The following is a 55,891-nucleotide window of genomic DNA, read 5'->3' on the forward strand; positions in this document are numbered from 1 at the left end:
GACCTTCTATATCAGTATTTTGATTTACTTTTATCAGTTTGAATTGTGACGTAATTGTATCTGCATTGTTTGATGTTATATTATTTACATCATAAGTTTGAATTTGAATTCATTATTTGAGCCGCGCATAGGAAAACAGGGCTAAATGCTTTTACGTAATTTATCGTCTGCAGTCCACACAGGCTAATCAAGGTTAACATTTTTACGCTTTCATAGAGTATTTTGTTCAAAGGAAGTATATTCTAAACGAAAATCCAGTTTAGGCGGAGATTGTCGTCCCTGATAAGCCTGTACCGACTGCTTAGACTAATATGGGACGACTTTTAACGCACGTGCATTAAGCTTTGTCTTTTCAAAACGCAGCTCATTTGAAAACAGCTTATCAGAGTGTCAGGACTATTTCCTACTTTCAAACAACCTCAACGCACATGAGAAAACAAAGCTCCTGTTGGAAAGGATCTTCCCCCAATATGATGTGCTGAGCTTATCATGGTCACATGGTTGATCACATGGTTGATCACATGGTTTGTTCATTTTTCTGACTGAACAATAATGTACGACTACTGCTAATCATTTTTACACAGTATGGTACTTATCATCATAGAATTGTGCAATATTATACATTTTGAAGATGATTATTTTTTTGTAGCACGTAAATTCTCTCGGTTTAGTATTAGTTTCTTCTTTTGTTTAATTTGTATTTGTTTTAACAATAATCATCTTTGTTTTGTTTAATTTGCTCAAAAATGGCAACGTGCAATTAATATATTGTTTATCGAAGTGTAGTTTTGTATTATTTTGTGAGATTGTTAATTTAGTCTTGAAATGATTTTTCGAAATAATTCTTTAATACATTAATTATATGGAAATGTTATTTTTACTCGAAATCTGTTTTTACTTTTATTTTGATCTTATTTATATTTGCATTACACTGAAAACACCATAGTCAATTGTATGGCAAGCTTTGGTAATAATTATAAAAGCATTTTGTGCTGTAAAATCTTGTAAAAAAACTACAAGACATGTCTTCTTTCATTCATAAACACTTATTATGTTACATTATTTTATGTTATCTTGTCGTCTAAGGATGTTTAATTACTAGTAAGCTACTGTACTTAAATCGTTAACGACATGCATAACCCACGCATGCAGTAATCGCAGACAATAACTAAAATTCACCATCTGCGTTTCACCATTTACTAAGACAGAAAACTCTACGCTATATTTCTCTGCTAGAGTTGTGGTTCCTACAATTTGACACAATGCAACTACTACCATTTGACTGGTCGCCTGACAATAATTGTGTCGAGTTCTGAGAAAACTGGGCATAATACCTGTGCGTAAAGTGTCGTCCCAGATTAGCCTGTGCAGTCCGCACAGGCTAATCAGGGACGACACTTTCCCCCTTAACAAGATTTTCGGTAAGAAGGGACTTCCTTTAAACGAAAAATACCATAAAAGCGGAAAGTGTCGTCCCTGATTAGCCTGTGCGGACTGCCCAGGCTAATCTGGGACGACACTTTACGCGCATGCATTATGTCCAGTTTTGTCAGAACGCTACACATATCTTATCATACGCACGTCTCGTAAAGGGACGGAACACCCTGGATGGGCGGTTTGGCGGGCGGCACAGTCATTGTTTCCTTTCTCAAACCCATTAAAGTTTTCATCGAATCTTCATCGTCCAATCTTCATCTCACTCTCTGGAAAAAAAATATTCACATACAATAAAGGCCAAGGTGGATTAGCAGCAAATTCGACCAACGCAAAGAATTTGTATTGCCCTTTATCTATAAAAAAAATGCGAAACTCGCCATTTCCGCTTTCTGACTCGTACAGTTTTCATCAAATCTTCATCCAATGTTCTTGAAATGTTTGTGCACATAAAATCACATATAATATAGGCCACGTTCGATGAGCAGCCAGTCAATTAACATCAGTCACTTGTAAATTTTGCCCTTAATTTATACGACAACATGCTTTTCCGCCTTTTTACTCAAACAGTTTTCATAAAATCTTTACTTTTCTGCAAATGTTTGTTTACATGTTTTGAGGCGAGTTTTGCAACCAGACAAATCGCACCAGGCTTTCCAGAGTTATTGCCCGTTGTTTATGAAAAAATACATTGCTAAATTCGCCAAAAATATGCCAAAATATTGGTTCTTCTTTAATATGGGCGTATATTTCCATCCATTACCTTGATTTTAATGCGGTAAACCAGTCTTTTCTACATTCAACAACATCATTTGCGCTCTGCCTCACATATCATATAAATAAATTGTTTATGATAGTAATATATATCACATCAAAGGGAAATTATCATGCTAATTTACCGATTCTAACGATGCAGAAACTTACGATGAATTTTGAAACAATTAGTTTCTTGGATTATAGTTAATTCTTACAATTATAAAGACGGCCACATGTCTTGGATTTATTAATCGGTGGGTTTGTCTGCGTGTGATGTAGTACAGTTTCGTGTACAAGTGTTTTTGATTTTTATATTAAAATGTTGTATATTGACATGCCGTTCGGCAATTTATAGCGTAAACGGATTGCTTATGTGACAGCAGATGTGTGCGATTTTTTGTGAAAAGTGTGAAATCCAGTCATTTTACATATAGCTATTTCTAGTAATTATTCAAATAGGTGGTTCGTTTGTATCTTTTTTTTTCGCTATTGTCAAACTGGCGGTTTGACTCTTGGCAAGCTTTTGTAAAACGCTTACTGTTCGTGTGAATACGTATATATTTAGGTGTATCTATTATATTTGAGTAATTTATAACAATGAGCTAACATGTGTATATTCCACCACTGTCAGTCCATTTCTGAGTTTACGACGTCATCGCAAATGACGTCATATCTTTTGGTTGCCATAGCAGCGCCATTTTTAGCTGAGCGGCTATGCTATGGTAACGAGTATACATCTATATTATACATCTAACCAAGCTGATTTACTATGTGTTTATATGAAAACAAATTATGTAAGTGAATGTTACTGTGTATCTATCTCTAACATTAACTTGAAATAAAAACTTAGCATTTTATAGGCGTTTGTTTTAAATTGTCGTTCCTTATTTAAAAATACACCCAATATAAACAGTGTCTTAAATGTGCGGTAAAACCATGAAGACAAGATATTGTTTATAAACCTGTGTAGAATAGAAGGGTTACTTGACAGATCAGACCGCAAGGACTGAGAATGCCCGTCATTTTGGCCATCAGAACACAATTCGAAACAATGCAAGACTAAGCATTTCTTACAAATATCAACCAATTTTACAGTTGACAGTCGCGATTGACATCAGTGTATTATTGTGCACTTTTACGTAGGAGTTCAAGTCTGTCACAACAGTAAGACTTAAATCTATGGCTAAACTCAGGTTATCATTTTAGCCTCGATCTGAAAAACTGGGCTTAATGATTGTTCGTCATAAGTTGTTCCAGATTAGCCTTTACAGCCCGCACAGCATTCTATACATAGATGGTGACGTCACTGGTGACGTCACTACGTTATTGTCAGTAAGATCGGTGTGTACACAAAGCCCGCACAGTCTAATCAGGGACGACACGACACATAAACTGTATTGTCGCATTTAAACAAAAATACCATACACGCGGAAAGTGCCGTCCCTGATTAGCCTGTGTTGACTGCACATGTATATCAGTGACGACCAGGGGCGTAGCTAGCATTTTTTTAGCTGTAGGCCCGGATATGATACATAAAAACGCGGGATTCTACCCCTGAATTTTTGTTAATCCTATAACGCATGTAGTGAGATTTAAAGCATATCTAGACAAATAATAAGATAAGAAAATATAAGACTTTGGCCAGTTTTTCTTTGATATTTTACTGTTTTACACCTCCTCTCCTAAGGGTCAACATTTTAATGCGTTTTTCGAAGTTGAAGCATTTTTAATTTTTTTCATGTTTCAAAAAAAAATTGTAGGCCTGGGCCCGCTGTGCCTAATAGCAGCTACGCCACTGACGACACTTATCAAACATGCATTAATTCCAGTTTTCCCAGAAGGGGGCTCATTTTGTGACATCTTGTTTAAGTTCAGTTATGAAAGGAATCATAACACTTAATCACGGTAGCAGTAGTGCATTTTGTGAATTTAGGTGCATCCGCGTCGGCATGCTCTTGGTTGTCCATCATCCATATTGTAATAGACACGCGCGATTATAGCAGAATGCATCATGCGCGTGGCTAACGTTCAATGCGATAAGTTATTTTGATCGATTATTGGCGTGGGGACATGATAATGCGCATTATATACAGGCATATAAACTACCATCTCCCACTAATGAGTCAATGCGTTTTTTTGTTAGTTATAATATAGAGAACATTGGAAATCTTCGAGATCGGCTTACATTTTAAGGACATATGACTTGAAGGCTTATTCTAATGTTTATACCGTGTATACCCGCTCGGAGACGGCATGTGTCGCCGCATATCTAATCGTTATCAGCTCTGTTATTATTAAAGGGAACATATCGTGTTGAGTTTCTATTGTAAAAGCCTTCATTATTTCCCTTTTGAAAAGATTTGCAACGAATATCTAAACGACCGTGATGTCCTCATTGCCATTCATGAACAAATCTCTTTCCGACGTTCACATTTTAATTGACAATTAACGTAAAGGGTAATTTATTAACAAAGATTTTACCCGTTTTAGTAGCGAATGTATTTACGTTTCGAAGTATACGTGTTCATTCATTTTGAAGAAACCATTTATATGATTTCAATTATTGAACTTAATTACTAGTAATCGTAGCAGTGTGCACTAGGAGTTTGTTCCTAATATTGGACGAATCGTGTATGATGAAGCAGATGAACCTAGTATACACAAGACTTATATTAAACACAAAACAGAGTACCGCTGAAAATGAGAAGTCAAAAGCTGAAACAATGCCATATGTAATGCTTTACGGGTTTATGCCATTTGAATTACATCCATCCTAATATATTTTTGACAAATTAATATTTGGAAATATACAATTTACTACATTATTGCATGCAATGGTGCATGTATAATTTTCAAATATCCTAGGGTCACTATTGGGCCTCAAAAGCGCTTGGAATGCGGTTGGATGAGTTGCATGAAATTTAATTCAAAATCATTCTCTTCACAGCAGATGCATGTGAATACAATCGAAAGGTTAGAATGACTACCGGTAGTCAAAATACATTCAGCATAAAAAAATTGTCCTTTTCTTACATAATACAGCATACATGTTTACTGCCTGTATTTCATTAGCAACCAATGTACAGGTCTCAACAAACTGATTTAATACTAAATTACTAATACTATTTAAAGAACTAGTAAATTAGTGTGTTATGTGTTTATTTCTTAATGCTGAACCTTTTGTTATAATCAGAATATATGCAGATAAATACCATTCTGAATGACGTGCGGCTTTTAAGGATCGTTTCACTGACTGACAATATTAACATTTTTGTAAGATAATAATTGAAATAATGACAATTTTATAGTTTACTACCATTCTTTGAAGATATCCCTATACATTTTGGAGCTTAGTCGTGCAGCTACTGTGAATAGAAGCTTAACGATAAACTCACTCGTATTATAGGATCAAGAGTATAATCTGATTATCGCATGACTTTAAAGGGACTGTAAACCACGAATGACGAAAAAAGAAAAGTTCTAAAATACCGTATTGTTTACAATTATAAGTTTATATTGATTAAAATACCACGACTGGTATATTACATTACTTGAAAAAAGTTCATATTTTCAGTATATTCGGTAATAAAATTTCGCGATATGAAATCGAAAATACCTCGCGAAAATATGTGACATAACGATATACACACTATAAACAGGGGCGTACCTATGCACAGTACGCCCGTGCGTATAATTCATTCTCAAACTTAAAAAAAATGAAAACTCTTAAAATTCGAAAAATGCAATAAAAAGTGAGGGCTAAGGGGGGGGGGGGGGGGGTTAGGGGTATAATTATGTAACAAGCAAACAAGACGTCCAGTTTTAGAAAATAACAGTGGGTACAAAACACAACACAGTCTTAACTCCAAACATACAAAGTAAAGTCTTTTTTCACTGATGAGGGGTAGTAATGACTTTACTCGTTTTTTGGGAACCCATATTCGGACACGGGTACCAAATTATGTTTACATGGCGCAAATTTTCAAAATGTCGGCGAACGCTCCGTTTAATCCAGATGTTTTAGAGATAGCGTCAGCGAAACATTGTTCATTAGATGATACTCAGAAGCTAGCTCTTTTGATAGATAAGTGGAAAAATGTTCGAGCTTTACATTTCTCTTAAGGTAAGTCGATTTATAGATCTACGAGTTAAATAAAAGTTTAGTATGCTCGCTCCAGGCTCAACGAGCATGCTGTTGTTTCATTCAAAGAGTGTTTTTTACAGTTTAATTGAAATCGAATGTAATTTTCTGTTTAAAAAATACCACAAAATAAATCAGTTTCAGCAGAAAATAATGACAGGCTTAGTTTTTGGCGCAACGTCGCACCAGGTTTAACGACTCGTCTAAACAAATACTCACGCCGTGTGCGTGGCACTACATTATTACAGAGTCGCAACAATTACACGGACATGGGAAAGGTTTCCATGTAAAACATGCTAAATCCACTTCTTTGTTTTAGAGGAAGATATTGAGAAATAAAATTGATAACAACAAAACGCTCAATCTGCAATGAAATCCAAAATTTTCTGGGGGAGGAAGCAAGAGTCAAACATTTCCTCACATTTACATACCCAATCCCTCGCAGTCATAGGCTTCTTGATTTAAAGCCTTGACACTCAAACTTAATAGATTAGTGTCAAATGTACATTTGCAGTTAGCAATGATTATTAAAATATTTATTTTTATCTTTTTTTTTCAAGCTAAAATTCGAGGATAAACATTGCCCAAATGTGCCTGAAATGCAACACCTAATTGCACCTTTTGCAAAGAAATGTCCAACAAATTTCTAGGGGAGGACCCCATACTCCCGCCAGCATTGGAATTGAACACCCTCGCACGCCTATGCAACTACGGATCCATTCTCCCTCGCAATAAGGCTTCTTGATTTTTTAAGCATTGACACTTAAACTTAGCAAATTAATTATGGTCGAAAGTAAATTTGCTGTTGATAATTTTTAATAAAATATTTCCTTTTATCGGTCATTTTCAAGCAAGAAATTGATGAAATAAATTGCCAAAACGTGGCTGAAAGATAACACCAAAACGCATCATCTGCAATGAATTTTCAAATTTGTTCTTGGGGGAGACCCCCCAAATATCCCAAGCAGGAGGGGGAGACCCTCCCGCACCTACCCTCCATTTTTTTCAAGTAATGTAATATATCAGTCGTGATATTTTAATCAATATTAACTAATAATTGTAACAAAATACGGTACTTTAGAACTTTTCTGTTTTCGTCATTCGTGGTTGACGGTCCATTTAAACTATAACTGAACGTCCATGGAACTCGGTCGGAAGTAGTGCTCAGCTCAAGTAGTGATATTCGGACCGTCAACACACAATGCCTTTCTTCCGATCAGTGGGATCCTGAGCAACACTTTGAGAACTATTTAGCTATATCATTATGTCACTTGACTCGAAATGAGCCCATATCCATAAAATTTATTAAATGTATTTGCAGCTCATTTGGGTAATTTATAAAGGTAGATGTTGTCATTTCCGACCGCTGTGAGCAGGAGGAGCCGCTTGCTCTGCTGGTAACAGACTGCCTGAGGCTGGGGAACGTCCTTCTCTGTCAGTACGACCCCGAGCAGCTTCCCGTCGTGCGAGACCTGGTGCACGTTACTGGAGCCCGTGCCACACACGTAGTACCGCCCCAGATTGTCCACAGTGAGCCCCCGGGCGTTCTCGAGGCTGTCGTTCAGGTACTGGAATACCCTGGCCCCTTTCATGTCCACGCACACCAGCCGTCCCCTGTCCGTAACACACACATGTTGCCCGTCGAGGTTCACTGCTAAATTCCAAGGATTTTTCAAGATCACGTGTCCAGACTTGTTCATTTTCAGCGTCTTAATCACCTTACCGTCTAAGTCTAATACTTGAATGGCTGTCGTTGAGAATCCGTCGTCGCACAACACGATGAGTTCTTGATTGAAACACGTGATTCCATAACAAGGAAGACTGGTCAGAATGGATCTGATCGCGGACAGTTTCTTGTGGGTGGTCACGAACTGAATCTTGCTCTCATCGGGTAGAGAGACCGCTACTTCATGCGGACTAACCACCGCTACTCCTCGAGGCTCAGAACTTAACTCCACGGAATAAGCTTTGGAAAACTTCGAATCAAACACCTTCAGTTTCTTGTTCTTCATATCTACCACAGCGACTCTGTCGTCTGCTAAAAACGCTGCAGCCACGTTCTCACATTGGCCCTTGTCGTCTGCTAAACGGACACTGAACTTACCGACAAATGTCAACGTGTTTTCTAGCGATGATGTGGTGTCACTCCTTGCGAAAACTCCGAGTACATCTCTTGGGGAACGGATCTCGTGTTTCGGTAACTTGGATACTGACGATATAACACCTTCTGGGAACATAACTGATTCTGCACTGAATTGTACTTCGGCAATCCTTTTCAGGGATTCAATGTTCTCAAAAGCGCTATCCTGTACGAATTCTATCGCGCGTATTTTAGATTTTTTCACGGCTTCAGACAAAGCGAATCCATACTTGTTCTTCTGTTTCAACACTTTTTGGGTTGCAATAAAGGATTCTTTAGCTGTCGCACTGTTCAGTGTGTATTCCAACATTTCTCGTGACGCCTCGGCTTCTCTCATTGCCTCTTTACAGGTTTCTATTGTAGAATTTATGTCACGTTCCGATAATTTTATGAACTTTTTAACCATCTTATCACTAGTATTATCGTACTCGTCCAAAAGATGTATGACTTTTTTTCGAAATTGTTCGCGTCTGTGCTTAAATGCTTCCATCTCGTCTTGGAGTTCTTTGTGCGCCTGCTGATTCTGCTCAATGATCTTCGCAAAGCTTTCGGCGATATACACCAAAGCTTTCATAGTGTGTTCGCACGTCTTTGGATCCCAGCCGTTATTCAGCTCATCCTTGATGAACATGACTCGCTCGCATCCCCGGTGAAGGACGTTAACGCACACGCTGCAACACACTTCTTGGTGGTCTTCACAGAAGTATTTGATCTTCTTATGTGCATGTATAAGACACGCCCTGGTGTCATAGACATGTGCGGCTGACGACTGCGATAAGCTCGAAACACTTGAAGATAGTTTCCGCGCGCTTGAAAACAATGTCTGTCTTTTGTCCACAACAGAATTTATCAGTTTCACATCTTTTTGCGTTTCTTGCATGGGGCTTTTCATCTCATCGTTTTTGTTAGCTTGCAACATATTTTCGTTGTCGCTCACTGTTTCGCCGCACAGAACACAGAATGACTGCAATTCATCTTCGATTTCCTTCCCACCTTTCTTCGCTTTCTTCTTAGTTTTCTTCTTTCTGCTAGTTTTCTCCGGACTAAAGTTAACCACCACGTGTTCGCATCCGAATGGACTCACCCAGTCGTCAGTGTTGTCCCCATGCAGCTTCAATGGCTCTGCTTTCATCGGTTTTACAAGCGGTTGGGAATCCATGATCTTTTCTGAAATACAAATACACATCTACTTGTAATGTTGTGTGTTGAGGAACAGGAATCGAATATATTTATGTATATATAAGAAAACGCGTAAATAAACGGTTGTGTATTTCCAATATCCCGACCGTACTTAACTTAAGTACAACAATAAACTTTTATTTTGTTTTTCGATCCACAATTATGTTTATTTTATCATATTCACTGAAGTGACGATTAAGTTTGAAATTTGTTTTATACATTCATTCCTATTCGCTAAATTAACTTTCAATTAATAAACAAGAAATTTTTTGGAAAAAAATAAGTGTCTAAGTTGTGAATATAACAGCTCAATGATTTAATAAATTTTAAAGTGTATTACATACACTGTCTAGAAAGATTATATATACAATTTATTAAAATGCATCTCACGTTATTTATATGATTTGTTTACACCGCAAATGAGATAATAAAAGAATTAAACGAACTATTCACACAATTCTCTTGCAAAATGAAATGGTTTCCCCTACTCTCGTAGAGAACTCCAAATTCCTATATACTGTTGCTGGTGGCTGGTTGAAAAAACTGTCAACTACATGTATTTTATAAAATTTAATTTCGCGCCAATATATGTTAATAAAGGAATGTATGTAAATAGATTATGTTCAGTGATTATATACGTGTGTACAACTTTAAAGATTTCACGGAAAGATGAAACTAACCTCAGCTCAGTGTATGATTTGAATCGATAACTTAAGTGCACTCACTTAAAACAAGTTCAACGTATTAATTAATACAAAATTCAATTAACATTAATTAAATAACCTGAACCAGTATTATACAGTATAATACCAAAACATTCTTTCAGATACAAATAGATAAAAGTGTATCTAAATATTGACTCATCATTAAGGTAACAGTTGGGCGACTTTCGCTCTATCACGTGTCAATTGTCAACAAACACTTTAATAGATTCAAGCATAGTAACAGTATCTCTTAGCACAACATAAACATACAGTAGTAAATATGATTCGTGCGTTATGATAACATGTCAAATGCCGACAAATTAATTAGAAGACACGTAAAAGAAATAAAATAGTTTACCTGCATTTAAGTTCTGTGTTTACCTGTATTTAAGTTCTGTTTTGTGCATACGCGTGGGTTTTATATGCAATTCTATTTTAAACCTCAAACGCGTATCTTAGCCTTAACTCCTATACACTTTGTACAGAGCAATGTTTAAGTCGATGAATCAATACCCGTGTGAAGTTTATGGGCCTGACAAAATAAATACGCTGCTCTTGCAACTATACACGCGTTCTATTGGGCTTTTAACTTAAAGTTATTGTTACATGTATTTTCGATTTAAATGTGTTAAAAGGACGTGTTCACTTAACAATCGACATACAGTTTGAAGTAAAAATACTGATGTAATACTAATGGTTTAAAGGGATCTTTTCACGCTTTGGTAAATTGACAAAATTGAAAGAAGTTGTTTCGGATTCGTAAGTTTTCGTTTTAGTTATGATATTTGTGAGGAAACAGTAATACTGAACATTAACCATGCTCTAATATAGCCATTATATGCATCTTTTGACGATTTTAAAACCTAAAAATTATAAAGCGTTGCAACGCGAAACGATTGAATAATTTGGAGAGTTCTGTTTTTTTCGTTAAATTTTGTGAAACTACGAAGATTGCTTATATAAGGTATAAAATACGTAAAGAATGTGTAATCGGCGGAATAGCTCAATAGGCTAAAGGGTTTTTACTTCAGGACTCTGGCAGGACTCCAGGGGTCACTGGTTCGAAACCTGCTCCGGGCAATGTTATTTTCCTTTTTTATTTTTTTTCTTGATTTTTTACTGGAGCTTTTATGATCCAATGTTTACATTTATCAATATAAAGCATTTAATGAATAAGTTAAAAAATGCCAAAATCTGTGAAAAGGCCCCTTTAAGAACTTGATGCATTAAAAAAGAGTATGTTACAGAAGGTTTTCTTTACGATTCTGGATTTAGAAAATAAATATGAAAAGATACGTTTTTGTTGATTATTTGCAAAATGTTTATCATGACCTTCTGAATCTATCGGAATATAGCTGTAGCTGTTTTCATACTTCTAGTGTAAAGTTTGTTCAATTAAGTCATATTTATGAATCTGTAAGTTTCATGTGTTCATTAGATCCAATAAACACAGTTTACTCACAATCAAATCACGACTACCTTTTGCCGCGCACAGTATTTGATAACTGTTGAATTGTCAATCACGTGCATTGAATGGTGAAAACATGTGATTCAATGCATTTCTTTCAAAGTTTCAACACTTTCATTATTATAAATACATACCCGGTAAATTTGTTTCAGGAAATTATGTTATAGTATTTGTATTGTGTTTCGCTGTATTAATGGTGTTTTGCATTGTTTGAATTGCTTACCGTCGGATCATAAAATACGTGAATTATTGTTGAGTTCATTTATTTTTTAGTTTCTTTCTTCACATTAGTATTCGATGCATTTCATTCACAGATTCAATATCTTTGTATAATAATGATATTTATAATTATAAAACAATACATTTATTATAGCCAATGCGAGCTTTTAAATACCACGACAGAACCCTTACCATACAAGTCGGCAACACGTACTTCGGTATCTCTTTTTATATTACGATCAAAATGCTTTGTTAAAAAAAGTACTTACATAATGTCCAGGTGTGATAAGAGCATCAACACCGCTGTCCAGACTCCACGACACTTTCTAAAACAAATTCTGACTTTCACCACATTCCAACGTGCGCATTTAACAACTATATGACAGGTTTAAACTTATATTCGCGCTGATCGTGTTTTAATACCTGCTGTACACCTTTCATATTGTGTTCTGACAATACCATCGAGCTAACAATTTCACACCGGTTTGTTTGTGCCTGTCACCGTTATTAATCGATAAGATACGGGTCTCGGATGCCAATATTGATTCTGTTGGCCACTTTCATGTGGCGCGGACGCACTGGTAATTGTTATTAACAAGTAGACGTGCCATGCTCTGCGTAATACAAAGAACGTTATTATACATAACTGTCCCCGGGACGAAAATTTTCATCAAGATCCATGCTGTGTATAGAACCTATGTATATATCCGTTTCTTGTATTCAAAATTTGTTTATTGGACAGCATGTGATAGAACAGTCTCGCGTCCACTAGTGATATTAATGCTTAGGCAATGTCTGTCATTATATGTGTATTGCTCGGACATAGATTTATATCTATGACAATTGTAACATCACTAATCAAAGAAGGAAAATTGTTAGTAAATTGATAGTGTACATGAATTAGTACTTGTGAACCAATTGCAATAAATTATGGCAATCACATTTAATATGAGATTTGTATTAAAAAATCCCTCAAACTCATACCATGAACGCATGTAATTTTACAACTGATGAATGCATGCAATATATTCCAACACATATTATTGCACCAATTACTAAAATTAAATCTATTTTATCTATTTAAAATATTTGCCTTAGTGAAGGAATAAAGGTTAGTTCATCTATGTACGTAAAACAGGCCGATTGACCACAAATTCGAGGATCGCGGGTAAAATCCACAGCCCGGTCATATATGTGCATTTTTCGGCCATATATTTATTCCTATGGCAATTCTAACATTACAACTGGTCCAAAACGGGAAATGCCAGTAACTTGATAATGTATATATGCTTTTATGACTGGTAAACCAACTTATGTCGGAAATGTTTGTGAAGGTAAACTGAATGCCGTTATATGGCTGGTTATACGGCTAAAATAGTGCTGCATACGGCGATTTTCTTAATTAACAAATCAACACCCTTACAATATATAATAAGATATTACATTATACATATATCAACATATAATAATGTTTAATATACATATACATAACACTGGGGAAAATATAACATCAGGAAAAAATCATATTGTCAGATATTTGGGAACACTTACTACCGATAAATGGGTCATTAATATACTAAGAGCTTGTGGGGTTAATTTTATATTCAATACCGTAACAAATCTCATATCAAAGCAAATTGATTTTACTAAGGAGGCAATCGAAAACATGAATTTTGACCTAAAACATGTTTTAAGGAGATACTTATAAAAGCATCAAATTAAACAGAAGGCGAATTTTGTTCGAACTTATTCATCAAACCAAAGAAAGATAGACGCGTACATATAATACTCAATTTAGATATATATTAAATGAAAAATGTGTCGACAATGCATATTACAATGGAAACAGTTCAATCCGCAATAAGTGCCTTAAGGAAAGATTTATATTTAGCGGCGGTTGATTTATGACAATTATATAAAGAAACCCGACATTAAATACTATCGATTATTTGTCAAAATATTAAATACCAGTTTCGAGCATTAGTAATGTGGTATAATATTAAATACCAGTTTCGAGCATTAGTAATGTGGTATTTATGTAGCCCTTTGATGTGAACTAAATTGATGACGGCAGTGCTTGCCAATCAACTTTCCACGGGCGGGGCATATCAGTGTTTATTGTATAGACGATCCATGATTGATAGGTGATACTTTTTTATTCATGTTCGCGCAAAATGTCATGTGAACCATTCAGCCATTGGATAGGTTAGGGCTGAAAATCGTCATTAATTACGCAGAAGTAATAAACATTCCTAAGATGTTTGTTCTGCGTCATTTAAACTATATTTTACATTTTTAAATAGTTAAATATATATCACAAGAACGACAATTCGAATTTGCGCGAGTGTTGAAGGAAAATAAGCCGCCGCCGCACATGGTGAAAATATGCTCAATTCTTTATATAACCTTTGGCTAATTAGACGAAATCTAGGGACAACAGTTTTTGACAAATACAAATTATGGTTCTTTTATGAATGTCCCTAGAACAGTATACACTGTGTTACAATGTTTGATTAATTATATGTGTTCATGCTTCAATTATATTTCACAACCTTCACCAAGTTCGGAGATTTGTGCAGACGTTTCGTGTACAATATCATTGACATATTATCAGACGAACAAGATAAATGAACAACAGATGAACGATGCTACATATAAATGTATAAGAAATGTCATTATGTACTAACGGATTAAAGTCATTTTGTAAAACTTTCCATTATGCTAATATCATAGTTTGTGCATACATCAATAATTACGTTTACGTCGGGGGGGGGGGGGGGGCGTAGCCCGAGGCCGTTGGTTTTGGTGTATATCCAGAGGAGATAATCATGTTATGATCTAAAGCTAATTCTGAGACACTGGTAATTTTCGCCGTTTTATACCTTTTATTACTTTTATTATTTCTTAAAATATCGGTCACTTTCCAGCCATCTCAGAAAGAAAATGATTAGCGTTACATTCGTACTAATATTTGCTCTATATCTCTACTTTACGCGCTTCAAAATTTCTTTACGGGATCACAAAATTGCATCTCTTTCTAAGAAAATTCGTAGCGACTAAAGAAAAGATATACAGTTAATATTAATAAGAAATAAACGCTTATCACGTTTTCACTGATATGTCCGGAAAGTGAGCGGGATTTGAAAGTAAAAAACGTTGAAAAATACGTGTTTTGGTACGGACGCCGCCATCTTGATTGGCACGTGATTATCCGTAACATATTAGAAGGGGTAATCACGTGATAGTCAAGATGACGACGTTCTAGCGAAATGGTAATTGCCTGTAGCTGGATAGTGGACTCACAACATCGTCTGAGGAGGGTCGGAATGGGGAACTTCTGCGGGCGGTCCTGCTAATTCAGCGAGTACCGTCATCCCTCGAGCCGGACGTCCTCTCCCGCTGACTTCCCTGACTCACAGAACTTGGAAGAATCGCCAAGCGAGATGGAAATGTCCGTATGTGGCTAGTGGATTCACTACATCGCCGGAATAGGGACGAGAGCAGTGGGGCAGCGGGGTAGCGTAGAGGACGGACGGGGCGCACTAGGACGTCGAAGACGTTGCCTTATGAAAGTAATGGAAGAGTCCCAGGACGGCGGTTCTCAGTACGCTCAACGTGCTGGAAAAACCGTTCTTGGGTTCGGGTCAACGGCTGGTGACTTCAAGAGCGGTCATAAAGGCGGCGCAGCGAGCCAGGAGTGGAAAGAAGATCTCTGTATGTTGTAATCACTCCCTGGCGGAGTAGCCTTGTCCTTTTAAGGGCAGTGCAACCATACATGAAGTAAGAATAATCCGCCTAACATCATATAACGGAGTACTTTTGTCATGAGTTATTCGTGGGCTCTTGTCCTACTCTTGTGATGAATACAAGGTTACATCTATAGTAAATCGTAAACGTAAATTTCTTTATCGTAACGCGGTTTAAGTTTTTTTAAACCGTCATTTTTAAGCTTAGACCAGAAAATTAATGGTTATGGAGTTCCTATAAGCAAATGTCGACTAAATGTTGTTGTTTCTTTTACTAAAGTTTCATGTTTTACATAAAATTACATAAATATTTTAATTTGTTTTTGTGACCCCCATGCTATTCCGTGAGGTCTATGCTATTCCAGCTGGTTTCGGCAAAAAATCTCATATAAGAACTTATGCCGTATCAAAAAATTCCCTGAAACATGAGACTGGGTATTTTCAATTTATCTGGCAAGCTTTACACAAGCACATCAGAACAAGCAAGAAGTCTGATTATGAATCTTGGAGTAGCAGCGAGTGGAAACAGTACGACTCTGATGACCCGTGTGAAAAACATGTCCTATGTCACATGCGAGCAGCGTAGCTCCATACCAGCATGTGCGCAGTGTGGTCAGTGTGTTTGGTGGAGATGAACGCTCCCACAGTGGGGATCGAGCCCGAGCCCTCCCTGACGCTAGGCAGACACCATATCCACTACAATACGGCGACCAGGTATTCAGTAGCTACGCTGTCTGCAATACACACAAGGTAATGTGTCTCAGTAATGGACAGGAGTGCCCCTGACCTTAGTACGCGAATGCGCAGGCTGGTCTGTAGTTACGCTTGGCGTATAGGGCATAAAACGACATTTTCGCATGACGCGGCTCATGTTGGAAATGGTTTGAACGCTGTAAAAGGGAGTTAAATCCTCTTTCACTATCTATGAATATATTACTTGATTATCGTGTGACATAATATAAAAGGACTCGGTTGTTCAGCCATATTGCCTAAAAAAATATATATAACGACAAACATAGACATTCGTCATAACAAGCGACTTCACGCTTCATAAGAGGCATTTTCAAGCTACAACCATCGTCACTTCGCAACTCTGTCATCTGGTATGTTCAACCGTCAATGACTGATAAAAATTAAAAAAAACAGCACAACTTCGGCGGCCAAATTAATAAAGTTAAAAAAAAAGACCGACAAATTCGGGTTTGTGGATGTTCGGAAAATCGGCAACCTTTCGGAATGTTTTGGAAAGCGTCGCCAGTGTCTCGGACACTCAGAAAGCCTTCTCAATGTTTCTTAATATTTTGTCCACCCTGAGCAGATCCTGTAAGATGCTGAATAACAGCGTTTAGTTCCACTAAACTGACAAATGGTGGAGTTCTTGTCCGCTCAGGGCGGATAAAACATTGAGAAGCTTTGCAGAAGGTTCTCTGAATATGTCGCACCATTCCGAATACATGTATATCGCACCAATCTATTCCTGTGACAGATCTTATCTATTATATATATATTAGTGAAGCTTTCTGATGTCAATAGATAATACAAACTGCATGATCTGCTTTTGTGAATAAAGGCTCAAAAATCATGAGCACTTATTATTTTCTAAACAAACCAATTATCAACATCCGACTTAAAACATGTGACAAATAAAAGTGACAGTGATGAACATATTTATTTTACAGAAGAATTTACCAATTGGCCCTGTCAATACATCAAAATCTATACAAATTTCTAATAAGAAATGTGAAATGCGATCATTTAACCTCACAAGAGCTTTTATCATAATATGTTCTTTTCACTCCAGTTGTTGCATTCAACACTTATCAAAGACAGTTAACGACATTAAAACAAAAGCCAATGTACGTACGCCGCCATTGAAACCAGCGTGTCAGGTTCGGTGACGGCATTGAAAACCATTGAAATAGAACACGAACAAAAATTCAGCCTGAGTTTTAAATATCTATGTTCTTTAAACTCCCCACAACACATTAAGCGTACTTGTTTGTCTTAATATATGTCGGATATTTATAAATTGTATATTTTAATAGTATGTCGGTCTACTGGTGAAAAAAAAGGGATAAAGGATGCATACGTAAAAAACATAATGTCAAGCGGTTGTTTATCAAACGGTTGAATTTGTTTAATATTTTGAAGCATCGTGGCGAAATAGGCCTTAACAGACATAACTAGATAAACACTAAAAATGCCGACACGTTCGGTGCGATCTAGTAGTCGTGCAAGCACAAAGGGCAAGTCCGGTCCCAAAAAGCCGGAGACATGTTCCCAGTGCGACAAGGCCGACAAAAATCTCCGACTTCTGGAGTGTAGCCACGCCCTCTGCCCCGCCTGTCTAAAGTCGGCGAACCCGGATGCGCCACCCGGAACGGCGTCAAAGGATGGACGCGCATCAAAAATGTCGACTCGGGGAGGCCGGAAGTCCGCCGCGCCTACGCCGCTGCCCGTGGACGTCAAGTGTCCAGTCTGCACCAAGTCACAACCGTCCGAGTATGGAGAGTGTGCACCATGTAAGATTTAAATGTTGTGAAGCAAAACAATGAAAGTTTAAAACGAGAAAGAGAAAAACTAAGCAAATTCCATGTTATTATAATAAATAATAGGAAATACAAAATTAAACAAACGCTCCAGATAAGTATGTTTTAAGATAGATTTTTTCATATAATGACACTGAATATATTAAAAATACTTTAGCCAATTAAGAATCATTCGTTCTATTATCTCACTTTCTTATTAGTTACATTAAACTGTAATCGACTAGAATATTATAATTTTTCATATAATCAACCGTTTTTCTGCGAATTTCTTTCTTCGCAATACGATGTGCTATACCATTTATCGGCCACACAATGTTCCGTGTCTTAAGACCAAATGAACAGAACATAAATGCAAAAAAGCTGAAGAATTCTTCGCTCGCGCGTGTCTTTTGTTGTTCTCTGTTATCGAAGTGGCATCTGTTATCAAAGTATCCGCATACCCGGCGTGTAGAAATCGTAAAGACGATGTTTGTGAATAACGTTTGCCTTAAGCTGTAAGCAAGATTTTTCAACCGATCAATATCCGTTCAAATCTTTGACTACTTATAGCTCTTTTCAAAGCAATCCGGACATAACACACCACGTTATGAAGTTCTTAAAAGTCTTTTGATTATGTATATATTAAAGAAGTGTTTTCATTTGTTATTTTTACAAATTGGGTTGTAAATGGCAAATACAATACCCAATAATTCAGACAAGGGTACTGACTTACATTAAATTAAAAAACAAACTTTCAAATAAAAAATCCTCTCAGAGGTTAAATAAATCAAAACTAAAGTACGTACTTTCGATAAAATCTTATTGAAATCCCTTTTGACTGCAAACAATTGGCTAAATATTACTCATGTAATCAATTTTTACTATTAACATTTTGAATGAAATATACATAAACCCTTGGCAATAGAGTAACTATGGTAATTAAGGAACCTCCTCAAATTTTCCCAAATCATCTTGCTTGAGTACGAGACTGTCGCAATGAAGAGCGTAGACCAAAATGGGAGGTAACCTTTGCAAGAGGTTTAAAAGACCCTCATACATCCAGTGATGTGTTTGCAGGCAAGTTCGAGAACAAGACTAGCGGCGCTGCCGGATACTGTGTGGAGTGCGGTGACCTGCTGTGCGAGCTGTGCTGTACAGAGCACAACAAGTTCAAGACCATCCGGGCCCATCACATCCTGCGTGGGGACAAGATACCCAGGGTAGGCTTCAGCGCAAAAAATGAGCCTCGCTCTGGGAAAACGGGGCGTAATGCGAGTTCGTAAAGCGTCGTCTTAGATTAGCCTGTGCAATCCGCACAGCTAATCAGGGACGACACTTTCCGACTAGACTGGATTGTTTCGTTCATTGGTAAAATTCCATAAAAGCAAACTCACAGGCTAATCTGGGACAACACTTTACTCAAATGCAATAAGCCCATACTTCTAAGAACGGGGCTCAAACACACACATGCACTTTCGATATAGATTGCATCTGATTATTCACATGTGTAAAAAAAGTTTAATATTCTTAACAAAACAGTCCTTTTTCACGTTTATATGATGTCAGTCATCGCATCGTTATGTTCGTTTGCAAGGAAATCACAATCGTGTGTGATTATCATTCATAAACATATTGACTAATAACTATATCCATAGATCTATTGCAAAATTGAGAAAACAAACCAATTTTTCACAAACTTTGTGTAAACTATGATTACTCAAAAGGAATTGAGCTTGAAAAGTGTTGTATCTCCGTAATTATCATTTATTTGTGAAATACAAAAGTTTCGCCATATATTCTCGATGTATAAGATCCTATGGGGTGTACATACGTTTTATCCTATTACCAGATGAAAATCGATAGTATAACAACGATCGTATAAACTTTAGCTTTATACTATCGCTATTTTTAGATCAGATTAGATTTTTCCGAACATTGGAGACTATGTTTTTGTCAACTACGGAAAGATAAAATTGTCAACAAATGCGATATTTTATTATTATTACTGGAAAAGGGAAGGAAATAATAGGATAAATAGAATATTATATGAGTTTTGGATAAAGATCAAGTTTATCATGCGAGGCTCGAACCATGGTAGCGCTCGGCAAGCCTCGCACTAACATGGTTCTTAGCCTCGCATAACAAACTTGATCTTTATCCAAAACTCACATAATCTATATAGAGAATACAGTATTATGTGAGTTTTGGATAAAGATCAAGTTTATCATGCGAGGCTTAGAACCGATGTAGCGCGAGGCTTGCCGAGCGCTAACATGGTTCGTGCCGAGCATTTATTTTTATCCAAAACTCACATAATATTCTATTTATCCTATTATTTCCTTCACAATTTTCCAATAATAACTGTCAAATATGGCATTTTTTGACGATTTATTTTTTCCGTAGTTGACAAAAACAGATTTTTGGAAAAATCCAAATCTGATCTAAAAATAGCGATAGTATAAAGATCATGTTTATACGATCGTTGTTATACTATCGATTTTCATCTGGTAATAGGATAAATATGTTTCACCATTACATTTATTAACCGTTTCGATCAAACAAGTTATATATATGCAGGAGTACTCAATCAAAGCATTCGGTGTATCAATGCTATTTGTATTTTTTTTTCATGAAAACGATGCATTTATATGTGAATTACTGATTTTTAAACTTGTTCTTTTCAAAAACATAATGACTGATATGATTTTGATAACTGTGAACTTTGACATAAACAAACTGTCTCTATTATGCGTTTCGTAATGTTTAATTAACCAGGATACTGGGGCGGTCGCCCGACTTCCACTGCTTATGATGTGCATGACCCACACGGACAAAGACCTGGAGTACTACTGTGGAGACCATGACGTCATGGCGTGTGGCGCATGCGTCAACACCGACCACCGACGCTGCGATCGCGTGATGTTTATAAAGGACATCACGGACGAGCCGACGGACCGTAAGACGGTAGCTGACGCGGCGGTTGAACTGCGAGACATTCGCCGGAACTTCGAAGACATCCACAAGGACACCGGGGAGATCTTGTCAAACCTGGAACAGCAGCGGAACGAGATCCGAGAGCGCAGGGACCACTTCCGGAACCGCATCAACGCTCTTCTGGACAAACTGGACAGCTCCAGCGAGCTCGAAATGGAGCAGGTTATTCAAGGCATGACGAAGGACATGGGGGAAGATTCTCAGAGCTCCAAGGAGATACTGTCCGAGATCGACAGCTCCATTCAGATCCTCGACGCGGCGGCCTCCCACGCGACAACGCAGCAAATGTTTGTCGCCGGCCGACGAAGCATTGCTGACCGCAATAAGTACATGAATATGCTGAACAGTACAATGGGCAGTATCCAGAACGTGCAGCTTGATTTCAAGCCTGACCCGACGCTTGAGAGGCTTGCGAAGAGTCTCGAGCTTTTCGAGGGACGAACAATAACCTCTAATAGCACTCGGCAGAATCAGAGACTTAAGAACTCGTTCCAACCGCAAAATGGTTTTGCTGACCACGTGAATGGACAGACGGTCAACAACTTGCGCCGCGATAGACCGAGCTCAAATTACGGCGGTATGTCCATGCAACATACCCCGCAGCAAGACGGCCTTGCTTCGCGCCAGAGCTCACTCATATCCGGATCCGTACCTGACTTTCGGAGCGCCAACTTTAATGGAATGTCCGATAGGATGTCCATGACAGACTATAATGGCGGTATGTTGAGCGTACCGCAGTCTCCCAGACGCCACGAGTTTGAGAACCACTTCCAAACCCGCAGCATGCCACCGACGCCCAGGCAAGCGGAAATCAATCGTCTAAGCATCGGCCGCGCAAATACGGGAGGCCTCGAGCCAACATACTATGAGCGCCAGATGTATCAGCAAGGAGCGCTTCCAATGATTTCTCCTCGTGGCGCTGTATCCGAGCCCGGCAATTTTCCAGGCGGACAACCACGTGACTTCGCTCCAACAACGCCTCGAACCATCGGCAGAAACGGGCTTATCGAACAAGGCTTGGTTCAGCCACAACCAAAGGCTGACGTCATGGCTATCAACCAGGGAAATCAATCGAGGCGCGGCTCTCTCGCTAGTACAGCCTCAATGCCTGTTCCCGCGCAGGGTCCGTCAAAGGCCGGAAAGTCAGATATTCTTGCACAAGCTCCCCCGGTGAAGCGCCGTAATGAACTTCAGCCCGGAGCAACGGCGCTCCGAGACAGGAAGGCGGTGCTTGCCGGACAATTCAACGTCCGTCTACCTGAGGATTCCAATGTTTGTGGGTTAAAAGGCGCAGTATTCTTGGCGGACGGCAGAATAGTGATGGCCGATTACGATAACCACAACGTGAAGATGTTTGATTCGAAACTGTACCGTGGCTCGCAACTCCGCTTGTCGTCGGGACCCTGGGACGTTGAAGTCACGGGACCGAAAGAAATCGCCGTATCTCTTCCATTCGAGAGCAAGATTCAGTTCATTTCCGTCACGGACCAAATGAAGACAACTCGCGCCATAAAAATGGACATGGACTGTTATGGCCTCGTCTGCAGAAACCAAGAGCTTATTGTCGTCTGCAACGACTACCTGATCGGACCCGCAGTACAAGTGGTCAGCCTGACCGGAAGAGTGAAGCAGACGATAGATACGGATCGTAGTGGCCGGAGAATCCTTACTGACCCGTATTACCTGACAGTGACGCCAACTGGTAAACTCATCTACGTCTCTGACAAGGACCGGATCGTCTGCATGGATCGCCATGGTAACGTGACGTCAGTGTACCAAGACCAAGCGCTCCGCAACGCGCGCGGCGTCGACATTGACAATGAAGGTAATCTGTACGTCTGCGGGTATATGTCTAACACCGTTCACCAGATCACGATGCACGGGATCGACTTCCGGTGTTTGATTGACAAGGAGGAGTTGTGGGATCCCTGGTCCGTGAAGTTCAACGAGAGTAACGGGACCATCCTGGTCACGTGTGATAATTGTGACACTATTAAGGTGTTTACTCTCCAATAGAAGCCGCGGAATGTAAACACTATTTCAGGTTTATTTTCCTTAAATCGAATGTGTTTAAAAAAAACACAAACAAAATGCATGTGCTAGTGTATATAAAAAAACTATACAGCGCTAAACGGTGATATCCATGTGTAATATACAAGTCAAATATTCATTAAGCTCGTTATGGGAAACTCATAGAACTTCCTCAAATTTATACAATTATTTAAGTCTCTTGCTATTTCAAGTTAAAGGGATCTTTTTACGCTTTGGTAAATTGACAAAATTGAAAAAAGTTGTTTCAGATTCGTAAGTTTTTGTTTTAGTTATGATATTTGTGAGGAAACAGTAATACTGAACATTAACCATGCTCTAATATAGCCATTATATGCATCTTTTGACGATTTTAAAACCTAAAAATTATAAAGCGTTGCAACGCGAAACGATTGAATAATTTGGAGAGTTCTGTTTTTGTCGTTAAATTTTGTGAAACTACGAAGATTGCTTATATAAGGTATGAAATACATCAAGAATGTGTACTCGGCGGAATAGCTCAGTAGACTAAAGCGTTTTTACTTCAGGACTCTGGCAGGACTCCAGGGGTCACTGTTTCGAAACCTGCTCCGGGCAATGTTCTTTTCCTATTTTTAGTTTTTTTTCTTGATTTTTTACTGGAGCTTTTATGATCCAATGTTTACATTTATCAATATAAAGCATTTAATGAATAAGTTAAAAAAAATGCCAAAATCTGTGAAAAGGCCCCTTTAAGGTTGTTAAACATGAAAATCACATACAAAATCACAAGTACACATATTGATTAGGTGGTTAATTTAGTATCAATCGTAAGCAGACAATTTTGAATATCTTATTGTAAATTTGATCTCAAAATCTCCTGACGTACAAACTAAACTCTGATAATGAGTAGGACAATAACAGCCTATGCATATGGTGACATCTGTGTGGGCACGTCTAAATGTGAGTAGTGCTCATAGCATCATTCATTTACTATGCCGCCGTTCCTACTTTGAGATCTTTCACGGATATTGTTATGGAAGTGAGTCCAATTTATTACTTTTGTATTCGCAACAAAAGCACAACGTATTGGCTTATGTGTACATTGCTATAGCTGTAGTCCGGTGATAACCGATCATTTATGTTTCACAATTTTCTTTTCGATTCAAGTGGAACGCATATATGAAAATTGTACTCTTCACGAGATATATTAAACTTAGATGGTTCATTTTTCGGAGCAATTCATTTGGTGGAATTATTTTTACTCCGTCAAAGTAAACTTTTGTTTTGAATTCTTACAAACATGGCTGACTTAATAGTATAACATCTCATTGTTTCAAATAAGCATTTTAAGAAAGCGTAACAAATCGAATGTCGGTTTGATGTTCAAACAGAGAATTTTTGGTAAAAAAGGACATGTTTTTCTCAAAACACAATATAGTTGAACATTTTTATTTTTAAAAGCCCCCAATGAGGTGAGAATTCCAGTTATATTTATTTCAAGTCGATAAATGGAATTTTTGTACATGTATAGCTAAAACATAAACAATAACGTGTTTAACCAAGTTTACAACAAGGAATGGTAATGTTCGAACGTGTTTACTGTAATAACCTTATCAAATGACAACATTGTTGAATTAAGCATGAATATGTGCATTAAATGTTTTTTTCTGCTAATTTTATCACATTAAATTGTTTTTGCAGTTCAACCGAATGAAAAAAGTCTATTTATTGGATATAAATCAAAATGAAAGTATTCGTAAACGTACACATAAATAAAGGCGTGTGGCATAAGTGTCCGTTCTGACAAATTGGAACCATGCGTTATTGGCGTCGCTCTGGAGAGCGGCGACTAGTATGTAATGCATTTTTTTTCGCTTATGGGAGGAGAAGTTATTTTACGGATCAATATATATATATATATATTTGTTTTAAGAATATCTTGCATAGTGGTGTTTTTTTGTGTAAATTAGTGTAAATAAGTACTGCATTTGCGCCTATTACATTTATTACAACATTTATTACCAATAATACAAAGCTAATTGTTTTAATTAATAACTGATCCACAACTGATCACAGGGGAATGATCACAGGGACTGGGTAAATACGCGAAACTTTCTGGTTTTTTATTTTTGTGGTTTTTCTAAATTGCTTATTTAGTGGAGAATCAATGTAGTACGATATTTGACGACCTATCTCGCAAGCAAGTTTATTGGAAGGCGTAGTGGTACGAAAACGTACAATGTATCAGTTTATTAATAGACATATAATAACGATCGCTATACACGACTTTACCAAATAGCAGTGCATAAATGATGTCAGCCGGAATAGCTCAGTTGGGAGAGCGTAAGACTGAAGTTGTTTACGCAACAATCATCTAAAGGCCCCCGGTTCAATCTCGGGTTCCGGAACGAACGGAACAGTTCGGCGGCTGACAATTTCTTTCAGTCAGGTTAATAAATATAATAAAGCTTTATTTTATGTAGACATTTTAAAATCCATTTTACTACAATTGGACATTTTTATTAAAATTAATGGATGCCGCGTGGTGACAACGTTAATTAAAATTTCTTACATCACTTAAATATCTTATAAAAAATACACGTGTTTTTATATTAACAAATAAATGCAAATAACACATCTATTATCCATGTATTTTTATGGTTGTCTATCATAGGCCCTAAGTACTATCCCTACCACATATAGAGCGCGATGCGAGACACGTATTATTGATTGTAACAATGAGTTGCGATAAAGGAAGCAGCCGCTTATCAAGGAGGAGCTGTGTCCCAGCAACCCGTTTCCTTAGAGTCAAGCACTCCTCGGAGTTTTTTTTTAAAGAACCACATATAGAGCACGAAGCGAGACACGTATTACTATCAAGGTGGTATGGGCCCTTTAGCATTATCCGACCATTACGTACATAGTTATCTTCCTTAGAAGTTGAGAAATTTTGAAATCGTTGCTTGAAGTCCAAAATTGTCATCCGATTGTTCCCAAACTTGCACAGTTTTTTTTACCAATGAGGACCCAACCCAAACTCTATATGAGCAATATCGGACCTTAAGTCCAGAATTATGTCTCTTTGAATTTAAAAATAAAAGTGAAAAACTGCTTGGTTAGGTGATTATGACAATGTTTTTCATCAGATTCTTTCCAAACTTACAGTGTCTTCATATCAATGAGCATTTTTACCTCATTTAAAATGAGAAACATCGGGACAATAAGTCCAGAATTCTTTTCTATTAAATTTGACAAAATAAACAATTTCCACTTGTTTAAAAGATTTCACAACTTTCGTCTGAATCTTTCCAAACTTGTTAAGTGTTTTTATATCAGTATTACTCGAACCCTATTGAAAATGATGAATATCGGAGCAATAAATCTATTATGATCTTTTACTGAATTTCAAAGTGTTGTGAAATGCAGCTTCTTTATGCAATTTACAGTTTTCATTCAATTTTTTTCAAACTTTTACAGAGTTTTCATATCAATGAGTACTCAACCCCTATCGTAAATGAGCAACGTAAGAATAAGTTCAGAATCATCTCCACTTGAAGTTGAGAAAAATATGAAATAACGCTTACAAGATGAAGCAGATTTTTTAAAACCTACACAGTTCTGTTCCATTAATGAAGACTGCACACGGATGCCAGTAAAAAAAGGAAACCAATGTAAATAAAATGAACTATGAAATATTTGGGCGTTACAACACAAAATCATAGATAATGGTTATTTGGGTATTATAACACAACATCATAAATAATGGTTATTTGGGGGTTATAACACAAAATTATAGATTATGGTTATACCAGTATCTTTTTCTATTTTGTTTAAAATAATCGGCCAATATATTAATATTTACAGTAGAAAAAAATCGTTCCATGTAACTTCATTGAGTGCCTTTAACACTGAAATTCCCGACGCCCTTTGATGCTTTGCATCAATACTTATTTTGTCAATATTTGTTTTAAATGTAAATTTGTATTCATGACATATTGAGCTGTTTACAACGCAAGTCGAGTACTAAAATTTATGTTAAATATTAATAGTTAGTCAGTCGAACGATTTTCCTATACTTTTATAGGACATTATTTTATTTCAAGAGTATGTATATATAATAATTTTTTAGTTGTATACTAATAATGTTTATAATGCATACTCTGTTTTTGATACATACAAAATGCAATGACTATCATATTGTAGATATACGATAACCTTTTATTATTATTTTATAACATTAATGTGTAGGGGGACATAAAGGTTACATTTTTATTGTAAATTTAAAGGTTTTGCAAATTATCAAGAAAATATCTTGCATCATTCGTGTTTTGTATTAAAACACGTGAACAAATATTATTCTTATTTCTTTTATTATGATAAAAAGGCGCTCAATTCAGTGCAAATGAATAAAGGCAAGCGGTCATTATCGTCTACAGCAAGTGAAGCATCTACGAATACAAGCTTGCTGGAGACATCAGTTTTTGAGAAAAGCGAGCTCTCTGCCAAAAGTAGTAACAAAACCAAAAGTGCTAAAGGAAAATCAAAACCGGACCCCAAAAAACAAAAAACCATGTCAACTTTCGTCACCAACACGAAAAACGAAAATCGCGATTCAAGTGAATTAACAATAGAAAAACGTCTTGAAGAAATTAGTAACAAACTATCAAACGTCCTTACCAAAGATGACTCAACATTTATAAAAGACATTATTAAAGAAACCGTGGAACAGCTTAAAGAGAAACTTCTAGGTAACGTCATCCGACGTATAGAAATTCTAGAAAATGACGTTTTCGAGCAGAAACGAGAAATTGAGCAGCTTAAAAAGGAAAGCGAATCAAAAAGCAAACAGATCTAAAATCGCAAAACGCAGCTTTAGGGAACAAACAGCCCTGTGACACACTTAACCACGAAGAATTCGCAAACAACACTGAACAGTATAGCCGGCGGAATAACATCAGAATAGCCGGTGTTCCACAGGACCAGGACCGTCAATCCTCCATGTTTGTGACACAAAAAATCGTCGAGCTAGTAAACTCGCATTTGAGAATCCCAATTCAGCCTTATGACATAGACATAGCGCACAGGCTCGGAAAGTTCAGACCCAACTCAAATCGGCCTGTAATTGTAAGGTTCGTGAGGAGACAGACAAAAATTGATATACTACAAAAGGCAAAATTATTCAAAGGGTCTGGAATTTATGTAAATGAAGACCTTACGAAATTAAATGCAGAGGTGCGACTAAAGCAGCCTGACACCGTTGAAAAGTCGTGGTCGTTCGAAGGGAAAATATTTGCGTTGTTTAAAGGAAATCAAAATGCAACGCAAATTAAACACTCAGAGTTCAAAAACTGGTTGGAAAAGCCTTGGCCAAAAAAAAACTGTACTCCGACTGTGTTGAAAACCCCGATGGTCAAAGATCCAGGGTACCATCAAACCGTTAATAATTTGTAGAAACTGTGCATCTTGTTTATTTTTATTTTTTTCTCTATCACATGCGTGTATCAACCGATTAAACAATGTGTATATATGTCCATGTAAGAAGTATGCTCCCATGATGTCTTTCAGAAATTATTACTAATTAATTGCGTGTAAATTAACATATGTATTTAGCAAATAATATATCATATACAATAATTTACAATAAAAAATCATAATATACAATAATATACAATAACGTTAAATATTGTAAAATAAACATTAAACAAATGGAGTATACTCCTACGATGTCTTTCAGAAATTAGTACCAATCTATCGGGTAAAACTTAGCATGTAATTTAAATAATATACAATAATGTTTAAATATAATATCGATACATAACATACTGTGTCTTTCATTCCAAGTATAGCTACCTATCATGCTACGCACGTGCTTAAGAGCTTTCCTCTGCTAACACAGTTACGCCCCTTTCTAATAAAAAAAATCATGTATACATGCAAATAAAGTTTCACTTAAAGGCCTTAATATTTAACGTTTATGACATCTTTGTTGGCAAAATACTATTCACATACAGAGATTTGTTTTATCTTGATGTTGACTTATGTTTTGATCTTCGTTTTACCAGGCTCTGAGTTGTTGTTTTTTAATTCGGATCAGTGGGAATATTACCTGTCTATTTTACTTTTCTCTTGTCAAAGTAGTCAAAACAAAACTTTACCTCAGTCATTTAAATAATAATTATAGTATAGAAATAATATTATAGTTAAAGATGCTGAACCAACATGAACTGATTATCCATATTACTTCTGATATTCCTCGTAACTAATTAAAAATAAAAAGTGAGTTTTTATGTTAAGAATGTTCAAATAATTCCCAAAATATGTTCATAGTTGTAGATTATATTGTCACAGAAAATTAAACAAAATAATGTATAAAATAAACTTGATATGTGTTTTTATAAATTGCCTGTTTTTTTTTACATATCATACTGAGTGTTCTTGACAACACTTTGATATCCTAATATTGTCATTTATGCATATGATATTGTTTTTTGTGTGCTTACTCTCTGTATGTATATATGCTTGTGTTCAAGTTGTTTGTATATAATAAACCTGATGTGTGTTTTTATAAATTTCCTGTTTTGACATATCATGCCGAGTGTTCTTGACAACACTTTGATATCCTAATAATGTCCTGTATGCATGTGTCTGTTGTTTTATGTGTGCTAACTCTCTTTTGTGTATATGCTTGTGTTCATGTGTTTTTCATGTCCCCCACTATAGTAGTGGGGGGACATATTGTTTTTGCCCTGTCTGATGGTTGGTCTGTTGGTTGGTTGGTTGATCTGTTGGTTGGTTTGCGCCAACTTTAACATTTTGCAATAACTTTTGCTATATTGAAGATAGCAACTTCATATTTGGCATGCATGTGTATCTTATGAAGCTGCACTTTTTTGAGTGGTGAAAGGTCAAGGCTAAGGTCATCCTTCATGGTCAGAGGTCAAATATATGTGGCCCAAATCGCTTATTTTATGAATACTTATGCAATATTGAAGAGAGCAACTTGATATTTGGCATGCATGTGTATCTCATGGAGCTGCACATTTCGAGTGGTGAAAGGTCAAGGCCAAGGTCATCCTTCAAGGTCAGAAGTCAAATATATGTGGCCCAAATTGCTTATTTTATGAATACTTCTGCAATATTGAAGCTAGCAATTTTATATTTGAAATGCGTGTGTATCTCAAGGAGCTGCACATTTTGAGTGGTGAAGGGTCAAGGTCAAGGCCATCCTTTAAGGTCAAACGTCATATAGGGAGACATTGCGTTTCACAAACACATCTTGTTTTTTTCTGAAATTGAATATCGAAACGAATTTGACATAATGATCTTAATTGATATCCTTACAAAATCCTTTATGCACATGATGTATTTTTAGTGCAAACTTTATGTTTATTTATATGCATGCGTTTGTGTGTCTGTTTGCTGAAACTGAGTATACAAACAAATTTAATGATCTTATTTTCATTGATTTCCTTACAGAAATCTTTATGCACAATTGTGTTTTGTTTATTTCAAACTCTCTGTTTATGTATACACACTTGCTCATGTAATTATTTGCTCTAAATGAATATGCAAACAAAGTTGATGATCAGATTTTCATCAAAGCAGTTACTGTTTGAAGTCAGGATTATATCATTTGTTACTCATGTAATTAGACAATAAGTTTCCCATAATTAAAGTGCTATTTTAAGGTCTTTATGTGTATGTGTGTGTGTAAAATAACAATATTTATTAATATAAAACTGTTTATTGTAAATCCTTATTTCAATACCAAGTCATTCAGTGTCCCCTTTGAAAAATAATGTATGCACTTAGATACCTTCACACACAAAAAGATTTCATTTAAGGGTTTACTGTGATAAATACTAAAGTTTGAAGGTATTGGAAGTGGTAAAGCTAAGATCATCTCTTATATTTTCATTTAACACTATTCAACTTCTGTCATCATTTTTCTATACAATTGCTTCATTTTCGCTTTCACATGAAGCTTGTTTAAAGTGTTCTATGAAAGTGAGATGCTATATAAAATTTCACTGTACGATTCAACATTATTGGCCAGAGTATTCAATCCTTTTTCTAAAGTATACTAGCTACACATTTAGTAAAGAAACGTCTTTTCTTGTGAAATTATTGATTTCCCCTGAAAGTTTATATTAATAAAATTTACATCAAACACCAGAAATAATAAATGGCTTATAAAATTCATATAGGAAATAAAAGTAGCATGGTTGTCACACTGTCAGGAGAATGTATATCATTATATTTCTCACAAAAACTAATTCAGGCATTTATAAAAATAAATTTATGCAAAATAATCAATAGTATCTACATTGTTTACTTGCAATTTAACGCTTTCAGTATAAGACCTTAATCCACATGTAAACAACGATCTCTATAGAAAGCAAAAACCTATTTTATTATAAATTTTATGCTTATGATTATGTTTATCCTATGTTTGCCTGATTTTAATTGTTTCTCTAAAAACTATTTACCAGCTTCTTGATAAAAACTGCTGTTGAATATGACTATAATCATTGATGTCGTATATGTCATTGTCCAATGCATATTACCAACTTGTGTTTAACCAGATTCATTTATCATATTATAAAAATATATTGTTACAACATATGAGTATTACTATGCAATTGTTGTGTGCTTATGATTATGTTTATCCTATGTTTGCCTGATTTTAATTGTTTCTCTAAAAACTATTTACCAGCTTCTTGTTAAAAACTGCTGTTGAATATGACTATAATCCTTGATGTCGTATATGTCATTGTCCAATGCATATAACCAACTTTTGTTTAACCAGATTCATTTATCATATTATAAAAATATATTGTTACAACATATGAGTATTACTATGTAATTGTTGTGTGCACATGAAATGTAAAACGACCTCGCTTATAAACTCTTAAATATTATTCAAGTACCCTTTAAAAAATAAAATAATTCAAATGTTAACTGATTAACTTTTAACATCTACTTCTAAATATTATAAGAAATTATACAATGGCTAAGCAATAAAACATTAATATTCGGATATGAAATGTCCTATGTTAACTTTACACTGAATCGCATCTGTTCTGTTTTATTCTTTATTATTAATTATATCTATTTCATTTTTGTTTATTTACAGTGTACGGAAGTGCGCTTTTTGTGTCTCTATTTGAGACTAGTTGTTTATTGTTTTTTTCTCTCTCACTTTTGTCATTATTTTTCATACTTCTTCATTTCTATGGAACATTTATCTTCATGTTTCCATATTTTTTGTTTTCTTTTTCTGCTTGTATGTATGTACATCTTATGTCTTATAATGGAAAGCAACTGGACATATTTAAAAATAGAAACTAACTGGACAATCACACAATCACACACAAACCAATCACACACAAACTATCATTTAGATCACCCTCCACCTCTTTAAATGATTAAAATATGTACTTTGAATGTAAAAGGGCTTAATAACACAAATAAACGAATAAAAATATTGAAATGGTTAGACGAACAAAAAAATAGTGTATGCCTACTACAAGAATGTCACTTGACACATACTCTAGCACAAACCTTAAAAGATGAATGGGACGGAGACATCTATCTCAGTGGACAACATAATAATAAACAAGGCATTGCCGTTCTAATTAAAAACAATATAGGGATCACAGTCGAATCTTTTAACGAAATAATAATTGGCAGACTAGCAAGTATAGATATCAAAATACATGAAACACAATTAACATTAATCAACATCTATGGTCCTAACATAGATGATTCCACATTTTACGAAACATTACAATCCTTTATAATCAATAACCAAGATAAAAACATTATAATCGGTGGTGATTTCAATACTGTCCTGAACCCATTAATAGATAAAAAGAAAGGAAACCTTTATACCCATCCTAAAAATAGAATCATTTTAAATAACATAATTGAAAACTACAATATGATAGACATCTGGCGCACAGTATATCCAAATGAAAGCAAATTCACCTGGCACTCAAACACAAAACCAACAATATTTTGTAGATTAGACTATTTTTTAATTTCTGAGTCTCTTTGCAACATTATTGACACATGTAACATAAAACCAGGATTTATGACTGACCACTCTCTAGTTGAACTTAAACTGCACAATATACAACCTGAAAGAGGCCCAGGATACTTTAAAATTAACAACAGCATCTTATTAGATACACAATACCAAACACAAATAAAACAGGAAATATTGAATACAGTTCAAAATAATAAAGATGCAAACCCAAACACCTTATGGGAAGTAATTAAAGGAAATATACGTAACACAACAATTAGATACACATCATTTAAACAAAAAGAAACACATAAACTTGAAACTGAAACCATCAAAACCATTGAAACACTTGAAAAACAATTGCATCAAACAAACACAAATGATACCACCGACATTGAAAATGAAATAACATAAAAAAAACAAATATTAGATGGAATCTATCAAACACAACTCAATGGAATACTACTAAGAGCGCGTGCACAGCATGTTGAACACAATGAAAAAAACACAAAATACTTCGCAAACATTGAAAAACGTAGAAGTGAACAAAAAACTGTACACAAATTAGTAGTCAATGGCAAAGATATAACAAACAGAACTGAAATACTAGAAGAACAACGTTTATTTTTCGAAACCCTCTATAAACGAAAAAATGTTGAAAATAACACCCTTTTTAAAAATACACAACACGCTTTAAATCAAGAAGAAAAACTATTGTGTGACGGATTACTAAATGAATATGAATGTGGATTAGCATTAAAAGAAATGCAAAATAACAAAAGTCCAGGTTCTGATGGTATCACCATTGAGTTTTATAAAATATTTTGGAATGATATCAAAACACATTTAATTAATTCACTAAACTATTCATATAATAATGAAAACTTAACTACGCTTCAAAAACAAGGTATAATATCACTCATTCCAAAACCTGGAAAAAACTTAGAATCCTTATCGAACTGGCGCCCAATTAGTTTACTAAACAATGATTATAAAATTGCAACTAAAAGTATAGCAAACAGAGTTAAAAAAATATTACCATCAATCATTTTAAAATCTCAATCTGGTTTCATAAAAGGACGTTACATTGGTGAAAACGTTCGTCTTATCCAAGAATGCATAAACTATTTCAACAATTCAAATAATCCTGGTCTAATATTCTTTGCAGACTTTGAAAAGGCATTCGATTCGCTTGATCACTCATTTATGTTCTCTTGCTTAGAAAGTATGAACTTTGGTGAAAGTCTCATTCAATGGGTCAAACTATTCTATACCGATATTAACAGTATAATCATTAACAATGGCTTCTTTTCAAACAGTTTTAACATCGAACGAGGGGTTCGACAAGGATGTCCACTCTCATCATCGCTATTTATTATTTGCATCGAGTATCTATCGCATCACATTCAATCAAATAAAAACATAAAAGGCATATCACTAGAACCTGACGAAGAAATCAAACAGTCCCTATTTGCTGACGATGCAACTTATTTTTTAAACGACAATTACGATTCTTTCCATAACCTAATAGAGTCGCTAACCCTTTACGGAATGACATCAGGTCTTAAACTAAACAAAAGTAAATGTACTGTGCTACGAGTAGGTAAATTAAAACAAAGTAATGTCCAATATAAAAAAGAAATGAAATTTAATTGGACATCCGATGAAGCCACAACGTTAGGAATTACTTTCACAAATAATGAAAAGGATACAGTTCTTAAAAACATACTTCCTAAATTACAGAATTTTAAAAACTGCTTAAAATCATGGCATCACCGTAAACTTACACTAATCGGAAAAAACACAGTATTAAAAACGTTTGCACTTCCTAAATTAATTTATGTATTAACAGTTCTCCCAAATCCACCAAATGAGGTTATTAACGATATAAAATCAGCAATATTTAACTTCATATGGGACGGTAAGCCTGACAAAATAAAAAGAACTCAGTTAATTCAATCCGTAGAAAATGGAGGTATCCAATTAACGAACATTGACTCATTCTTGAAGGCAATCAAATGCAGCTGGGTCAAAAGATACCTAGATAATACCGATACGAGTAAATGGAAATTATTCTACCAGAAAATCCTAAAAAAATATGGTGACTCCTTACTCTTTGAATGTAACATCAGCAATACTATCTTACATGAAATTGCAAACGAAAACATATTTCTGCCTGATGTTCTATCAGCATGGAGTGATGTCACTCATAACCTAGAAACCAAAACCAGCAGTAAAACTATTTTATGGAACAATAAAGACATAACTTCAAACAGTAAGACGTTTTTCTATAAAGATTGGTTTGAACGAAGCATTAAATATGTCGACCAATTATATGACTTCAGAATTAAGGATTTTTACTCTTTTGATGATATATGCTACATATACGGAATACCTTCAAATAATTTCCTGAAGTATTACACACTAATCAAAAGCATACCCATACATATTAAATCTGAAATCAATACAAATAATACACCATGTACCCAAACAAAATTCGTAGAAAACATACTTGGAAGAAAAAACAAAACAAATAAAATATTTTACACACTACAAATTAAAAACCCTACAGAAAACTCCAAAACCCAAAATAAATGGCAAGTCCTTTTCGGAGAACATGAACTTAATTGGAAACACATATTTACCATGCCATATAAAGCAACTGTTGAAAGCACACTGAGAAATTTTCAATATAAATACATCCATAGAATTATAGCTACAAATAAATATCTCTTTAAATGCAAATTATCTAATTCAAATCTGTGTGACTTCTGCAGTGAAAACATCGAAACTATAGAACATCTTTTTTGGGAGTGCAAACACATCCAGCCTATTTGGAATCAATTAGCAATTTTTCTTGAACAACAGCAACTAAACGTTAAATCTTTCTTAAATGTAAGTTTCGGAATTAACTCATTGAAATCAATAGACTGTAATAATATTGTTAATTTTATTCTTATAATGATGAAATATTTTATCTTTATTTTGAAGTACAAAAAACAAGTACCAAATTTTAATTGTTTTGTCCATAGTCTTAAACTAAAAATCCAGATTGAGAAAGAAATAGCCCTCAGTAATGACAGATTACAAATCTTTGAACAAAAATGGAATCGGATTAAATTCTCATAATGTTTGTCCACTTGTATACATTTCACTCCTATGTTAGTTTATCTTTCTAAAATATATATATATATATTTTTTTCAATCTTATAAGATCATTGTGAATGTACAACAAAACACACAAGTCCAGTATGCTTTCTTCCGACTTCATACAACTCATCATTTTTCATAACTATTCTTCTGTTGTTCTTTCCTTTTCTCTTTGAAAAAAATATATACATATTAACATATCTTGTATAACATGTCTGAATTTATTGCTTTGTACAATCACTATACTATGTTGTATGATCATATACATGTATACATTGTATGTATTATATTGAATAAAAAAAATGATATTGGTATTTATTTATTACCTTTTAATCAAAATATTCCGATTCGTGACTTAGCACAAATTTTACTGAATATTGAGACTGTTGTATTACTTTTTGACTCGCGCGAGGTTTGTGCTTGTTTTAGCAAACATAAATGGTATTTGTATTGGTAGAATTTACAAAGTTAGTTTGTTCGTACATTTTAATACCGAAAACTATGTGTTTATCGTTATATACATACAACCGTGTGTTTATCGGTCTGTTTATATACTGACAACCGTTTCTTTAATGATTTTTGTATATACAGACAACCGTTTGTTTAATGAAATTTGTATATACAGACACCCGTTTGTTTACCGTTTGTTAAGTGATCTTCCGTTTAACGTTCATGTTGTCAAATAAACATGGAATTCAAAAAGGTGTAGCCAATGATTTTATAACAAACCGTTGCTTGCCAACGTCTGTCCAGCTAAAAGGTTTAATTAGGAACTAAGTGGAACCGCTAGTTTGAAGTACAACCTGAATGGCCCTAATCCATTGGGTTACGTATTGTCATTCAAATTAAATTGACCGCAAATCATGTGTAAATAATTCGCGGCATGTGTAAATGATTCACTTAAAAAAGGTTCATATACTTCGTAACAGGAAATCACGTTTTGTACCTAGGGATTAGTTGAGATGCGAATAATGTCTATGCTTAAAGCGTTATGTCCATCGATAGAAATAGATTCAAACATCATTAACGCGCCCCTGTGTATGAAATAATGTTAACATGTGCGATGATTCGATAAGTGTGCAAAATAACTTGCATATGAAGGACAACAAAGGTGAGTGAACTGCCGTATGCTATAAAGCTAAACTACTGTTCGAAACGGTTTACAATCCAACACACTAACACAAAATCAAACTGATAAAATATTATGACAATAACTATTGCAAAATGTATTCTTAAAGTTTTTTGAAACGTAAGAATGTATGTTTGTAAACAATTAGAACATATACGTTATCTGACATAAATGTGTATACAGTCAAACCTGAGAACAGCGGTCAGTCAAGGGAAATAACCAAAGTGACCGTTGTCCACAGGTGACCGTTGAATTCGGATCACAATTTTAAGATGGTTTGTAAGTTGGTAGTATTGCTACGTCGTAACCCCACCCAGTCGTTTGCATACAGTGTAAAACATAGGCTAATTGTCGTTAAGTAAGCATAATAACAGAAATCACGATGTTCACGTGAAGTATATCAATCAAATTAAGCGACAAATCAAATCACACTTTTCAAATTAGGCGACAAATCAAATCACACTTTTCAAATTAAGGGACAAATCAAATCAGACTTTTTAGCATTTCAAACATTTTGCTGATTCACTTTCTTCTTTAAATATCGTATCATGCGTGTGAATATTTTTCTTAAATGTATTGGCAGCTCATCCTTTTTTTTCCGTTGGAAACCACATTTTCGGTGAATTACTGAAAGGACTTTTTCACAGACTTTGGCAGATATTGAAGTTTGTCATTAAATTCTTTATATTGATAATTGTAAACATTGGATCTAAAATGCTACAATAAAACAATAATACAATTAAAGAAAGAAAAAAGTAACCCTCAACTGGGCTCGAACCACTGACCCCTGGAGTAAAAATCTAACGCTTAGACCTCTCGGCCATCCGCGCTCATACAATAAGCGATGTATTTGATACTTTATATAAGCAATCCTCGTAGTGTCACAAAATATAACGACAACAACAGAACTCAACAAATTATTCAATCGTTTGGTGTTGCGACGCTTTTTTATTTTCAGGTTTTTAAATCGTCAAAAGATGCATATAATGATATTGTAGAGCATGGTAAATGTTCAGTACTACTGTTTCCTCACAAATATCATAACTACAACAGGAATTTGCGAATCTGAAACATTTACTTTAATTTTTTCAATTTACCAAAACGCGAAAAATGTCAATTTAAAGCCTGACGTAATTGTGCTTTTCCCGTTTAACACCAAAGCTATGTTAAAGCGGGTATATACGATTTTGTTAAATACTTATGAATTTATATAAACTGTGTAAAAAACTTATTATATATACATTTCAATATAAATTAAAATAAAAGTTAAGAAGAACATGTGTCAAAAAATGCGAAATAAGCCAGATATTTAATTCTGAAATTGAAAACGGCTGTACAGCCGAATTCGCCAGCATGTATACCATACATGTACGATGTGCATCTAAACTTAGTTTAACGGTTTATTTGAATTCCTGCAACTATATCTATTCATACGACACACGAACACTATCTCCGATCCTAATACACAGACGAATGCTTCGGTTATTGTAGGAAAATATGTACGTCACTATCGGCTCGGGGCGCTAATTTGTCTTTGCTGCATTTTATGAAATTCGGCTTTAATGTATAATTTTTCTTGCCTATTTTGTGTTATTGTAACATATTTTATCAATATATTACAATTAAACACATATAAAAAATCGTATATACCCGCTTTAAACCTATTTAAATAACGCTTTATGGATTTTAATATTGTTCACTGCGAATGGCGGCCATCTTTCTGACACAATTCCGATTGTCGTTTTTAAAATTGCAAGTAATACATCACAGTTTGTTATAATAAATATCAATATTAAAGGGACTGTATCAACAGAACGTGCTCCGATTGGTGTATGTGCTCTTACTTCTACTTGTGATTCGATAGTAACTCGTATTTTTTCCTTTCTTTCCTTTTTTCAAATACATAATTTTGAATATTTGTTTGATGTTCATTTTTATCACTTTATCACTTGTTGTACTAAATGTATTGCTAATGTCTTAACCTACCCACACTACAGAAAGAGGTCACGCTTTCGTTGACAGTGTCCCTCTAACTCATTAATCGGACAAAACAAATAGGGGTTATCCTGTGGTATTTTCAGTGCCAACGACTTTGTTGAATCGAATTTACAGTATAAACAAAAGGAGAGGCCAAACAGACCTTTATAACTGAATGTCACCAATAAAACAATCAAAAGAAAGATTAGTTTTTGTCATGAATTGGAATCAGCAAATGACGCCAGAAATTTCATTAAAAAAACACATAGATTTGTATGAAGAAATTCGTGTTTTGTAGTCTAACTGGATATAAAAGTTAAAATACTTTAGAAAAGCAGGCATCCAACTTTGTTGATAAAGTACCACATATATGTCTTGTTACAAAACAAATAAACAGCAGTGATGCTGTTTCAAATACAAAGTACCGTCTATCAGTTTAACGGCACAGTGACCCAGGAAACTCACAACAACAATACGGACTTAGAGTCTGAATTATATGACATTGTGGATTACCTGCCACGGATTCTTGTATACGCAACTATAAGCATCTGTGCCATCTGTGGCAATGTGTTGATACTTTTATGTGTTTGTGCCAGCAAGAACAGATGGATGGCCGAGTTGTCTAAGTGGTAGACATTTTACTCCAGAACTCCATTGGTTAGTGGTTCGAGCCCTGCTGAGGGTTATCTTTTTTTCTTTTTTTAATGTTATTCTTGATTTTTTACTGTAGCTTTTTAGATGCAATGCTTACATTTATCAATATAAAGCATTGAATGACAAACTTCCAAACCTGCCAAAGTCTGTGAAAAGGCCCCTTTAACAATAAATAATTATTGTAAGTTATGAGAGACAGATTTATTAATGTAACATAGTCTTGTATGTTTAACAGTATGCAATGAAAGAAAGTAGACTCTAATTTTAAATCAAGATAAGTGAATTGAAACATTTGAAATTATTACCATTGCAGATCCACTTTTATTTTTCTCAGTTGTCTATGAATATTGAAAATAATTTTTGTTTTGTATACCTAAACAAAAATAACAAAAATGTGTATTGGATGAAAGGTAGCATAATTTATGCCATCATATATTTGCCAAGAATTGTTTGCTCATACATTAGCAAACATAGTTTAACCTAATCAAGTACGTCCTGTAGGAGCTGTCTGATCAGAGTATACTTATTTTTGGAAAAGTCGTTCAAGGCGTCATAAGGACTGAAGTTGCTTAGTACTATAACTCTGTAATAGTGTAATGTGTAAGTTGTTTACTTGGCCTAGAAATTATCTCTTAAATAGAATATACGTGGTCTTTATCAATATTATTCAGGACTCATTTAAAGCAATACATGATTATACCTTTTCATATGTGTATTAGAAAAGATTAATGTTTAGTAGAACCTGAGAAACAATTAAAGAGCCATTCAATGAGCTTTCCGTTATACACAAAGTGTTGTATCTTTTGGAGAGTCTAGAACAGATTTAAGCTTAAGCTTAAGTTATAAATGATTGAGGACAATTTTAACTCTGCTTGTTTGTACATTTTATTGTACTCGAAGTGTTAAGAAATTTTTCAACATGTCACTTAACTTTATATTTTAAAATTTAATAGATATAAGATTTTATGTTTAAAATCTCGTGCATACAACATCGAAGGATGCACTGTGTCGATAATGAGCATTTTTGTCAGTTCCTTGTCAAAAATGTAGTTAACTGCCAGAGATTAGTGTTATGTGAGTGTTAACTTCGAATAAATATCTTAGAATGTGACCGTTTAGCATGATTAGCAAAACAATGCACACTGTGAGCTTAATTACTGCATTGATCTGTGAATAAACTTGGGTGACATTTTTGTCTTGATAATTTGTTTTGTTTTTATTGCAAACAATACATTTTGAAATTAATAATGAAGCAAAATGTCTCAAATGTCATTACTCCAGTACATATTGTTCATACATGTACCTATTTTTATGAATTCTGAATTTTGAAATATTCCATGTATTTTAAATATCTTGAAATTATATATTTTACTGTATTTTAGTTAACTTATTAGTCTAAACATATATCGTGAAAACATGCAAAACTGTTTAAGGTTTTTATTACAAGAAGAATTATTAGAATACATGGTTAAACAGTACTTGGAAGCAACTTGAAACCACACCGGTCCTGTGCAGTTGTATGACAGTTTTATGGCCCCTAATAACCCTACCATGCTGAGAGACTGACCACAGCCCACATGTGTGTATGTGGCCCATCAGCGGTAACTGTAAATATGCTTCAGCCAAGCCAGCCTGAATGAGCAGTTTTCGTAGCATGATTCTCTGGACTGTATAGCCTGATCACACTCCAACATCAAGGCATATAACTTTATGCAAGAATGGTACATATTAGTAGAATTTCAACATGTGAAAGTCATGTGAAATACAATATTTATAATATAGATATATTACATTTTACAACTTATCCCCGCTCATACCATACATGTCATATAGTATATATTATACCTTATTTAGTATGCAGAAGCTCTAGGCACTAGAGATCATTTGTGTTGTGTGAATGAAACACATTTTCGATATTTTTTCACCTAGTTTGTTGGACAATTTTCTCTTGACACATCGCCAACTTGATAGTTTATTAATTGTAAACTCTTAGTAATAACCCTTATTTTTTCAACTTCTAACTTTAATACTTATCCTCATATCGTTTCAAAAGATTTCCGATATTTACGACACTAACATACTTATTTCATATGTTATCTTCTGTCTGCATAGATACAAATGATTGAGATCTTAGCAGACGCACGTTTGGTTTGTGATTTAATAAGTCATCAGTGTGAGGTGAGGATAGCCCTAAAACCGGTTTACCCCCGCCCTTCCCCCTCCCTTATTGCTTTGTATTGACCCAATCGTGATACATCGGCTATCTCCGATCTCGTAATAAATCGTCTGCTGATCCAGAGTTGCATCATCGTCGGTTACCCACGACTAATTCATTCCGTTACTCTCCAGCATTAAAGTAACGGAATGAATTAGTCGTGGGTATCCGACGATGGAGTTGCATTGACCGCTCAAGGCGGTGATCCCTGTCTTGATTAGTGTATCCGTGTTGTTGTCCCCTACCGGTTTCACCGGAGGGGACTTATGGTTTGCGCTCTGTGAGTCTGTTTGTCTGTCTGTCACACTTTTCTGGATCCTGTGATAACTTTAAAAGTTCTTCATATTCTTTCATGAAACTTGAAACATGGTCAGATGGCAATATGGAGAGTATGCACATTGTTTCATTTTGTTCCTACGTCAAGAATTATGGTTGCTATGTCAACAAATATATATATATATATAAAACAATATGTCAATGGTGGAGCCGGTAGGGGACATATATTGCTTGGCAATAGTCTTGTTCAAGATGGAATGTGTGCCCACTTTGAGAAGGGGGTTGCTATTTGATGTACATGTATGAACTTATATGTTATCCAAATAACTTTCTTTGTTTATATTCATAAAAACTAATTATTTTAATATATATACCGTTGTGTTTTGTTTTCATCCATAATTTATTTTGCAGAACCGTTTTTATCGCTTTATAGTTAGAACATTACAACTTAAAACTTGTAAGAACACTAGCAATTGCGCTAGTAATTACGCGAGCATTTCAACCAGACGAAGGCATCAAGCACTTATCATGTTGCAAGGCATGACGCAACGTGGAAGTTATACAAATTCGACATGAAAAATTGTAATGTGTTATTCATGTAAAGCGGAGAACCAGCGCAGTAAATGATTTATAAGAATGGTAAAAAATGAAAATGACGTGTTCACTTTATTAGTTATGACGGTTTGCGAACTTTATGTAGAGAAATATCCTAGGGCCGGATTCAACCTTGATTGATTGATTGGTTAGTTTAGTAATTGATTGATTGATTGAGTTTATTATTTTCACAAATAAATTGTCGATGCTCGGAAAATGCGAGTTATACAAGGCAGTCGAGGGTCAGTTTTTCTTCCTTCTCCGACCCCCGGGGCTTACAGGTCACGAGGAGCTCTGTGTCCCCGAACTGAAACGTCACTTCCTGTTCCTGCTCTTCAAATGGAACGTCACAGGAGTTGGTGATGTACAGCGTGCCGAGATGCTCGCATCCGGGGTCCGTTATGTACAAGGGCTTCGTCTGCAGCGTGCGGTACACGGGGATCGCGGAAGTGAGCGCGCTCGGTGTGCTCAAGTGTGTTACCTTCTGATCGTACGCCACTTCTTCGTTCACGCGCACGTACACTTCAAAGCAGTCGGGTACCAGCCAGTTGGGGTCATTGTACGGGTTGCGCACTCCACGGTGTTTCTTTGCGTCGTACACTTGTTGGACTGCTACTCCGTACGTGAAAGGCATGACGCGCGAGGTAACTATGGACGGGTTATGACCAAACATTACCGCACCTTTAAGCACGGCTAGCCCGGCTTCGGACGGAACAACCAGTTGCATCCCGGGTATCCCGCTCCTAATTTTTTGTCGGACATATTCGCTCTCGCCGAAGCCTCCAACTAATAATACGCTACTTATGCCTTTCATGTTGGGTTCTTTTAAGACGCTCTTCATGTGCTCAATGAGCTTCGAAAGTGATCCGTCGAACCAGGACCTCATGGCAATCGACTGCACGGACAATTTGTCGTCGCCTCTAAGGATGATTTTATGACCGTGTTTCTTCCGGTACGCTTCCAGACGGTCGCCAAGGTTTTGTGTCGTCAATTTTTCTGACAACGCCCGCGCTGATACCGGCACTTGAAACGTCACCATGGCGTCTGTCTCCCCGTGAAATGTCCGCTTCTTGGTCTCAAATTCCCGGACAATGTCAAAGTAATCAAACATTTCTTCGGTCTTCATCGCGGACATCGTCTGCTCTCCGAAGATCTCGGACAAGAAGCTCACAAAGTTATCGTCAACGTATATCCCGCCCCAGGGTCCCCCACTGGCCTGTCGGATGATTTTCATCGTTCCCCCGGGCCGTCGCTCGTGCACGGAGATGTCCGCGGTGCCGCCTGGAAGGGATATGACAGGGTGACAAGACAGAAGACTGATATTATTACTGTTATTATCGCTTATATGTTATGCCTCGATCTAAGCTGACATAATAAATCAGATATGTTCAATCATATTGCAAGTTTTTTGCATACGGAACAATGGCATCTATATGGTTGTACAATAGCACAAATACAATATTCTTCCTAAACTGTATGTTCTAGTAACAATGTTGAAATATAAACATAAGAATGGTAGTACAAAACACAACCTCTACGTTCACTGATTTATTACAGGCAGGGTTGAGATACTGTTGAACGTTAGACCGAAGCTTAACAACTCGAGTTGAACAAAAAGCTCAACAGCTGTGTTGGCCCATTGTCTAACCATAGTGTCTCTACCTCTGTGTATAGACTGGTTTGAACAAAGTGTTAAACCATACATTCGTATCAGCTCGAAAACAACCACCCGGACGTAACAAAATGTGTAGATGGACAAAACACCAATCTAACCGTTCTTACATATATCTGCAGTGAGGCTGAACGAAGAGAACTGGAAGTTTTTTCTACATACAGAGAGAGCTCTTTTCTTCGTAAAGAAAGGAGAAGTTTATGAACGGGAGATCCACGAGCTGACCACGTCAATAATCGTTAGATAGGAAGTCAACGAGCTGACCACGTCAATAATCGTTAGATAGGAAGTCAACGAGCTGACCACGTCAATAATCGTTAGATAGGAAGTCAAAAGATGCTCAACAGCCACCACTGACTCAGTAGTTGATGAGTCTCGGGCATTGTTAACATACAGTCCAATCAAGGATATTGCTGAACCAGATTTCAACAGACGAATAACATGTCTCTCCTGCAGCAATGCGCCACAAATTATGGTACTGGAAAGCTTATGATGCAAACTTTGACGCATGCACTCAATATTGGTTGCCTTTTGAGGAAAAGTATATGAAACATTACGAGATTAAACACATTTGAACTTAACTTACTTGTTTTCGATGACACATTATTGTAGACACCTAAAGGCAGCTTTAGAGGAAAGCCTCTCTCCTCCTTATCAAACTCAACTCTATCATTTTCAGTTTCGTGAACGAAGGCGGAAAGCTTGAGCTAATCTGTTCGAGCTCGTATAAGATATCAGAGCTCATCAATCTAGCCTTCCCGACGGCTCCTTCTTATGTCATAGAAATATTGGCTAAAAGAGCAATATATTGATTCTAAACAAAACTTCGACCTTCGTATCCGAACAAAACAAGCTTGTCCACATATTTTCAACGATGCTTTGATACATGCAGTTAGGTTGAGGTGTATGGAAGGGCTTAAAGAACAAAAACTGAAGTGGTCATAGAAGCAAAGTCTTGCGAAAGATAAAAGAGTGTTGAAGAAGGTGGTAGTTGATCATATTTAAACTCAGAATGACAGGCATTCCAAGAGAGAGCGTTTTTTAAACAAGCGCTCACATGGGCCTCATTAAGGCTGAGGAAAATATTCCATCAATATCAGAAATATTTCTTCATTGCTAAGCAAAGAAGTGAACCAAACGAAATAATCGGTAAATGGAACAGGTTGTCAACCCACCGGGATCCATTTGAGCGCAGAATCTTTTCGGCTTCATGAGAGTTGATGGATGTTGGCAAAAAGGTGGAACATCAGGTCAACCTCAGAGTTGAACCACATTAAGACTATCAAGTTGAATAACAGATCAAACACCGAGTTGAACAACAGCTCAACCTTTGTGTCGGGCAATTGTCTAAGCATATATCTCTATGTCGATGTAAGACTGATCAAACAATAGTGCCTAGCTCTCAGTCTCAGTTCGTAAACAATCGCTTTACTGACTGGTAAGTCACATGCAAAGCGAAATACTAGTTCACTCAAGACATTTTTTTAATACGCCGATAACTCGTAACCAGGTATCTTCTCCTACTAGTTCCAATATTTCAACTCCCAGCTCTGAACCCCTCCCCACGCCGGGTTTTAGCTATACATGTATGCATTCATATTTACGATGACCTAGTCCGCCTACCTCCTAGATCCAGCACCATGAAGGTATCCCCGTGTAACGAGGACTCCAGACGCTCACACCAGATCGCTGCGGCCTCGGGTTCCAGCGCCAACTTCAGGCGGCCATCATCTATACCAGCCTGCAGGGGAAACCTCAAGGTGGTATGCGTATGTTGCATAATACAAAAATGCATGAAAGTCACGTAAATCTAAATTTGAAGGGGCCTTTTTATGTTTTGGTAAAATTACGAAATTAAAAAAAAAATTGTTTCAGATTCGCAAATTCTCGTTGTAGCTATGATTTTTGTGAGGAAACAGTAATACTGGACATTTACCATGCTATACAATATCCATTGTATGCATATTTTGGCGATTTAAAAACCTTAACATTAAAAAGCGTTGCAACGCGAAACGATTGAAATATTGTGAGATTTATATTGTTGTCGTTATATTTTGTGATACTAAGTGGATTGCTTATATAAAGTATAAAATACATCACTCAATCAAAGACCTATAAAATAAATGTATTTTATAGGTCTTTGACTAAATGTATTAGCACGGATGGCCGAGAGGTCTAAGCGATAGAGTTTTACTCCAGGGGTCAGTGGTTCGAGCCGAGTTTAGGGTTACATTTTTCTTTGTTAAATTTTATTCTTTTTTTTTACTGGAGCTTTTAAGATCAAATGTTTACCTTTATCAATATAGAGCATTTAACGACAAACTTCAATACATGCAACAATCTGTGAAAAGGCCCCTTTCATTTATACCAAATATATGTACATGTATATCAATCCTCATATTCGTAAACAGTATATAATAACTTTAAAAGTATTTAAGAACAGTAAATTGTAAATGTACTACTCAACATGATAGTGGAAAGTTTGATTATTCACCAAATGCATTTCGCACAATTACCACTCCTTCTACAAACTCTTTATATTCTGTTCGTATGAGCACGTAGAAAGCTATCGAAAATTGAAGCCGCGAAAGTGTTCAGTGAATTGTACCCGTTCTCGCCAATATTTGGTTGTACATGTATAATAGATATTAAGTACATCGTTTTCAGGCATAGCATACCTATAATTTTATGAAGAGTCTTAACACTCAGCTTTCTAAGAAATATATGAGCCCCATTCTATCAAAACTGGGCTGAATGCATGCGTGTATGGTAACGTCCAAGATTAGCCTGTGCAGTCCGCAGGATCGTTAAGAGCAGACTCCCTTTAAATGAAAAATTACACAAAAGCGAAAAGTGTTGTTCCTGATTAGCCTGTGTGGTTAATCTGGGACGACACTTTACGAACATGCATTAAGCCCCGTTTTCCCAGAACGAGGCTCATATCTTTACCTCCACGGCCGCCTCCCGCATGAACTGTTTGCCCATGTCGTCCCAGATGGCGGGTACGGTGAGGATGTACGTGATGTCTGACTCCGAGATGCCTGTCTTCTGCAACATGAGCGCTTTCAGCAGGTGCTCGCGAAGGAAACGGATTGCCATGGTGAAGATTTCCATGGCGGGATGGGGGAAACCTTGAATGTCCTCCACCGTCGATGACCGGCTGATGTTCTAGAAATTCAAAGTGACAATTCAGCTGGAAAAATAACTGTAATAATTTGCATTTAAAAACCACGTTGTGTTAATGGCGATTTCAATTATTGAAATTGTCGCCATTTTTTGCAGAACCTCCAATGTTTCCCATGATGACTAATTTAGATATGAAGAGAATTTATTTAAACGTAGTTGTGTAACGTGGTAATTGTCGGAACTTTACCGTTGCAATAATTGTCGTGGTCGTGATTTAGTTCTCTGCAATGGGATGGAGGTTACATCCGATTTTTTTTCTTTAAATGCGCACGTTTATGTAGGTCTAACCTGCGCAAAAAAAAAACAAGTCTTATTGTGCGCACATACAATTCTGTACGTGCGCGCGAAAAACTCGTTACTTAAAACAAGTACGTGGTGTATTTGGTGACCTAAATCTAGGGGGTAGGCAGATCGAAAGAACGCTCACACAGTGATCGAACCCGTGACTCGTCAGTAAGCGGACACCATATCCACTAAGCCACGGTGTCCTTTGTGAAACTTAGATGTTTCGACGTTTCATTGGGTTATTCCCATGACTTAGTAGGTCCAACTGAACAGTAGCAGGTGCATTACAACTATGCCACCTTGTTGAAAACTAGTTAATTAAAACAAAAATAGTATACATGTTCGAAAACGTAGCGAACACACTATGAACATGTGTATTTCTCGAGATATCGCTTGTGTATAAACTATACGGTTTATTTTTTTTTACGGATTGCCATGCCGGGGTTTGTTTATTTGTAGTATTTTTTTTATTTATCAATCCGGACTGACTGACAAATGTAGAGATGGAATGAATCCCGAATTCGTATTCGAATACCCTTTTTTTTCGTTTCCGAATATATTGGAATAAAAAAAACTAGATGCAAATCACCGAATGTGTTTGCGTCCGATAAATAGTTGTGTTATTTGTCGAATCGAAAGTCACAATCGAACGTATCTTCAATACATCTTTGAAGAATTGAGATTAAGCCATCTGTATATATCAACACAACAATTTATTTGCATAAGGTCCTAGTATACGCAATAGCATTGGTAGACAATGAAATACGAACTTGAAAACTTATACTTGCGAACTTAAAGGTGTTATGTGTTGGCTCGTAAAGTCTTGTACGTGCACCTGTGAGTAAAGACTTTTTCGCTTGCACGAACAGAAAACACAATACTAGTATAAGTTATGTCAACAAAATGCCATCATAGTTCTCTATTTTATCATCTGTTTATATTATATCATAAAATGTATGATCTACGCAAGCAATGCCATCCGTTCTGAACGTGAGCCAGTCGCCGTGTTACATGTATAGCTTGACCTATTTGAGTCGTGTTCTGAGAAAACTGGGCATAATGCATGTGCGTAAAGTATTGTCTCAGATTAGCCTGTGCAGTCCGCACAGGCTAATAAGGGACGACTCTTTCCGCCTAAACAAGATTTTCGGTAAGAAGGGGCTTCTTTTAAACAAAAAATACCATAAAAGCGGAAAGTGGAACTTTACGCACATGCATTAAGCCCAATTTTCTCAGTACAAGACATTTTTAAGCTTGGGGACAATCGTCAATATAACAACATTATCTCATAGCGGATATTACACCGAGTGTTACCCATTAAAAAAATTATTCGCAAAGATGTCAAAGATATGTAACAAATATCTTATTTATGTTTTTGCAAGACTTCGTTTGAGATGGATGACCATGCAATGGTATTTGGGGCAGTTTTTGTGCACGAGTTCCTGTAACAATTTTACTTGCCACGTACACATGTGATTCGCGCACAAGTAGACAGTAATGCTTTGAAGTCGATAGTGTTAAATCAAAACAACGCATGCACTCATTATCTTATAATAAGCAATATACTTAAATACCACTAAACATGGTCCTTTAATCTTACAAAATAAACATAACATAATAAACACGTGTAGTGTCTATATGCACGCATAACTAAGCTATACCTTGCCGCCGTGCAAGACCATCTTGAAGCGCCGGAATAGTCGCCAGCCTTGGTGATTTTTGTCTATTGATAGATTGGAGTACTGGTCCTCGGCGTCGAACCCGAACGAATGGAAAGCGCCATCTGGCGTCAGGAGAACCGTAGTTGATGTCTTCAGGGACACCAGGTTGCCGGCGTACCAGTTTGAGTTCGTCTGCACCTTTGAGGGATCTTCCTTGAAGGAGAACGCGTAGCCGCTGTAGGTGGTCCCAAAATCAAAGGCAGCGACGATCAAGTGAGACGAGGTTGCCATCACGATTTGATGATTGCAAATGCGATTTATATATACATATACAGTTTCTTGCAAGATCTGTTCTTCAAACTGCCTCTTCTTTTCCAGAAATCTGTGTTAAAAACATGATTCGTGTTTAACACTGCTAGCATGAAATAATCATTTTCTTAAAACGCGAAACTTCCAATCACGGTGTGAGCCGTTTGGCCGATTGTCTCATTCAACAAACAAACAAAATGTGTTCTACATTAAAGCAGTGCTAACATTATTAATGAGAAGAATGATTGTATAACCCGTAAAAGAGAACACCATGAAAGCATTGTTCATAAATCCAGTATATTTATCCAATAAAATGGCGATTGTCCATGTCAGTAAAAAGGAAGTAAAAATTTAATTGCTTTCCAAAAAGGTCGATACAAACTTGAAGTGAATACAATTAATGTCATAAATTGATATCGTTCACAAATTTGTTTGCGCAAAGTCAAGTATTGTTTATGCCCAATCTATTTTATCATGGTAATTTGAGAAACGTGTTATTGTGCTTTATTTGTCAACGCGTTTATTGCTGAAATAACGATAAACCATATTATTGAAAGCAGTAGTAATAAACTATTGATCGTAAAATCATTTTATATTCAATTGGAACTTTGTGAAATAAACTATCAAAACTATTCAAGCACGCACACATTTAATTAAAACAAAGCTGTACACTGAAGTGAAGAAAAATCTCAGAATAGATTCACTGAATCATTCAGGTATGTTTTCGTAATGATAAGTCGATAATGTTCATACACTATCGTTGGTCCCAAATTACCAACAGTTCTGTTAAATGTTTGTCATTTTTATATGAAACCAAATAAAATTAAATAAATCGTACAGACACGTCACTGTTTATTTAAATGTTTCTGGTACTAAACATGTTTCGGCCGTAGCCTTCATCAGTAGTACATTAATATAAACAAATTCAAAGGAAGTGACGTCAACGTCATACAATAACGTAACGTCGTTTGGCGGAGAAATATATAGTATACACGTATTTCATGGATGCGCGGTGAACAGTCAAAACTGTTTCCCAAGGTATCAGGGATGACTTTGGTATCGGCCTCGGGCAACAATTCCAAATGTCAGCCGTGATAACGAGGGACAACAGTTTTGACTGTTCACCGCGCATTCATGAAATAAGTGTTTTATTACCTGATCAAATTTCCAACATAGAAATAACAGCAAACTAAATTTTTATTTACACACAACAGTAATCGATAAAATAAATAATTTTGATTATTACCTTATGTCTTATATAAATGATAATTAATTATTTTTTGCTATTTGCTCGTAGAAAAAGAAATTTGCAATGTTTTAAACTGTTACTGGTGAATATCGAACTGTTGACCGGTCAACAGTTTGAACTGTTGCCTGCTGGAATAATGACGTCGTTTCGTCGAAAAAATGACGTCATTTTACAGTTAAACAGTCAAAATTATTTATTTTATCGATTACTGTTGTGTGTAAATAAAAATTTAGTTTGCTGTTATTTCTATGTTGAAAATTTTATCAGGTAATAAAACACTTTTTACGTGGATGCTTGGTGAACAGTCAAAACTGTTGTCCCTCGGTATCAGGGCTGACATTTGGAACTGTTGCCCTCGGCCTGTCGGCCTCGGGCAACAGTACCAAAGTCATCCCTGATACCTTGGAAAACAGTTTTGACTGTTCACCGCGCATCCATGAAATAAGTGTATACTGTTTAACTGTAAAATGACGTCATTTTTTCGACGAAATGACGTCATTATTCCAGCGGTCAACAGTTCAAACTGTTGACCGGTCAACAGTTCGATATTCACCGGTAACAGTTTAAAACATTGCAAATTTTTTTTTCTACGAGGAAATAGCAAAAAATAAGTAATTATCATTTATATAAGACATCAGGTAATAATATACACTTATTTCATGGATGCATTTCAGTCTATAAGTAATAATATAATTTATAAAAAACATAGTAATAGACAAACATCAAATGTTTAATTTGTGTATCCGATATGTTTCTTTACATAAACGGTCTAGATTGTTTTGAACAACATCAATAGGTACAAAGGAGAAATCTGATAAAGTGCAATCATTGTCAGTAGATCCAAAATGTGTAGCAACATGTGAAATAGGATTTATTGACCAATTTCTGATATCAAATCTATGGCTATTCATTCTGCGGGAAACATTCTGATGCGTTTGTCCAACGTATTGTTTATTACAATTTTTACATGTAATATGATATATAACATTGCGCGAGGTACAATCAACATCATAGCGTAAATCATACGATAAACCAGTAACACTACTATTGAAACTTGAACATATGTTTATATTATTGCAATGTGTACATCTTGGTCGGTTACATTGACCCGATAAATAAATATCAGTACTGTTATAAGACACTGAACATCTTACAAGGCTGTCACGTATATTCTTAGGTCTTTTATAGGCCAAAATAGGTTTAAATGAATGTAAAGACTAAACACTTTCCTTGTTTGATAATCTGAACAAATTCCAGTATTTGTGTAAAATTTTAGCAATATTAGGAATATTAGGGTGATGTGTTAAAACATACAGTAAATGGTATTATTGAATCAGTATTTCTCTGAATAACACATAATGCATTTTCCTGCGTCATATTTTTCACTTGAGAAAATCCATTTTCAATAACATTTGTTGGATAATTTCTACTTTTAAAATACTAAAATAAACTAGATAAGGACTGATTGAATACATCATTATCAGAAATAATACGTCTGTAGCGCTTTGCCTGACTGTATGGAATACTCCGCTTACAGGACATGGGGTGAGATGACGTAAAATCTTAGTATAAATGCATATTAGTGGGTTTACAAAAAATATTTGTAAACACAGTGTCTAGTTCACTTTTTGATATAGAAACATCAAGAAAAGATACACACTGTTGAGATATATGAGAGGTAAATTTTATGGTTGAATGAAAGTTATTTAAATTATTAATAAAAGTGTTTACATCTTCTAAAGAGCCATTCCATATCATAAAAATGTCATCCAAAAATCTAAGCCAACTATATGGTTTAATAGAGGTATTGTTAAGAAAATCTTCCTCAAATTTACCCACAAAAAGGGAAGCATAAGACGGTGCCATAGGACTTCCCATAGCAGTACCCGTAGTTTGTAAATAAGTATCATTATTGCAATCAAAACAGTTATTTTCAAGAACAACTTGCAAAAGTTTGCTAACATCATCAACATTTACATGGTTATTTATAGTTTCTTTTCTTAAAAAAATATTTACAAGCATCTATTCCCTCACTATGGGGATTGTTAGTGTATAAAGAAGATACATCAAAGGTTACAAAGTAGCAATCTTTTTTCAATTTAATATTTGTTATCTTGTTAATAAAGTCTGTTGTATCTTTAATATACGATGGTAAATGCTGCATAGCTGGATTTAAAACATAGTCCAAGTATTTAGAAATATTTTCCGTGTTGGAACTGCATGCAGACACGATGGGCCGACCAGGATATCCAAGTGGAAGACTGGCATCAAATGGCTTGTGTGTCTTTGGCAGAATGTAAAACTGGGGATTACGGATATTAGTTGGAAATAAGTCAAACTGCTTACTTATACCGGGGTTGTTGTTCTCTATTTCTTCAAAACATTTTTGGATATTTTCATTCGCTGACTGGTGTTCGTTGTTGTTCACTTTTTTGTAGAAATGCTCATCGTTTAATTGACGAGTAACTTCTTCAATATTTTTTTTATTATTCATTACTACAATAGTATTTGACTTGTCGGCTTTTTTAATAACAATATTAGGATCATGTGCTAAATTTTTCAAGGCTTGTAGTTGGTCTTTGGAGATATTCGGTCGGAACCGTTTCTTCTTATCATTATGTAGAATTTCATTTGTAATGGCTTCTATGTAAAAATCAAGATATATGTCTCTTCCACTAGGAGGTGTAAATGTAGATGGTATCTTGTTAAAAACGGCAGTTGTATATATTCATCATTTTTAGTAGTATTGTGTATATCTGTTTTATTAAGGTCGGCAAAATATTCTTTTAAACGTAATCTTCTGGTAAAAAGAAAAACTTCTTCCGCTAATTTAACTTTATCATGAGATTTTATACGAGGGCAAAAGCCTAAACCTTTTCCTAAAAGAATGTATTCAGTGTCTGATAATATACGGTCTGATAAATTTAAAACTGTTTCCTTACCCTGCTGAATGTGTTTCTTTCTTTTCTGAAATTTCTTGTACTCCCTTCTGTTTTTAAATTTTGCAAAACGTCTTGTTTTTGGTTTGATTTGACAATCAGGTCTTTCACTGTTGTTGTTTTTTTAATGAAACCAAGACACTTTTGATGTTCTGAAATCACCAGCAGTTGTGGCGAATGTTTATTCGTAATTTTATATGAAACAAATACACTATTGCTGTTCCCAAATTACCAGCAGTTGTTGTAAATGTTTATTCGAAATTTTAATGAAACCAATACACTAGTGTTGTTTCCATATCACCAACAGTTGTTTAACAGGAATTGTATATGAAACAAATACACTATTGCTATTCCGAAATCACCAGCAGTTGTGGCGAATGTTTATTCGTAATTGTACATGAAATCAAAACACTAGTGTAGTTCCCAAATCAACAACAGTTGTGGTGAATGTTTATCAAGATTTGTATATGAAAGCAATTCACTATTGTTGTTCCTAAATCACCAACATTTGTGGTGAATGTTTGTCAGGAATTGTATATGAAACCAATACACTATTATGTTTCCCGAATCACAACCGTTCTCTTGAATGTTTGTCAGGAATTTTATATCAAACAAATACACTATTGTTGGTCCCACATTACCAACAGTTCTGTTGAATGTTTATCAAGAATTTTATATGAAACCAAGACACTATTTCTGTTCCCAAATCACCAGCAGTAGTGATGAATGTTAATTAGGAATTTTATATTACACCAAAACAGTATTGTTCTTCCCAAATCACAGTTGTTGTGAATTTTTATCAGGAAATTTATACGCAACCAATACACTATTTTTGTCCCCTTATCACCAGCAGTTCTGTTGAATGTTTCTCCTGAATTTTTTTACAAAGCTAAAAAACACCAACAGTTGTGGTGAATGTTTATCAGGAAATGTATATGAAACAAATACAGTATTGTTGATCCCAAATCACCATCTGTTATAGTGAATGTTAATTAGGAAATGTATACGAAACCAATACAGGATTGTTGTTCCCAAATCACCAGCTGTTGTGGTGAATGTTCATTAGGAAATGTACACGAAAGTAATACAGATTGTTCCCAAATCTCCAGCTGTTGTGGTGAATGTTAATTAGGAAATGTGTACTAAACTAATACAGGATTGTTGTTCCCAAATCACCAGCTGTTGTTGTGAATGTTAATTAGGAAATGTATACGAAACTAATAAAGGATTGTTGTTCCCAAAACAC

The 55,891-nt window shown here is 35.7% G+C and overlaps 3 protein-coding genes across 8 annotated transcripts; 1 reads left to right on the forward strand and 2 right to left on the reverse strand.

Annotated features, from left to right (window-relative positions):
• Positions 1-7,351: 7,351 nt before the first annotated feature.
• On the reverse strand, positions 7,352-12,518 carry LOC127846431 (uncharacterized). 4 transcript variants are annotated; one of them, XM_052377671.1, is made up of 2 exons: positions 12,311-12,518; positions 7,352-9,638 (listed from the first exon to the last, which is right to left on the reverse strand). In XM_052377671.1, exon 2 carries the CDS (start codon positions 9,628-9,630, stop codon positions 7,654-7,656), a length of 1,977 nt encoding a protein of 658 aa, XP_052233631.1. In that variant the 5' UTR covers positions 9,631-9,638; positions 12,311-12,518; the 3' UTR covers positions 7,352-7,653. The 4 variants fall into 4 exon arrangements, with proteins under 4 accessions (XP_052233631.1, XP_052233633.1, XP_052233630.1 ...); XM_052377673.1 differs by having other exon boundaries at positions 12,307-12,518; XM_052377670.1 differs by lacking the exon at positions 12,311-12,518 and adding an exon at positions 10,713-10,856.
• A 5,252-nt stretch (positions 12,519-17,770) lies between these two features.
• Positions 17,771-23,844, forward strand: LOC127846428 (E3 ubiquitin-protein ligase TRIM33-like). The gene is made up of 3 exons (XM_052377664.1): positions 17,771-18,309; positions 19,393-19,535; positions 21,091-23,844. Exons 1-3 carry the CDS (start codon positions 17,988-17,990, stop codon positions 23,323-23,325), a joined length of 2,700 nt encoding a protein of 899 aa, XP_052233624.1. The 5' UTR covers positions 17,771-17,987; the 3' UTR covers positions 23,326-23,844.
• Positions 23,845-43,365: 19,521 nt separating this feature from the next.
• LOC127846433 (heat shock 70 kDa protein 12B-like) lies at positions 43,366-51,379 on the reverse strand. Of its 3 annotated transcripts, none has more exons than XM_052377676.1 (5): positions 51,300-51,379; positions 50,149-50,530; positions 47,966-48,184; positions 46,640-46,757; positions 43,366-44,625 (listed from the first exon to the last, which is right to left on the reverse strand). In XM_052377676.1, exons 2-5 carry the CDS (start codon positions 50,437-50,439, stop codon positions 43,568-43,570), a joined length of 1,686 nt encoding a protein of 561 aa, XP_052233636.1. In that variant the 5' UTR covers positions 50,440-50,530; positions 51,300-51,379; the 3' UTR covers positions 43,366-43,567. The 3 variants fall into 3 exon arrangements, with proteins under 3 accessions (XP_052233636.1, XP_052233637.1, XP_052233638.1); XM_052377677.1 differs by having other exon boundaries at positions 51,296-51,377; XM_052377678.1 differs by having other exon boundaries at positions 51,211-51,324.
• Between the last annotated feature and the right edge of the window lie 4,512 nt (positions 51,380-55,891).

Source organism: Dreissena polymorpha, chromosome 9 (genome assembly GCF_020536995.1).
Source record: "Dreissena polymorpha isolate Duluth1 chromosome 9, UMN_Dpol_1.0, whole genome shotgun sequence".
In the NCBI taxonomy this organism is placed as follows: domain Eukaryota; kingdom Metazoa; phylum Mollusca; class Bivalvia; order Myida; family Dreissenidae; genus Dreissena; species Dreissena polymorpha.

Bases quoted from the DNA above. Each gene is read 5' to 3' on its own strand.
- LOC127846428 (XM_052377664.1), top strand. From the start codon at position 17,988: ATGCCGACACGTTCGGTGCGATCTAGTAGTCGTGCAAGCACAAAGGGC. The intron at 18,310-19,392 runs GTAAGATTTAAA...ATGTGTTTGCAG, and splicing joins GTATGGAGAGTGTGCACCAT to GCAAGTTCGAGAACAAGACT. The intron at 19,536-21,090 runs GTAGGCTTCAGC...TTAATTAACCAG, and splicing joins GTGGGGACAAGATACCCAGG to GATACTGGGGCGGTCGCCCG.
- LOC127846431 (XM_052377671.1), bottom strand. From the start codon at position 9,630: ATGGATTCCCAACCGCTTGTAAAACCGATGAAAGCAGAGCCATTGAAG.
- LOC127846433 (XM_052377676.1), bottom strand. From the start codon at position 50,439: ATGGCAACCTCGTCTCACTTGATCGTCGCTGCCTTTGATTTTGGGACC. The intron at 46,758-47,965 runs GTAAAGATATGA...TTTCCCCTGCAG, and splicing joins TGCGGGAGGCGGCCGTGGAG to GCTGGTATAGATGATGGCCG. The intron at 44,626-46,639 runs GTAGGCGGACTA...TATCCCTTCCAG, and splicing joins CATGGTGCTGGATCTAGGAG to GCGGCACCGCGGACATCTCC.